Genomic DNA, 72,089 nt, shown 5'->3' on the forward strand with positions numbered 1-72,089 from the left:
AAAGTGCTGTGGCATCTGGGGGTTACGTGCTGGGGCCAAGGGGGATGCGAGGTTGGGCATGGGGTGGCAGCTGAGCAGTTCACTAGTGACAGGTGTATGCCTAGTGGCTCAGTAGGGTGTTATCAAAATTAGCCCCGAGGGGGCACTTGGTGAGCTGTCAGGAGAGCATGCGACTCGGTCTCAGGGTCATGAGTTTGAGCCCCACATTGGGTGTAGAGATTACTGTAAAAAATAAAACCTCTAAAAACAAAATTTGTGCTGAGCCCAGGGAGGAGACTAGCAGGCTTGGGAATTGGCAAGTGCTCTGGAGAAATCGTAGGCATGGTGTTCGGGCAGCATGTTAGGTAGCCAGTGTCGGCGCAGCACCACCTCCCACAGGTGGCTGTGTATGTATGCAGCGGTGGGGGTGGGGGGGTGGGGGGTAGGAAAATGGCACCTGCCGGCTCCCTCATTTCTGCAGTCCCCTAGCATCCTCTGTAATCGGCTCCGTGTAAACTGTTTCTGTGTTGCCTCTCCAAGCAGGCTGGCTGTTTAGGGGCCCGATCGCCCGGGGCGGAGTCAGCCGACCTAAAGCTCCAGGTTCCAAGTCCCACGGGTTTTACAGAGTTCAGCCCCTCTCACTTTTGAAGCCAAGCCTTATGGGGATTACTCTACTCCAGGTGAGCTCCCTGATGCCCGGGCGCTCCCCACATGCACAGCTCCCCTCCCTCCCTCCCTCCCAGGGGCAACCTCCCTCTGCTCTCGCACCTTCCTAACCTTGCAGATGCAGTCCCTTCTCTTTATTTAGTTGCACAGTTTGTTTTGCCAATCTTTGGACTGTGCTCCCTGTTATTGACTTGGTCGTGGAAGATACCTAGTTGTAAACGTGGAATAGGGTGAGCTCAGGAGCCTCCTACTTCACCATTCTGAGCTCCTGATAAGGTGTGTTTTTTGCACGTTTTGTATGAGCTAAAAGGGGGTAAAAGAAAGCAGCATTCCATCTATGCTTTTATTACATTCTCCAATTTGAGGAGAGTCAAGAACCAAAATGCACTGCTCAGGGAGATAACAAACGGGCTACTGAGAATCTAATATCTTCATAATGCTATATATTCATGAAATAAGTAGACTGAACAAATATAAAGACAAAGCTCTGAATACTGCTTCACCAATGCTACACTGACTCTGTTTTTAGAAGGAAAAAAAACCCCAGTATTATTTTTCATAAAGTTTTTAATAAGCTTTCATTTTCTCACATGTACACTAGTAAACTTAAAAAGACAAATATTTACTACCAAATGTTAAATACTGTACAATTTATAAAAAATATAATTTTAAGAATTTGGAGTAATAAAGGGGAGAAACCTACTTCAAATGGATAAAATAAGAAAATTCTACTTTTTAAAGAAATTTAACTAGAAGATAAGACATTTCTCATTTGTCTAAGGGAACACTAAAAACTTTACTAAAGCCAGAGACCATACTAATTTTGTTCAAGGTTTCATCTACATTGCTTTAAGTTAGCCTTAAAAATTATTTGCCAGTACATGTAAGGCTGTTAAACAGTGCAACTGAGGAAACGACTATGCGGGCGTGGGAAGTCATGAAGAGCAGGGATAGGTCTCATTCATCTTCAGATCCTCAGCTCCTAGCCTAATGCCTGGCTCAAAGTAATAATGTTTAAGCAATGCTTGTTGCTTTGAACTGAACTGGGAAAATACGCATTTCTACCTTTGGTCCAATTTTTATTTCATATTAAGCACTGCATTTGAAGTACCTGAGTAGCAGTCCTGGTCTTTGGCCCTTGACCTTAAATTCAGTATGGTAAGCTAACACATGTACGTACACTTTGTCCATCAGCCTTCTGACAGGATCCTCAGAACTGAATCATCATGGGCCTGTGAATCATCTCTTATGTGGTCTAATTCTTATTTCTTGGATAAGTTACTATCAGTGTGCAAAAGTAATGCATTTTCAGTGCAGGATAAGAATGTGCTTTTGAGTAAGAATGGAATAAAGGCCTTGCTTTTCCATGTTGTAAATAACAGATACATAGATTATCTTATGGTAAAACTCAAATCTCATACAACACCTTAATACCATCCCATATTTATTAACAAAATTATCCCCAATAAACCATCCCTCAAACAACGCAACCACCATAAATACCAACACAAACTCAAACCCCTCTTCTAACTAATACACTAAATATACCCCCTCTTACCCCCTCACAAACAAACTAAACATAATAACAAATCTCAAAAAACCAAAAAAAAAACCTATTTTAACAATCTATACCTCTCCTACATAAAAAAAACCCACCAAATTTATCCAAAATACATCCTAATCACAAAAAAACTATAATTTAACCAACAACATCCCCTTCCTATCTAACAAACAAATTCACCCTCCAAAACCACATAAACTTAAATAAACCTAACACCCCAAAAACCCCCCCAAAAAATTAACTAAAAAACCCAAATTCCCCCTTAAAATTTTTTTTTTTTTTTTTTTTTTTTTTTTTTTTTTTCCTTTTTTTTTTTTTTTTTCTTCCCCCTTTTTTTTCCCCCCCCCCCCCCCCCAATTTGTTGGGGGGGTGGTGGTGGTGGGGGGGGGCGGGGCAGGTAAAACCTTCCTGGGAACCTTTGAATTAATAACCTTTTTTTTTTTTTTTTTTTTTAGCGTCTATCACTTAAACCAAAAGCTTACCTAGTCAGGATCGCTGTAGATTAACTGACCAAATAAACATGGGTTTATTTCTGGGTTCTCTACTCTGTTCCATTGATCTATGTGTCTATTTTTGTGCCAATACCATAGTGTTTTGATCACTACAGCTTTGCAGAAGTCTTGAAATCTGGGGTTGTGAGATCTCCAGCTTTGTTCTTTTTCAAGACTACTTTGGCTATTCAGTTCCATACAAATTTTAGTATTATTTGTTTTAGTTCTATATAAAATGCTGTTGGTATTTTGATAGGGGTTGTACTGTCTCTGTAGATTGCTTTGGGTAGTATGGACTTTTTTTTTTAGATCTTATTTATTAATGAGAGACACGGCGGAGGTGGGGAGTAGGGTGGCAAAGACCTAGGCAGAGGGAGAAACAGACTCCCCATAGGAGCCTGATGTGGGACCGGATCCCAGGACCCCAGGATCATGCCCTGAGCTGAAGGCAGACGCTCAACCCGAGCCACCCAGGCATCCCTAGTATGGACATTTTAACAATATTAATTCTCCCAACCCATGAGCATAGAATATCGTTCCATTTGTTTGTGTTGGTTAAGACTTAACACTTAACAAATGCCTATTCAGTTCAATTATCTTAAAAGTACATGGTAACAAACTTGTTTCCCTCTCAGACAATGTAGAACGATCTACAGCAAGAGTACTGCAAGATCTTTTATTCCCATCCTACATATATACATGGATAAAAACACGTTTTAAAAAGTAGGTTTCTAGGCATAGTAATTACTTAAAAATAAAAACCTAAAAAAAATTACCTCTAAACCTAACGTGTGGATTGAACTCACAACCCCGAGATCATGAGTCACATGCTCCACCAACTACAGCAGCCTGGCGTGCCCCTATTTTTTTTTTTTTTAATGTAAATACAGTTTGGGAATTTGCTAGAATTGCAACAAAAACAGAGAATGTAAGCACAAAGATAACATTTCAAACTAGTAATAGGCAGTTGAAACTAAAACAAAACTTCTGCATCATAAAACACTTGAGGAAGAATCTAAGGTCATAATGCAATACACATTTCCTCAAAAATCTGATGAGGGGATGCAGGAAATAGCAATTCTCACTGGAACAGTTCTTAAATCTGATTTCTTTTGAAAACATGTCTTCCAAAACTTTTATTTACTGTATTAAAACTCCTAGTTAAATGCTGTTTTTGTCTTCTTTTCCTACCTTCCTATTTTCTCTGACTGCTTTTCCTAAGAAGGCTAGTAGCCCCTGCAACGGATGGGAGTATTAATTCTTGGCTTTTTATTCTTTTATTATAGGAGAGGAAACTGAGGTTTAAAGAGGTTAAATAACTTGGTCAACCAAACTGTTACATAAGTGGTGGAGCTTGGATTAAAATCCAGGTCTATCTGACCTAAAACTTACATTCTTTCCTGTAGATCACTCTGCTTCCAAGTGAAAGTAAGAAATTTTATTAATCAAGGAGAGAAACATTTGAGGAATTAAGAGCAGTAGGGTTTGGTCACTGGAAAAATGAACTTGTATCCAACAAAAATTGATGTGAGACTTATGTATTTCACTTGAATCTTGGTGCTTTATGCTGATAGCATGATCAAGCTGTAGTATTGCTTCTTAAGTGGGAATATAGGAAAGATAAAATAGAGACGGGTTCCATCTTTGAAATGATGGTTCTAGGAACTTCTAGGTGGAAGTTAACAGAAGTGGCAGTTAAGTAGGATACGACTTATTTATTTAAATATAAATTTATTTTTTATTGGTGTTCAATTTGCCAACATATTTAACAGAAGTTTGTATTTGAAAGAAAAGGCAAGAGCCTGCAAGTAAATATCTTGCAGAGAAATGCCTTTTCAAATAACTTTGGAACAAGTTATAAAAAATAATTACACAAGTACTTTCACAAAACCATAATCATTTCCAAATTCAAAATGTAAGAACTGTAAAGGTTATAATACCTAAACACAATGTAACAAAGGTAGAAAAATTAAAAAAAAAAAAAAAAACCCTCCCCACCCACGTGTAGAATTAAAAATGTGAAAATCAATAAAATGAAACCTCATTCACAATGGAGCCAGGCCAGCAGGGCAAGCTCTCAATATCCTATCACTCCTCAATTCCAGACCCAACAGGAGAGGGACCTTGTACATGGATACTACTTTGCTATCCCAGCAGGACGAAGAAAGGCTTTCCTCCTCCCCCAGGAACAATCCAGCTAATGAGAGACCGTCAGATCTTAGCCAATGAAAAGCCACTGTACTTCCAGTTTCCTCGAATGAACTTTTTTGTTTGTAACAACCTTCCCAACACCCCACTTTCCTCTCTCTATAAAGGGCATTCCTCTTCTTCCTTCTTTAGACTTGCCTATGGCTTCACCCTATCTTGTTTGTCCTGGGCTGCAATTCTCTGCTATTCCTGAAGAAATCTGTTTTTGCAGGTAAAATAAGAAGCAGTTTTATTTTTACGGTTAACACTACTTAGTTATAAGAAATGGGATCCAGTGAAGACCCTCAGCAACTGTGGCTAATAAGCAAAGAGATGATAGTACCTACAGAACCAACTGGTTTTGTGCTTTCTCACCAACCCTGGAATTTGAAGGTGAGTTTTCTCCTGGATTTTGAGCTCCATGCTAATGTGTTCAAGCTCCCCAGGTTTCATTTGGATTCTGTTTTAAGGTCTTCAGTTTTTTTGTTTGGTGTTTTGTTTTGTTTTAATCTCTGAGATTATTTGGCCTTCGTCTGACTCCTTTTAGGACTTGGACTGTTCCTGATAAAACTGTGTGGGTCTTTGGCAAAACTCTAGTCTAGAACCAGATTGTGCCTACTGAAACTATTCTAGCCTTCCATCTGATGCCTTTTTGGAACCAGACTGTTCCTGTTGAAACTGTGCTGTTTGGAAATTTTCTCTGCTCTAGGGAAAAGTCTCTAAGAAATGGGAGCCCTGTCATAAAAATACTTGAAGGTGCCCCCCCATCTCCTCCCACCTATCTGGGACTCTAGCTTGTTTTGTTTAAAATCTATTATCCCTATGCATGCACATTTTATAACTAAGTGGCTCAACTTAACCAAAAGTAATTTTGAACTTCAATGGCATTATGGGGAACTTTGAAATTCCCAAACTTGTTTTACTCAAAATTAAATTAGAAGGCTGTGACTGGTAGAAAAACAAAGCACAAACAATGGATTAGGATGCCTATTTTATTTTTTATTGAAAAGTTTTTAAAAAACTTTACTTCCAATACAGTTAACATATAGTATTCTATTAGTTTCAGGTGTATAACATAGTGATTCAACAGTTCTGTACATTACACAGTGCCCATCATGATACATGTACCCTTAAGCCCCTTTACCTATTTAATACATTTGTCTTCCCTCCTCCCCCCATATCCCTTCTGGTAACTATTAGTTTGCTCTCTATAGTTCAGAGTCTGTTTTTTTTGTTTCTTTTTTCCTCATTCATTTAAATTCCAAATATGAGAGAAATTGTATATGTGTCCTTTCTCTGACTTATTTCACTTAGCATTGTATACTCTGTAGATCCACCCACATTGTTGCAAATGGTAGGATCTCATTTTTTTATGGCTAATATTCCATTGTATGTATATATAACCTTTTCTTTATCCATTCACCTGATGGACACTTGCACTGCTTCCATAGTTTGGCTATTATAAATAATGCTGCAATAAGCATAGGGGTGCATACATCTTTTTAAATTAGTGGTTTTGTATTCTTTGGTGTATATCCAGTAGTGGAATCAGTGGATCATATGGTAGTTCCGTTTTTAATTTTTTAAAGATTTTATTTATTTATTCATGAGACACACACACACACACACACACACAGAGGCAGAGACAAGCAGAGGGAGAAGCAGGCTCCAAGCTAAGCCCGATGTGGGACTCGATCCTGGCACTCCAGGATCACGCCCTGGGTCGAAGGCAGGTGCCAAACCACTTAGCCACCCAGGCGTCCCCCTATTTTTAACTTTTTGAGGAATCTCCACAGTGGCTGCACCAGTTTGCATTCCCACCAACAGCGCAAGGGGGATTCCTTTTTCTCCATATCCACATTAACATTTGCTATATTTGTGTTTTCGTTTTTAGCCATTCTGACAGGTGTGAGATACTGTGGTTTTGATTTGCAATACTCTGATAAGTGATGTTGAGCATCTTTCCATGTGTCTGTTAGTGTTTGTATGTCTTCTTGGGAGAAATGTCTGTTCCTGTCTTAAGCCAATTTTTTAATCAGAATATTTGTTTTGTTGTGTTGAGTTGTATAAGTTCTTTGTATACTTGGACACTAACTTTTTATCAGATGTGTCAATTTGCAAATATCTTCTCCCATTCAGTATGCTGACTTTTCCATTTCTTGGCTGCTTCCTTTGCTGTGCAGAAACGTATTTTTTTAATTTTTAAAAAAATATTTATTCATGAGAGACAGAGAGAGGCAGAGACATAGGCAGAGGGAGAAGCAGCCTTTTTGTGGGGAGCCCAATGTGGGACTCGATCCCAGGAACTCAGGATCCCAGGACCTACCTGAGTCAAGGGTAGACACTCAACTAGTAAGCCACCCAGGTGTCCCTGCAGAAACTTTGTATTTTGGTGCAGTCCCAATAGTTTTTTATTTTGTTTCATTTGTCTTAGAAGACATCCCTAGAAAGATACTGCTATAGCTGATGTTAGGGAAATTACTGCTTGTGCTCTCCTCAAGGATTTTTATAGTTTCAGGTCTCACATTTAGGTCTTTAGTCCTTTGTGAGTTTAATTTTTGTGTATGGTGTAAAAAAGTAGTCCAGTATCATTCTTTTATATGTAGCTGTCCAGTGTTCCCAACACCATTTGTTGAAGAGACTTTTTCCCATTGCACATTCTTGCCTCCTTTCTCAAAGATTAATTAACCACATAATCATGGATTTATTTCTGGGTTCTCTATTCTGTTCTATTGATCCACCTGTTTGTATTTGTGCCATACTGTTTTGATTACTATAGTTTTGCAGTGTAACTTGAAATCTGTGGTTGTGATACTTCTAGTTTTGTTCTTTTTCCAGACTGCTTTGGCTATTTGAGGTCTTTAGCTGATTCCATACATATTGTAGTATTATTTGTTCTAGTTTTTTTGAAAAATGCTGTTGGTATTTTGATAGAGATTGCATTATATCTAGATTTCTTTTGTTGTACGGACATTTTAACAGTATTTTTCAAATCCATGAGAATGGAGTATGTTTCCATTTGTGTTGTCTTGTTTCTTTCATCAGTGTTTCTTAGTTTTCAGAGTTTAGGTCTTTCACCTCCTGCATCCAGTTTGTTAGGTTTTTACTATTTTTGGTGCAACTGTAAAAGGCTTTTCCCCCTTAATTTCTCTTTCTGCTACTTCATTATTAGTGTATAGAAATGCAATGGATGAAGTGCCTGGGTGGCTTAGTCAGTTAAGTGTCTGCCTTTGACTCAGGTCATGATCCTAGGTTCCTGGGATTGAGTCTCGCATTGGGCTCCTTGCTCAGGGGGAGCCTGCCTCTCCCTCTGTCTGCTACTCCCTCTGCCTTCTGTTTCTCCTGCTTGTGCTCTGTCACATAAATAAAATTTGTAAAAAATTAAAAAAAAATACAACAGATTTCTGAAAGAGAAAAAAAATTTTAAAGTAGGCTCCACACCCAATATGGAGCTTGACCTCACAACCCTGAGATCAAGAGTCACATACTCCATTGACTAAGCTAGCAAGGCGCCTTGATTTTCTGTATACTGATTTTGTATTCTACAACCTTACTGAATTCATTTATCAGTTCTAGTACTTTTTTGGCAGAGTCTTTAGGGTTTTCTACATACAGTATCAACTCATCTGTAAATAGTGAATGTTTTACTTCTTTACCAATTTGGATGTTTTTTGTTTTTGTTGTCTCGTTGCTGTGGCTAGGACCAATACTATGTTGACTAAAAGTGGTGAGAGTGGACATCCTTGTCATGTTCCTGATCTTAGGGGAAAAGCTTAGTTTTTCACCATTAAGTACAATGTTTGCTGTGGGTTTTTCATACATGGCCTTTATCATGTTGAAGTATGTCCCTCTAAAACTTATGCTTTGTTGAGGGTTTTTATTGTGAATGAATGATGTACTTTGTCAAATGCTTTTTCTGTATCTATTGAAATGATCATATGCTTTTCATCCTTTCCCTTGTTGATGTGATGTATCATGTTGACTGATTTGGGAATATTGAACCACTCTTGCATCCCTAGAATAAATCCCGTTTGATTGTGAATGCTTTTTAAAATATATTGTTGGATTCAGTTTGCTAATATTTTGTTGAGCATTTCTGAATTTTTGTTTGTCAGAGATCCTGGCCTATAATTATTATTTTTTTTTCCTATAGTGTCTTTATCTGGTTTTGGAGTCCAGGAAATTCTGGCCTCATAGAAAGACTATAGAACCTTTTTCTCCAACTACTAATTTTTTGAATAGTTTGAGAAGACTGATAAGAGTTAATTCTTTAAATGTTTGGTAGAATTCACCTCTGAAGGCATCTGGTTCTGGACTTTTGTTTGTGGGGAGTATTTTGATTATTGGTTTAATGTCATTCCTTGTAATTGGTCTGTTCAAATTTACTATTTCTTCCTGATAGTTTTTGGAAGGTAAATGTTTATAGAAATTTGTGTATTTCTTCTAGGACGTCCAATTTGTTGGCATATAATTTTTCATAATATTCTCTTAAAATCCTGTATATTTCTGTAGTGTTGGTTATTTTTCCTCTTTCCTGATTGAGTCCTCTCTCTTTTTGTCGAATCTGGGTCAATGCTTATTAATTTTGTTGATCTTTTCAAAGAACCAGCTCTAGGTCATTATTCTGTATTTTTAGTTACTATTTCATTTATTTCTGCTCTAATACTTATAGTTTCTTCCTTCTGCTGGTTTGGGTTTTGTTTTTGCTTCTTTTTCTAGTTCCTTTAGGCATAATGTTAAGTTGAGACTTTTCTTGCTTCTTGAGGTAGGCCTGTATTGCAATAAACTTCCCTCTTAGAATAGCTTTTGCTGTATTACAAAGATTTTGGACCATTGTGTTTTCATTTCCTATGTTCCATGTAATTTTAAATGTCCTTTTTGATTTCTTGGTTGATCCACTCATTGTTTCGTAGCATGTTATTTAGCCTCCATGTAAATGTCCTCTTTCTAGACTTTTTTCTTAAGGTTGATTTTTAGTTTTATAGTATTGTGTTCAAAAAAAGATGAATGGTAGGACTTCAATTTTTTTCAATTCACTGAGACTGGTTTTGTGGCCTAATACATGATCTGTTCTGGAGAGCTATGTGCACTTGAAAAGAATGTATATTTTGGTGTTTTAGGATGGAATGTTCTGAATGTATGTTAGATCCTTCTGGTCCAATGTGTCATTCAAAGCCAATGTCCTTGTTGATTTTTTGTTTGTATGATGTGTCCATCACTCTGAGTGGGGTGTTAAAATCCTTTACTATTATTGTATTACTGTTGATCAGTTCCTTTATGTTCGTTATTTAATGTTTTATGTATTTGGGTACTCCTATGTTGGATGCACAAATATTTACAACTGTTATATCTTATTGTGCCCTTTATTATTATATAATGTCCTTTTTTGTATCTTGTTATAGTCTTTGTTGAAAAGGGTATTTCGTCCTAAGTATTTTGCCACTTGGGCTTTCTTTTGATATCCATTTTCATGAGAGATGTTTCTTCATTCCCTTGTGTTCATTTGGAAGGTGTTTTTAGGTCTGAAATGAGTCTCTTGTAGGCAGCATATAGATAAGTCTTGCTTTTTATCCATTCCAATACTTTTGATTGGAGCGTTCAGTCCATTTCCATTCAAAGTTATTATTGATAGGTATTTATTGCCATTTTGTTACTTGTCTTATGGTTGTTTTTGTAGTTCTTTTCTGTTCCTTTCTCTTTTTCCTTCTCTGATTAGTGGCCTAAGTGATATACTTGGGTTCCTTTCTCTTTATTCTTTGTATATCTTTTACTGGTTTTTGAATTGTGGTTACCATTAAATATAACATCTTCTGCATACAGCAATCTATATTTAGTTGATGGTCGTTTAAGTTTGAACCTATTCTTTAACCTTCTCCCCCTTACATTTGAGGTATATGGTTTCATAATTTACATTTTTTTATTTTGTGAATCCCTTGACTGATTTTATAGATATACTGCTTTTGTTTCCTACTTTTCTTACTCCTACTTATGGTCTGTCTTTCCACTAAAAAAAGTCCCCTTTAAAATTTCTTGTAGGGTTAGTTTAGTGGTCATGAATTCCTTTAACTTTGTTGGGCAAATTCTTCATCTCTGGGATGCTTATTTTATTTTAAAAGATTTTATTTATTTATTCATGAGAGATACACAGAGAGAGGCAGAGACCTAGGAAGAGGGAGAAGCAGGTCCTCTGCTGAGCAGGGAGCCTGATGCAGGACTCAATCCCAGGACCTCGGGATCATGACCTGACCTGAAGGTAGAGGCTCAACCACTGAGCCACCCAGGTGCCCCTGGAATGCCTATTTTAAATAGTACCCTGGGGCTTCCAGATGTTTTCAGGATTGAGGCCCCCCCAATGCTATTTCTGAATCAACTGAAAGACATCAAAATGGCTTCTGAGGCTCTTTTCTCCCTCCCTCCATCTGCACCCATCTTGTACTCAGGCCCCACCTCTGATACCATTTTTATCTATTCTCTCTGCTGAACTTACCTTTTCCTACTCATCTCTCTGCTCCTTCCTCTCCTGAACCTATTAAAACCTGCTTCTTTAGTTAAGTTTTCTGAAGACCTAAATAAACCCTACAGTCTGTGGACTAAGGCTCAATTGTAAGCCATGGTTAATGAGTTTCCTAAAGTGACTGAGGGTCCCAATAAGTTTGCTGAAAAATATAGCATAATTATAAAAATATAGCATGAGAATGGTGGTAAGTTGAATATCAATTATCCCATGGGCTTGTTGGTGAGAACCAGGCCAAACACTGGATGAAACTAGCTAGAGAACATCCTGAAAAACAAACCTCTAACCTTTGGTAAGATGATAGAACACTTGTTGGAAATCTCCACCAAGCAATTACAGTAGCATTTCCTAAGCCCACTGTCTGAAATAAAACTCAGGCTTGCACACAAATGCTTGATGAACCCATTCATGACGATTACAATTGACACCAACTGTCTTTAAAGAAAATTCTGATTTTTTTTTTGATCTTTTCTTTAGATGTTGAGTCCACTAAGGTAGCATTTAACTCTATGTTTATTAATGTTCCAATTTGGGAATTTCTCCTTTAGTTAAAAGATCAGGATGAAATGGTAAATTGCCACTCCAGATTTAGTGAATATAGCAAACCAGCTTGCTCACATCCTAGGTGAGTCACCTAAAAGCCTGCTAAAATTATCAATTTTCAACTCCAGCAAATGAAGGCCCTTAAACACAAAACCAAAAAACCTAGTTTCTGCTATTATTGCAAAGAGCCAAGGCAGCTGAAAAGAACAAAAAGGTTATAAATTTAAGCTCTCCAGGCACTTTCAGCCCTCTAGTCAGTCTTTTTAATGACCTCTTAATTTCCCAATGACGGGGCTCTGAGGAACTGCAGGGGCTCTTTCCTCTTAATCAGCTTGGAGAAATCACTCAAGATTGGAACAAATCTCTCTCCAAACTGACATCAGAGCTACACTCTGTCATCCAGCCCACTGCTACCACACTATCCCTGCCTCATAATAGTAGTAAAATGGTTCAAATAGTGGAGATCTCTAATAAGCCGCAACAAGTTCCTGTCTCTGAATCTATTCCCTTTTGTCTAGGCTCTTTTTTCCTTAGTTATTGCACCCTTATTCATTTATTGGGCCTAAATTTCTTAGAAAAGCATCTTACGCCAGAATTTCTTTCTCCCCAAAGAGGGAAATAATTCTAGAATTTGAATAGCCAACAGGGGAATTAGATGACCTTTGGCATGTTTTATTTGTTCCTATTGAATCACCTACCATCCTCTTTAGGGGCAAAATCCCCAAATGATTTTGGCAGAATCCAAGTGCACCTCCCACTAAAATTCAAATAGAGTCCTCAAAACCTTATCTCATAATTAATCAAGAAGTAAAGAAGCCCTTTCAGGTGTCAAATGTGTAACACAAGATTACAAGGCCCAAGGCCTCATGTAATACGTATTTTACTGGGAGGAAACCCAGTGGCTGAGGATGGAGGCTTTTCCAGGATCTCTGAGCAATAAATAACATTGCTATCCCTCTCTTGGCACACCTAGTTGTTCCTAACCCTCATGTGCTACTGACATCCATTACCACTGAAAGAAAATTTTCATTGTAATTGATCTATGCAGTGCATTTTAGTATTCTAGTTGATAGCAAGAGCCAGTATCTTTTTGCTTTACACCTGGACAGAATTCCCCAAAGGTTTCAAATAGTCCTTCCTTTTCACAGACCTGAAAAGCTGATTTGGATATCAGGTTTTCTATAGGTTCTAATTTATAAAATGTAGAAGATATACTTCTCCCCTTTTTAAACCTCTTCACAAGAGGACAGCACTTACTTATTAAAACTTTTGGCCTTAAAGGGACATAAAATTTCCAAAGAAAAACTGCAGTTTTGCTCAAACTCAGGTTAGGGCACCTGATCTCAGAAGGTGGATTACATTTGGATCCAGGAAGACGTCAAGGCATCCTGAATTTCCCCAAACCTAAAAGTAAGCACCAGTGACAAAGCTTTCTTAGACTGGCTGGCTACTGTCAAAATTGAATCCCAAACTTCTTTACTATGGCTCAACCTTAATAGGCCTTATTAAAAAAATGACAAACATAACCCTATTATTTGAAAAGATAAGGATAATACAGCCTTTGAGAACTGAAAGCCTAATAAAAAATAAAGCCCCTTGCTCTCAGACATCCTGATAATCAACTTCCCTTTTTTCCTTTGTATGTAAGAAGGAAGAGACTGCCGTTGGGAGTACTGAATGAAGACTCTCATGAACGCACAGGCTATTAAGAGCCAACAACTAGACCCTGAGCACGGGGATATGCCTTTTTGTCTCAGAGCCATTACTGCCACTGCCTTTTTAGTTAAGGCCATTGAAGAAATAGTGGGTTTCCTTTAAGAATGCTTGTGCCACACACAGCAGAAGCCATCCTGAATTCTCATCACTCTTGCTGACCTCATGAAATCCTCATGCTAACTGCTCCTCATATAACTTTCTCATTGCAATAACCTTAACCCTGCTATTCTCCCCTGCTTCACGGATGAAACCCCCCTCTGGACTACTTAATGTTGACAGCTCACCTTTGACTCCCTGTGACAATTTATAGGAAACTCCTTTAACCAATGCATATTTTTCATGGTTTACTGATAGTTCTTATTTAAAGGATAAAAATGGTAAATACTGTGCTTAGCATGTTATTGGATACTCCTTTTGAAGTCATCGAGATGGCACCTTTAACCTTTGACTACTTCAGCCCAAGAGGCTGAATTACACATCCTTACTAGAGCTTGTACCTTAGTCAAGGGTAAAGGTACAAACATTTATACTGACGTTGGTATACCTTGGGGGAGAGCTTATGACTTTGGAATATTATGAAAACATAAGGTGTCCTTACTTCCAATGAGACTAAAAATGACTTGTGTGTCCAAAATGTATTAGATGTCATAGTTTTGCCAGTGGCTCTAGCTATTATTAAGGTTCCTAGGCATTCCAGACTTAACTCCCTAGAGGCCAAAGGGAACCACCTGATATTTCTGCCATAAATGCTGCACTCAGGAGATCAACAGCCAAACCTCTGTCAAGGTCCAAAAGGATGTTCTCCCAAATAAAATTTGGAAAAACTGACAAGTGATATCTAACAGTTGGTTCCAAGCAGGATTCAGCTCTGGGAAAGTGCAGAGGGTGTTAGGAAGCTCAGTTCATACCCTTACCGAGACAGCACAACAAACAGCACAAGCAGATAGAGCACCGAACCAGCAGTTTGAAAAACACGGAGAGCAGACAGGAGGGAGAGTGATGTGCTCTTTTCAGTGTGGCCTAGAGACACAGGGCTCACAGGGCTCCTCCAGGAATAAAGGAGCTGGCAGGTGCCATTTCCCTTCCCTGCTCTGTCCTCCCCTCCATATAAACAATGGCCACCTATGGGAACCAGTGAAGCCAACACTCATTACCTAACTTGCTTACACCAAGCCCTGCTGCCCACCACCTAACCCCATGCTTCAGGGGATCTCCCTTCCCAGTAACACTTAATTCTGTACAAGAGAAGTAGGTCCCATCCCTGAGAAGTCTGGCGCAAACCCTGCCAACACTACATCTCTCAACACAAGTTTTGTGAAACCTCAGTTCCTTCAGGGGGCAGGTCTCATCTTGCAAGCAGACTATCACACACTTTGTTAAAATGCACCCCACCCCTACTGCAGACCAAACACTGCCCACAATAGCCAAAGAGAACCTCTGCAGTTGGACTGAAGGCAAAAGAGGTCAAGACTCAACAGCAGAGAACACACAGAGACACTTCCCAATGCTCCAGGCCCCGGGGAATAGGAACACTGCATTGCAGAGCACTACAGGACTTTTCTTCATAAGACTATTAGTGTTGAGAGCAAGAAGTAGGGACACCTGGGTGGCTCAGTAGGTAAGCATCTGCCTTTGGTTCAGGGCGTGATCCCAGGATTGAGTCCCACATCAGGCTCCTCCCAGGGAGCCTGCTTTTCCCTCTGCCTATGTCTCTCATGAATAAGTAAATAAAATCTTAAAAAAAAAAAAAAAAGCAGGAAGTAGCTGACCTTCCTAACACACACAGAAATTCAGACAAAATGAGAACAGAAACACTTTGCACATGAAAGAACAGACCCAAACCACCATGAGAGAGCTAAGCAAAATGGACAGAATATGCCTGATAGAGAATTTAATTATCATAAAGATACTCAATGGACTTGAGAAGAGTGGAAAATATCAATGAGACCCTAACACAGAGATTAAAAATAACCAGAGATCAAGGACACAATATATGCAATTAAAAATACACCTGATGAATAAATAGCAGGCTAGATGAAGTAGAGGAAGAAATAACTGACCCAAAAAAAGAGAGTAATGGAAGGTAATCTGAGAAAAGGAGAAGAAAAAAAACTATTCAAATTAAGAACAGTCTTAGGGAACTCAGTGATTCCATCAAGTGTAATAATATTTGCATTATATGTAACTCAGAAGAAAAAGAGAAGAGGGGCAGAAAATTTATTTGAAAAAATAACAGCTGAAAAGTTCCCTAATCTGGGGAAGGAAACTGATATCCAGATCCAGGAAGCACAGAGAGCTCCCCAAAAATTCAACTCAAGGAGGTCCATACACCAAGACTCATAGTAATTAAAATGGCAGAAAGTATCATTAAAGGAAAAACAGCAGCAAGAGAAAAGAAAACAGTTACATACAAGGGAAACCTCATAAGGCTGTCAGTGGATTTTCAACAGAAACTTTCCAGGTGAGAAGGGAGTGATATGATATATTCAAAGTGTTAGAAGGGAAAAATCTGCAGGCAGTCAAAAATATGCTATCCAACAAGGCTACCATTTAGATGAGAAGGAGACAGAATTTTCAGACGAACAAAAACAAAAAAGTTCATGGCCACCAAACCAGCCCTACAAGAAGTAATAAAGGAGCCTCTCTAACTGGAAAGGAAAGACCACAAGTGAGAGTATAAAAGTAAATATTTCTGTAAAAATCAGCCAAAGGATTCACAAAATAAAAAGATGAATATGACACCATATACTTAAATGTGGGGAGAGATGGGTAAGGAATGGGTTCAAATTTAAATGACCATGAACATAATACAGCCTATATGCAGAAGATGTTATATACAAACCTAATGATAAGCGTACATCAAAAACCAGTGATATGCAAAGAATAAAGAGAAAAGAATCTCAGTATATTACTAAAGAAAGCCAATATAAGCCATGACAGAGAGCAAGAAAAGGAACAGACTAAATCTATAAAAAACCCCCAAAGAACAAGTAACAAAATGGCAGTAAATACATACCTATCAATAAATAATTACTTTGAATGTAAATGGACTAAATGCTCCCATCAAAAGACATAGGGTGACAGAGTGAATAAAAAAACAAACCCTATCTATAGGTTGCCTACAGGAGACTCATTTTAAAAGCCCAAGATATCTGCAAAATGAATGTAAGGGAATAGAGAACCATCTTTCATGCAAATGGATGTCAAAAGCGAGTCAGGGTAGCAATACTTGTATAAGACAAAATCGACTTTAATACAAAGAGTGTAACAGCAGACAAAGAAGGATGCTATATAATAAAGGAAATAATCAACAAGATATAACAACTGTAAATATTTATGCACCTAAAACATAAAATAGTTAATAAATAAAGGAAATAACTGAAGGTAATACATTAAGTAGGGCACTTTATTTTAAAGATTTTATTTACTTGAGAGAGAACAAGATTGAGTGAGCACAGAGAGAGAGGGTACAGCTGACCTCCCCATGAGCAGAGAGCCCGACAAGGGCTCAATCCAGGACCCTGAGACTGTGACCTGAAGGCAGACACTTTACCAACTGAGCCACCCAGATGCCCCTTACGTAGGGCACTTGAACACACCACTTGTGTCAATGGATAGATCATCCAAATAGAAAATTAACAAGGAAATAGTGGCTTTATATTTTGTTTTGTTTAGAAGAGATAATATATTAGGCAACAAAACAAGTCTCAACAAATTGAAAAAGACTGAAGTCACACTATGCTTCTTTTCTGAATACAACACTATGAAACCAGAAATCAACCACAAGCAAAAAAATCTGCAAAGAGGACAGATATATGGAGGTTAAATATGCTACTAAACAATGAATGGGTCAACTAAGACATCAAAGACAACATAAAAAATTACAAAGAAACAAATGAGAATGAAAACACAATGGTCCAAAATCTTTGGGATGCAGCAAAAGCTATTCTAAGAGGGAAGTTTATAGCAATACAGGCCTACTTCAAGAAGTCAGAAAAATCTCAAACAACCTAATCATATACCTAAAGGAACTAGAAAAAGAACCAACAAAACCCCAAACTAGCAAATAAAGGAAATAATAAAGAAAACAGAAATAAATTATATATATATATATTAAAAAAAGTCAATGTAATCAGGAACTGGTTCTTAGAAAAAGGTCAAGAAAATTGATAACCTCTAGCCAAACACATCAGGAAAAAAAAAAAAAAGAGCGAGAGACGGGGGGAGAGGACCTAAATAAACAAAATCAATAATTAAACAGGAGAAAAAACCAACACCATTCACCATTGAAATAAAAACAGCTGTAACAGAATATCATGAAAACTTACATGCCAACAAACTGGACAACTTAGAAGAAATGGATAAATTCACAGAAACATATAACCTACCAGGAGGTAGGAAGGAGGAAGAATAGAAAATTTGAAAAGACTGATCACAAACAATAAGATTGAATCATTAATCAAAAAACTCCCAAAAAACCTAAGTCCAGGACCAGAGAGCTTAATAGGCAAATTCTACTAAATACGTAGGTAGTAAAACAGTTACTACCTGTTCTTTTCAAACTATTCCAAAAAATGCAAGAGGAAAGAAAACTTCCAAATTCATTCTATGAGGCCAGTATCACTAGTACCAAAACCCAGATACAGACACCACAAAAAAAGAAAACTACAGACCAGTATCTTTCATGAATATAAATGTAAAAGTTCTCAGCAAAATATTAGAAAACTGATTCCAACAATACATAAAAAAAATATAGCACGATCAAGTGGGATTTATTCTTGGAATGAAAGAGTTGTTCAACATTTGCAAAACAATCAACATGATATATCACATCAATAAGACAAAGGATAAAAAGCATATAATCATTTCAGTAGATGTAGAAAAAGCATTTGACAAAGTTTACAACATTCACTCATGTATAAAAACTCTCCTCAATGTAAGTCTAGAGGGAATATACCTCAAGGTAATAAAGTCTTCCATGAAAAATCCATAGTCAACATCACAATAACAGTGAAAAACTGAGAGCTTTTCCCCAAAGGTCAACAAAGCGACAAGGATGTCCATCTCACCACTTTTATTCAGCATATCCTAGCCACAGCAATTAGACAACATAAAGAAATAAAAGGCATCTAAATTGGGAAGGAAGAAGTAGAACTCTCAGTGTTTGCAGATAATATAACACACACACACACAGACACACGTGCATCCATAAAGATTCCACCAAAAAACTGTTAGAACTGATAAATGAAGTCAGTAAAGTCACAGGATACAAAATTATTGTACAGAAATCTGCTGCATTCCTATACACTAATAATGAAGCAGCAGAAAGTGAAATGAAGAAAAAATTCCAATTACAATTGCACCAAAAACAATAAGATCTAGAAATAAGCTTAAAGAGATGAAAGACCCGTAACTCTGAAAACTATAAAACACTGATGAAAGAAATTCAAGACAACACAAAGAAATGGAAAAACATTCCATGCTCATGGGTTGGAGGAACAAATACTGTTAAAATGTCTGTATCAGGGCAGCCCGGGTGGCTCAGCGGTTTAGCACTGCCTTCAGCCCAGGGAGTGATCCTGGAGACCCGGGGGTCGAGTCCCATGTCAGGCTCCCTCCATGGAGCCTGCTTCTCCCTCTGCCTGTGTCTCTGCCTCTGCCTCTCTCTCTCTCTCTATCATGAGTAAATAAATAAAATTTTAAAAAATGTATCACTCCAAGTAATCTACAGATCAAATACCAATAGCATTTTCTACAGAACTAGAATGAACAATCTTAAAATTGTACGGAACCAAAAAAGACCTCAAATAGTCAAAGCAGTCTTGAAAAAGAAAGAACTGGAGATGTAATTCTAGATTTCAAGTTATATTATAAAGCAGTAGTAATTAAAACAGTATGGTACTGGCAATAAGTACAGAGATCAATAGAATGGGACAGAAAACCCAGAAATGAACCCACAATTATATGGTCAATTAATCTTTGATTAATTAAGAATGAATATACAATGGGAAAAAGATAGTCTTTTCAACAAATGGTATTGGGAAAACTGGACAGCTATGTGCAAAAAAACCTGGATCACTTTCTTACACCATACAGAAAAATAAATTCAAGATGGATTAAATGGGGTGCCTGGATGGCTTGGTTGGTTAAGTGTCTAAGTCTTGATCTCAGCTCAGGTCTTCATCTCAGGGTCATGAATTCAAGCCCCTGCACTGGGGTCCATGCTGGGCATAAAGCCTCCTTATAAAACAAATATAAGCAGCAACAACAACAAAAAAACCCAGAGTGGATTAAAGACCTAAATAGGGTCATGAGTTCAAGCTGTGCACTGGGCTCCACAGTGGGCATAAACACATCAATCAATCAATCAACAAAAAACCCAGCACCACTAAACCCCCAAATGGATTAAAGACCTAAATATGAGGCCTGAGATTATAATCATCCTAGAAGAGAGCACAGACGGTAATTTCTCCAACATCAGCCAAAGCAACTTCTAGATACATCTCCTAAGGCAAGGGAAATAAAAGCAAACGAACTTATAAAACTCAATACCCAAAAAACAAAGAATCCAATTAAAATGAGCAGCAGACATGAATAGATATTTCTCTAAAGAAGATATACACATGACATATGAACAGATGCTCAACATCACATCATCATGGAAATGCAAATCAAAACTAAAGGAGAGTGGAGCACCTAAAAATGGCTCTGGTTAAGCAGCCAGCTCTTGATTTCAACTTAGGTAATAATCTCAGGGTCCTGGGACTAGGGCTCATTGCTCATCAGGGAGTCTGGGATGTTGAGGCATCAGAGGCACTCTCTCTCTAAAATAAATAAATAAATCTATCTTAAGGGGCATCTGGGTGGCTCAGTTGGTTAAGTGTCTGCCTTCAGCTTGGGTGATCCCAGGGGCCTGGGATCGAACCCCACCTAAGCTCCCTGTTCAGCAGACAGTCTGCTTCTCCCTTTCTTTCTCCTTCTGCCTCTCCTCCTGCTTGTGCTCAAATAAATAAAATCTTAGAAGAATAATAAACAAAAAAATTAATTAAATAAATCTAAAAAAAAAAAAGAAGGAAACACCTAAGAGGTATTACCGCATACCTGTCAGAATGGCTAAAATAAAAAAACACAAGAAATAACAGGTATTGGTGAGATGTGGAGAAAAAGGAATCCTTGTACACTGCTGATGGGAATGCAAATTGGTTCAGCCACTGTGGAAACCAGTGCAGAAGTTCCTCACAAAATTAAAAATAGACTTCCCTAGGATGCAGTAATCAATCACACTACTGGGTATTTACCAAAAAAATTCAAAAACATTAACCCAAAGGGATACATGCACTTCTATGTTTATTACAGCATTATTTACAATAGCCAAATTATGGAAGCAGCCCAGTGCTGAGTGATAGATTAATGGATAAAGACAATATGATACACACACATTGGAATATTATTTGACAATAAAGAATGAAATATTGTCACTTGCAACAATATGGATGGAGCAAGACAGTATCATGCTAAGTGAAATAAGTCAGTCAGAGAAAGACAAACCTCATGGTTTCACTCATGTGGAATTTAAGAAACAAAACAAATGAGCAAAAGGAGAAAAGGAGAGATAGAGACAGAAACAAATCAAGAAAAAGAATCTTAACTATAGAAAACAAAGTGATGGTTACCAGAAGGCAGGTGTATGGGGTGATGGGTGAGGTGATGGGTAAAACAGGGTTTGGGGAATAAAGAGCATACCTACAATGATGAAAAAAGAGAAAAGGGGGTGGGGAACAGAAAAGGAAATAAGCACACACACACAAAATAATAAAACCCAAAAAGAGAGCTCAGGCCTCACAGATACGGTCTTCATCCAAGGCTGTGTGGTGAACATTAAGGAAGAAAGGCTTCAGAAGCCTGGCTCATTTACAAATTGGATAACCTACACTGAGTACAACTGCTCCTCTACTTTTAGAAGTGCTTATTAGAATCACTTATTGGAGTACCAATGTTACAAGGAGTCCTGGACCCCTCACTGTCCCCACAACAGAAGCCTCTATAACAACAATTGTCCTTTGCAGGTTCCTTCACTGTCCCTTCGATATTCAGAAGCTCTACTCATCCCTGAACTTTCTAACGAGAGTCAGTTGGTTAGTTATCTTGTGGCAGACTGGTGTTAATCCCTTAAATCCATTCTCCCTTTCTTCCCTAGTATTAGGGCAATGGCTGGACACATGGTTTCTCAAGACTACCTTTTGGAATCTCTCCTGCAGTTAGGTATGGCCAGTCATGTAAACTAAGTTCAAGTTATGGGTCTTCTGAATGTTGGCCCTAAAACACTGGCTATGTCTTCCAGCATTCTTTTTCCTTTCTGAGGGTAGAAACATGGATATGGCAGTGACCCAACTTTGACAATTCAACAGACAACATTTTGGAGAATGGCAGAGCAACAAGATGGAAAGAAACTGCATCACTGAATGACTTTATGGAATACAGATACAGACCTGCTCTGAATCACCTTCTATCTTTGCATATTATATGAGAGAGAAATACATTTCTGTCTTGAGTTGGGGGAAAAAAAAAACCGGGGTGGGGATGTGAAAATTTTCATAAACAGAAACCTCATTTAGAATGGAGTCAGGAGGGCTCCCTGGGTGGCGCAGCGGTTTGGCGCCTGCCTTTGGCCCAGGGCACGATCCTGGAGACCCGGGCTCGAGTCCCATGTTGGGCTCCCGGTGCATGGAGCCTGCTTCTCCCTCTGCCTGTGTCTCTGCCTCTCTCTCTCTCTCTGTGACTATCATAAATAAATAAAAATTAAAAAAAAAAAAATAAATAGAATGGAGTCAGGAGGCCAGCAGGGGGAGCTTTCACACCCTACCATTCCTCAGTTGCAAACCCAACAGGAAGAGACCAAGGACCCACTTTAGTACCCCAGCAGGAAGAAGGCTCTTCTTCACTCCTGTCCCTGCAAACAGTCCAGCCAATAAGAGACCATCACAACGCAAGCCAATTAAAAGCCACCACACTTCATGTTCCCAGTTTATTCCAATGGACCTATTTTGTTTATAATAGCCTTCCCTATATCCCCCTTTCCTCTATAAAAGAGTGTTTCTCTCTTTTGTTCTGTGGATTAGTCTTTTTTTTTAAATTTTATTTAGTCATGAGAGACAGAGAGAGAGAGAGAGAGAGAGAGAGATGCAGTGACACAGGCAGAGGGAGAAGCAGGCTCCCTGTGGGGAGCCCAATGTTGAACTAGATCCTGGGACTCCAGGATCACACCCTGAGCTGAAGGCAGATGCTCAACCCCAAAGCCACCTGGGTGACCCAGATTTGCCTATAGTCTTGCCATAGTTTGCTTGTCCTGGATTGCAGTTCTCTGCTATTCCTGAATAAACCCGTTTTTGCTGGTAAAAGAACTGGCAGACTTCTTGACTGATTGAGAGCGTGCACTTATAGGCAGGAGGGAGCATGGCAGAGGGAGAGAGAGAATCTTAAGTAGGCTTCATTCTTCAGTGCAGAGTCTGATGTGGGGCTCAATCTCACAAGTCTGAGATCATGACCAAAATCAAGAGTCTGTGCTTAACTGATTGAGCCACCCAGGTGCCCCTGGCAGTTTTATTTTTAAGGTTAATAAAAACAAATACTCTTTTGGAAAACTATCAAATGAAAAAGTAAGCGAAAATACAATGCTAAATTGTTCTAAAAACAATGAAATCGGGCAGCCCGGGTGGCTCAGCGGTTTAGCGCCACCTTCGGCCCAGGCCTGATCCTGGAGACCCGGGATCGAGTCACACATCGGGCTCCCTGCGTGGAGCCTGCTTCTCCTTCTGCCTGTGTCTCTGCCTCTCTCTCTCTCTCTCTCTCTGTCTCTATGAATAAATAAATAAAATTTTTAAAAAATAAAAATAAAAAAATAAAAACAATGAAATCAAGGAACTTTCATTCAGAGTTTATGTGATATATAGCCAGAACTATATTCAGAGACCAAACTAATTATGTTTGTTAAGAAACAACATCACTTCCTTGTGTCCTCTCAACAGTCTAAGTGTTCATCTGAAGAAAGAACAAAAATAAAGGAACTTAAGAAAAGTCAGGGTAACAAAATTATGAAAATAAAGAGAAATGGAAAAGCAGAAAGCCCATTAATAAATGGAAGTGTAATAAAACAGACAAAATCAAGCTGATTAAGTAAAAACAAATTTAAAAAAATCCTTTAGTAGAAACCCAAGCCTCCATACCCCACAAAATGATCAACAATTAGAGAGTTATATGTGAAGAAAAACAGTTCTGGGAGAGCTCTGGAAATCCTCTTAAGATATTTTAGCAACATAAAAAACCCTCCCCCAAAAGGCAAAGGGAGTCATTGTAGACGACTGGTCTGAAGGCAAACATTGCTTAGCCACATTGATAGGATGCACACAAAACACATAAGAGACAACCCTGAAATGCCAGGTGAAGAGGTGGACACTGCATAGCAGGGCACTACAGAACTTCTTCTTTATAAGTCCACTAGTTTCAAGAGGAGATGTACCTGACTTTCCTAACACACAGAAACAGACATGGAGGGGGGGAAAAAAAACAAACAGACCAGAGTTAGAGCAAATGAAGAGATGATTATGTCCCAAATGAAAGAATGGGACAAAATCACAGCAAGAGAGCCAAACAAAACGGATAACATACCTGACAGAAAACTTAAAGCCATCATAAAGATATCCACGGAACTTGAGAAAAGAGTGGAGGACCTCAGTGAGACCGTCAACAAAGAGACCGAAAACACAAAAAAGAACCAAACAAAAATGAAGTACTCAATAAATGTAACTAAAAATACACTAATTGGAGTAAATAGTAGACTAGAAGAAGCAGATGAAAGGATCACTGTCCTGAAGAACTGATAATGAAAAGCAATCAAGCTGAACAGGAAGCAGAGAGAGAGAGAGAGAGAGAGAGAGAGAGAGAGAGAAAGAAATGTAAATAGACTTAGGGAACCTGGCGACACCATCAGCATAATAACATTCACATTATAGGGACCTCAGAAGGAGAGGAGAGAGAAAGAGGCAAAAAATTTATTTAAAGAAATAATAGGGGATCCCTGGGTGGCGCAGCGGTTTGGCGCCTGCCTTTGGCCCAGGGCGCGATCCTGGAGACCCGGGATCGAATCCCACGTCGGGCTCCCGGTGCATGGAGCCTGCTTCTCCCTCTGCCTGTGTCTCTGCCTCTCTCTCTTTCTCTCTCTGTGACTATCATAAATAAATAAAAATTAAAAAAAAAAGAAATAATAGCTGATAACTTCCTGAATCTGGGAAAGCAAAGAGAAATCCAGATCCAAGAGATGTAGAGAGCCCCCAACAAAATCAACCCAAGGAGGTCCACACCCAGACACGGTAATTAAAATGGCAAAAAGTAGAATTTTGAAAGTTGCAAGAGAAAAGAACAGCTACATAAAAGGGGAATCCTATAAGGCTATCAGTGGATTTTACCACAGAAACTCTGCAGGCCAGAATGCAGTGGCACCATATATTCAAAGTGCTGAAAGAAAAAACTCTGCAATCAATACTCTCAGAAAGGCTACCTTTTAGAATAAAGAGCTTCCCAGACAAACAAGTTAAAAAGGAATTCATCACCATTGAACTATCCCTACAAGAAAGGTTAAGGGAGGAGGGGCATGTGCCTGGCTGGCTCAGTTGGCAGAGCATGGAATCTTGATTTTGGGATCATGAATTCAAGCCTCACATTAGATGTGGGGACTACTTAAAAAAAAATGTTAAGGGGACTTTTTGAGTGGAAACAAAGACCACAGGGACACCTGGGTGCCTCAGTGGTTGAGTATCTGCCTTTGGCTCAGGTCCTGATCCTGAGATCTGGGATTGAGTCCCATATCGAGCTCCTTGCAGGGAGCCTACATCTCCCTCTGCCTGTTTCTCGCTCATGAATAAATAAAATCTTTAAGATTTTACTTATTCATATGAGACATACACACACACACACACACACAGAGAGAGAGAGAGAGAGAGAGAGAGAGAGGCAGAGACACAGGCAGAGGGAGAGGCAGGCTCCATGCAGGGAGCTCGATGTGGGACTCGATTCTGGGTCTCCAGGATCACACCCCAGGCTGACGGTGGCACTAAACTGGTAAGCCACCAGGGCTGCCCTGAATAAATAAATAAAATCTTAAAAAAAAAAAAAAAAAAAAAAAACAAGAAAAAGGAAAAGAAAGACCATAAGTAGGAGTAAGAAAAGCAGAATGCATAAAAGCAGTAAGATTAAGTATGTCTATATAAAGCAGGCAAGGAATTTACAAAATAAAAGTGTAAAGTGTGACAGCATATATCTTCAATGTGAGGGGGAGAGAAAAATTATGAATTACATCAGTCAGAGAAAGACAAATACCTATGATTTCACTCACAAGTGGATTTTAAGAAACAAAGCAAATGAACAAAAAATAAGAGACCAAGCAAAAAACAGACTCTATAGAGAACAAATTGATGGTTACCAGAGGGAGAATGGGTGAGGGGATGGGTGAAATAGGTGAAGGGGATTAAGTACACACTTACCATGAAGAGCATTGAGTAATGTACAGAATTACTGAATCACCATATTGTAAACCTGAAACTAATGTAACACTTTATGTAACTACACTGGGATTTTTATTTTTTAATTTTTATTATTTATTTTTATTTATTTTTTACACTGGGATTTTTAAAAAGTGAAGGGATATTATTAGTAATAAACATATGCAGAAATTATGGGTGAAAACTTTCCAAATGTAGTAAAAGATCTGTACATCCAAGTTGAAGCTAACAGGTCACCTAAAAATTTCAATCCAAAAAGATCTTCTCCAAGACACATTTTAAGAGAATAGTGTAAACTCAAAAATGAGGAGAGAATTTTAAAAACAGCAAGAGAAAAATAACTTCTCTCATACAAGGGAATTCCATAAGGCTATCAGATCTCAGCAGAAACTTTGTAAGCCAGGAGAGAAAGAAATGATATATTCAAAGTGCTGAAAGAAAGAAATTAGAAAACAAGACTTGCCCAGAATTCCAGGACCAGAAGATTGTACTAGTACTTTCTTTTGAACTTTCTAATCCCTGCCCTCCAAAAAAACTTTTTAATCCCAGAGAAACCATTAAGTGTTCTAGAACATTAAAGAATGGAAAATTCCTGGAAAAAGAAGTTACTGGAAAGCTCCTGTGTGTGTGTGTGTGTGTGGGGGGGGATGCATAAAAAGAAACGGAAAACTACCTAATTCATTTTATTTAGCATAAGTTGGATACCAAAATCTGCTAAAGATATCACACATTAACAAATAAAAACAAAACTATAGACCACCATTTCCTAATCTGTTTTCTACATCAAAGCTATCACTATTGGAATTTACCAAAATTTTTTTGATAATGATCCTTGAAAAGTCTACAGATAAAGCATGCTTCCTCAACCCAAAATCTTTTTGATAATGATCCTTGAAAAGTCTACAGATAAAGCATGCTTCCTCAACATAATAAAGATTATCTATCTCAAGCCAATAGTCAATCTAATCCTTAATATAAATTTTAGAGACATTTGCACTGAAATCAGAAGCAAAACATTAACGTCCACTTTTATCACTATACTACTGGGTATGAAGATCTAACTAGAATAAATAGAACCTGAAATAAACAGGAAGTAAAATCAGAAAAAAAGATCACAAAATATTTGCAGACACATTTCTGCATGAAAAACCCAAGACTCAAAATAAAAAATCTTATAAATACAGTAACTTAGCAATACAACTGGATTCAAACTTTTTCAGACTGTAATTGCTGGTTAAAGAAATAGTAGAAAACACAGACTGAATTCACAATTTAAAAGAAGAAAAATACGTAAAAATTCACATAATTAATTTTTACTAAGCACTTATGTCCCAGGCACGGTTTTTAATTTTGGGGTACAGAAGTGAACCAACTAGACTAAGCTGATTACATTTAAGAAATGCAAGTGTGAGACTGAACGAGAGGAGCTACAAAAGTTGTATAGACAATCATACTTTGAATAAAGAGAGCTATATGACATTTTTTGGATGAAAATAGGAAATACTGAAAACGTCAATTTTTATCAAATTCAACAACTAAAGCAGAATTTCAATCATTTCGACTAAAATTATATTATAGTTGTTGAATACCTGCAAAGTGATTTAATTTATCTAGGAAAAAAATGAAAGGAAAAACAAAACAGGAAGCTTTTTTGTCTTTTTGGAAAAAAAAAATTCTGGAAAAAAATATGATATATCATCAGATGGCAGAACATTATTATATAAAGGTATAGAATTAATTAAATCTTTACCGTACTGTCACAAAAAACTGATAGGCTAATGGAACAGAATAGGTAGCCAGAAACAAACTGGCAAACTCAAGAAGTAAGCACAAAAATTTAAAAACTGTGTTACTTAAAAAAGGGGAAAAGATGGTACATAAAACTGGGGCAGAACAGTACTGGCAAAACTGGTTAAACTAGGTAGCATAAAAAATTAGAATCTCATCTCATATGATGCATTAAAATAATGAGGAATAGATTAAACATTATGTGGAAAAGAGGACAGAGTACACAAACCAGAAGGAAATACAAGTATATATTTGACTTTTGGATGGAAATTATATAAATGAAATAATAGATGACAAAAGACAAAAAAGCTGGACTAGTTAAACCTGACAAAATTGTGTACATCAAAAAACCATTATAAGCATAGTTAAAAATCAAACTACAAATGTGGAAAATCCACTATAACTACAACTAATCAATGATTAGCATCTGTACTACAAAAGGAGCTTATAGAAATAAGGAAAGACTAATAATTCAATGGAAAAATGTGCAAAAACCATTGACAGTTTACAAAAGAGTAAACGCAAAACTGATAAGATATAAGAAAAAAACTCATACCAGTATATCAAAGAAAACAAAAATATCTTTTGCTAAATTAGAACATATTTAATTATATGCAACTAATGAATTACTAAGTTCTACTTCTGAAACTAATAATATGCTATATGCTAATTAAATTGAATTTAAATATTTTATTTAAAAAATATTTAAAAGCTCAGGAATAATTAATGCTGAGAAGGTCCAATGGGACAGAAACTTTTAGAAGCTGCTAACAGAGTATAGATTGGTATGCTCTTTCTGGAACACAATTGGGCACTGTGTATTAAGATTTTTAACATCTTCATAACCATTAAACATGTATTTTGTTTCTAGAAATAGTAAGAAATATGTACAGAGTGATACATCCATATAAATATAGTCAAAATATTATAAAACCAAGAAGTGCAGAAATAACCTAACTACCCAATAGAAAGGGAATGCCTGAGTAAAATCAAAGTACATCTAAGTGATTGAATATTATATAACAATTAAAAATAACATTTATAGAATTTTAACAAAGTACAAAAATATTTGTATAATGCTAAATAGAGAAAAATATAAAAACTGGGGAAAACAGGACGCCTGGGTGGCTCAGCAGTTGAGCGCCTGCCTTTGGCCCAGGGCAGGATTCTGGAGTCCCAGGATCGAGTCTCACATCGGGCTCCCTGCATGGAATCTGCTTCTCTCTCTGCATCTCTTGTGAATAAATAAAATCTTAAAAAACAAACAAACAAAACTGGGGAAAATACTTCAAAATGTTACTATTATCTCTTGGTAACTTTCTCTTTCTTTCTTTCTTTCTTTCTTTCTTTCTTTCTTTCTTTCTTTCTTTCTCTCTCTCTCTCTCTCTCTCTCTTTCTTTCTTTCTTTCTTTCTTTCTTTCTTTCTTTCTTTCTTTCTTTCTTTCTGGATTTTATTTATTCATGAGAGACACAGGCAGAGGCTAAACCACTGAGCCACTCAGGGATCCCCCTCTTGGTAACTTTCTTATGCTTTTCTTCAATTCCAAAAATTTTCTGGAACAAGAATATATTGGTTATTTTTAGGGGGAACCTCTTAAAAATTAGACTTACCTACTTAGGAAGTAAGACATAATCCATCACATGTGAAACTGGCTGACTAGGTAAAAATTTAACAAGAATGGTTTTACAGTGTATCACATGGAAAACAAAATACTTGAATTTTAAGAAATCTTAACTTTAAAGCATAGGAGATGTTGGTATAGTAGGACCATCTTCCTATTGTAAGTTACTTGAAAAAATCACTTAGGGGCTGAAGTAATGCAGCCTATTATTTCTGCATTTTCAGTATACACAGTATGCTTATCATGATGCCTGGCAGTATGCTGCATTAAATGTGTTTTTTCTAATATTACATTAACTATCAAATACAACCTAAAGTATCATTATAATAGTAACATTTTGATGGCAGTTTAAATCTACACTATAGTATGTTATCCTTGGAGAATTCTCAATAGAACATCATATAGATATTCCCTCACTTATGATAGGGTTATAGCCTGGTAAACCCATTGTATATTGAAAGTATCTTAAGTTGAAAATGTATTTAGTACACCTAATCTACTTAACATCATAGCTTAGCCTAGCCTTACCTTAAATAAGCTGAGAACACATACGTTAAGCCTAAGTTGGGCAAAATCATCCAATACAAAGCCAATTTATATAAAATATTGAGTATTTCATGTAATTTATTGAATACCATACTGACAGTGAAAAACAGAATAGTTTTAAGTATACTGGCTGTTTACCCTCATGATTCCTTGGCTGCATGGGCGTATGAGAGAGAGAGAGAGAGAGAGAGAGAGAGAGAGAGAGAGGAGAGGGAGAGAGAGAGAAAGAACTAACTGTATAGGAGTATATCACTAGGCAGGGGGAAAAGATCAAAATGTGAAGTGCAGTTTATACTGAATGCATGTCACTTTTGCATCATCTTAAAGTCAAAAAATCCTGTCAAACCATCACAGGTTGAGGACTGTCAGTATAAAGCTAGCCAAAACTTACATTACTCTATCTTAAAAAAAGTACAGTTTTAACATGAAAAAATATAATCTTTTTTAAAGATTTATTTTTTTCATTTGACAGAGATAGAAAGCACAAATAGGGGGAACTGTAGGCAGAGGGAAAAGAAGAAACAGGCTTCCCAAGGAGCAGGAAGCCTGATGCAGGACTCCACTAGGGGCTCAATCCCAGGAACCCCCCCTCCCCCTGCCCCCAGACCATGACCAGAGCCGAAGGTAGAGGCTCAACCTCTGAGCAAGGAGTCCAAAGTGGGGCTTGATTCCAGTACCCCGGGATCATGATCCTAGCCAAATGCAGATGGTTAGCTGACAGCCATTCAGGTGCCCCCCAAAATATGATTTCATTAAAGTACAGTTTTATTAATAAGTAATTTCACTATAAAAGTATCCATAGAGTAGTTATCTTACATTACCTATTCAAAGCATTAATGTTTTTGGAGAAAAACTGCTAGCTCATGTACCTCCCCCCCCCCCCCACCTGAAGATGTATTTAAGTATTTAAGAAACACTAATTTGTGGACCTGTGACTGACATCTTCCTTTTATTGTATAAATGCTCCCAAGACAATTACCAATTTAAATATGTAAGTTAATAATATAAACCAGGTAACATCTCTTACCATGGTCTTATTTAATTGATAAAATTGTTCTGTTTCTTGAATACAGGCTTTAAAACCTTGGTGAAGTGTCGTAAGCCATTTTTAACACGGTAACAAAATAAAAGCTTTTTTCCCTTGTCTTTAGACATACCCTAAGAGCCTTTATTGAATATGTGGACATTTGTCTAGTAGAACAATGATGGTGAATGTGAGAATGCACATGTGTACATGGTATGAGTTAGTGCGTGAATGTGTGGTCAAAATAAATTGGGTAGGTGGAAAAAAAATAAATAAATAAACTGGGTAGGTGGGTAGGAATTAAAAAAATCATTAGAGGTTGGAGTAATATATATTGTTGAATCACTATATGTTAACTATACCAGAATTTAAATAAATAACTAATAAAATAACGTGAGCATCTCTCCTACAAAGTTAGCTTACTTTTTAAAATAAGCACTAGTTTACACCTCAAAATATTTAAAAATAAACGTAATTAGAAGAGATAAAACCACTCTAGAAATCAATGAGCCACATTTCTGAAATTAGTTGAAATTTATCCTTGGAATTAGTTATTGTAATGTATGGAAGTACTGAGACAGAAAATACAATTTGTATTAACAGTGGGATTAAGTTTCAGGTACTTACTGAGACTCAACTTGTTGTTTAATTTCTTGCCACTCTCCATATGGGTTTGATTTTTTGTGAGCTTTGGATTTTTCTTCATTTGGACCCGATGAATTTTGCTCTTGGATATTTTTTTCTTTCTGTGTTTCTGGTTCAGTTTCTTTATTTTTACTTTTTTCCTGAAATGTCAATGTCAAGAAATAACATACTTTAAGTAAAACTACAGGGACACCATTTCTTTAACATAATCTTATTGATTTATAAATAATAATACATTAAGTCACTTAATATTTTTAATTTGCACAAAACACAAAAAATACACATAAAAGAATTTCAATGCTCTATTAGGTTTTTTCCTCTAAAATGTTAAGATACCATGGTCAAGGCTGGTTTTTAAAATAATTTATATGATTCTATTAATGTTCCACAATTAAAGATATATACACTGGCCTTTTTTATACTCTCTTGCTTTCTCTCCTTACTTACATACCCAATAGTGATCTTCCCTTATGTGGTGCCTTTTCTGAATTTAATGCCATATCCTTAGGTTCTACTACACTCGTTATCTACTTAAAGAACTCCCTCAATTTATCAGTCTTAACTGAAATCTGTCTTCACATTCAGATGACTGCCAAAGTCTTAATGAAATATAACTGCTAAGTATGTGAAATGAGAAAAAGACACATTCTTGATGTAGAAGCAGGTCCCATGGGATCTTGCTGGGCTAGTATTTTTACAGCATCCCTTCATCTGGGAAAACAAAGCTCTATGATCCCGTTTAGCAAATGGATTCTACCCAGAGAATTCAGTCTCTTTCCAAAATGCGTAACTGTGGGTAGCAGTCCGAGGACACTGTTCTGTCTATAATTCTTTGAATGGATAGTAACTCATTCCCCCATGCTGTTCCATCATAGACCTATGAGGCAACATCGACTCTCTTTAGCATTCTTGACTATTTCCAGGCTATGACTTTTTTTTTTTTTTTTTAAGATTTTATTTATTTGTGAAAGACACACAGAGAGAGGCAGAGACACAGGCAGAGGGAGAAGCAGGCTCCGTGCAGGGAGCCTGACATGGGACTCGATCCTGGGACTGGGATCATGCCCTGGGCCGAAGGCTCACGCTCAACCGCTGAGCCACCCAGGTGTCCCTCCAGGCTGTGACTTTTATTGAGATCCTAATTTATGCTTTGATTCTACTGCAATATAATAAATGCCTCCTCCTCTGAGGTTCATACTACCTTCTATACAGTTCTGTTCCATGCTTCCTTACATGATCCAATGACCTTTGGCCACTACTCCATATTCACTGATGACTTTAACCATATTCTTTCTTTTCAAATTAATCATCCTGGACCTTAAAAATTCCCTAGCCTGTTCTGTGAGTTTCACAATCAATGACTTTGGCCTTCAACTATACTCCAGCCACCTAATGTTGTTAAGATTATTTTTCTTTGTATATAACACCTGATACATAGGTAGTATTCAAATATTAAATCCTCGCATCAATGTACCATTTAATCTATGTCATCACTCAAAAATGCCCTACCTGTAAAGTTTTAAACTCCAAAAGCACGCCCCCTTTAACCACAGTGTTTTTCTTCTGGCTTTCTGGCTCCCTTACTTCCCATACACTTTCTGTCCAACCTTGTTAGTATTTCTAATGCTTTAACTTCTCCTTATGCTCTGTGTTTGTTGACCAAGTCTAGATTTTACATCATTACAGAGCTTCACATCCATAGGGAATCATTTAATTTTTTTAAATTTTTGATCCTTTTTTATCAACAAGATCAGTGTACCCACCTTCTGTCCGGTAACTATTGGTTTGTTCTCTATAGTTAAGGGTCTGTTTCTTGGTATATCTCTCCCTCTTTTTCTTTTTTCATTCCTTTGCCTGTTTTGTTTCGTTTCTCAAATTTCACACAAGTGAGATCATATGGTATTTATCTTTCTCTGACTTATTTCACTTAGCACCATACTCTCTAGCTCCATCTCTATCATTCCAAGTGGCAAGATTTCATTCCTTTTTAATGGCTGAATATAATTTCATTATACATACATATATCACATCTCCTTTATTCATCTGTTAGTGAGCATTTGGGCAGCTTCCAGAGTTTCGCTATTGTAAATAATGCTGCAGTAAGGGGTGAGTGTATTCCTCTGAGTTAGTGTTTTTGTATTTCTGGAGTAAACATCCAGTAGTGTTGGATCCTAAAGCAGTTCTATTTTATATTTTGTGAGGAGCCTCCATACTGTATTCAACAGTGGTTGTACCAGTTTGCATTCCCACCAACAGTGCACAAGGGTTCCTTTTTCTCCACATCCTTGCTAACACCTGTTGTTTCTTTTGTTTTTGATTTTGGTCATTTTGACAGGTATGAGATGATTATTTCCTTGTAGTTTTGATTTGCATTTCCCTGATGATCAGCAATGCTGAGTATAGATTTTATATCCTTCATTAAAGAGCTCCCCATCCATAGAGAATCATTTTATAACTTTTTTTTTTTTTTTGCTGGTACCCTTAAATATCTTTGTCCTTATGTTTGTCTATTGCATGGAACCTAAAAACCTCCAACACAGACTTACCCAATCATTGGTCTGTTAAGTGTTACAGGGGGAGGGGGAAAAAAAATCACACAGACTTTAGGTTCTATAATAAAGCTTTAGCAATCAAGACAGTATGGTATTGGCACAAAATAGGCACATAAATCCATGGCACACTAACAGTAATTTAGAAATGAACAATTATATGGTCAATTAATCCTTGACAAAGTAGAAAACAATATACAATAGGAAAAAGACCATCTCCTCAAAACATGGTGCTGGGAAAACTAGTCAGGTATATGCAAAAGAATAATACCAGGCCATTTCTTATACCATACAAACAAATAAATTCAAAATACATTAAAGACCTAAATGTGAGACCTGAAACCATAAATCTTAGAAGACAGCATAGACAGTAAGGTCTCTAACATTGGCCATAGGTAGCAACATTTTTCTAGATGTCTCCTGAGGGAAGAAAATTAAAAGCAAAAATAAACTAATGGGGCTACATCAAAATAAAAAGTTTCTGCAAAGCAAAAGAAACAATCAACAAAAGACAACCTACTGAATAGGGGAAGAAATTTTGCAAATGACATAAACAATAAAAAGTTAGTATCTAAAATATATAAAGAACGTATACAAGCCAACACCCAAAAATAAATAATCAAATTAAAAATGGGCAGAAGAGATGAACAGACATTTCTCTGAAGAAGACATAGAGATGGCCAACACTTGAAAAGATGCTAAGCATCACCACATGCAGAACAAAACTGGGCCATTTCCTTACATCATACACAAAAGTAGACTCAAAATGGATGAATGACCTAAATGTAAGACAGGAATCCATCAAAATCCCAGAGAAGAACACAGGCAGCAATCTCTGTGACCTCAGCCACAGCAACTTCTTGCTAGACACATCTTCAAAGGTAAGGGAAACAAAGGCAAAAATGAACTATTAGGACTTCATCAAGATAAAAAGCTTTTCGCACAGCAAAGGAAAACAGTTGACAAAACCAAAAGACAACCAACAAAATGGGAGAAGATATTTGCAAATGTCTTATCAGATAAAAAGGCTAGTGTCCAAAATCTATAAAGAACTTACAAATTCAACACCCAAAAAACAATCCAGTCATGAAATGGGCAGAAGACACAAACAGACATTTCTCCAAAGCCATACAATGGCCAACAGATACATGAAAAAATGTTCAACATCACCTGCCATCAAGGAAATACAAATCAAAACCACAATGAGACACCACCTCACACCAGTCAGAATGGCTAAAATTAACAAGTCAGGAAATGACAGATGTTGGTGAGGATGCAGAGAAACAGAAACCCTCTACAATGTTGGTGTTGGAGGTTCCTCAAAATGTTGAAAATAGAGCTACCTCACGACCGAGCAATTGCACTACTAGGTATTTACCCCAAAGATAGAAATATAGTGATTCAAAGGGGGCACCAGCACCCCAATGCTTATAGTAGCAATGTCTATAGTAGCCAAACTATGTGAAGAGCCCAGATGTCCATCAAGAGATAAATTAATAAAGATGTGGTATGTAATACACACACACACACACACACACACACACACACTGGAATTATTACTCAGCCATCAAAAAATTGAAATCTTGCCATTTGCAATGACGTGGATGGAACTAGTGTATTATGCTAAGTAAAATAAGTCAATCAGAGAAAGATAATTATCATATGATCTCACTCATGTGAATTTAAGAAACATAACAGAGGATCATAGGGGAAGACAGGATAAAATAAGATGAAATCAAAGAGGGAGATAAACCATGAGAGACTCTTAACCATAGGAAAGAGATTGAGAGTTGCCGGAGGGGAGGAGGTAGTGGGATGGCGTAACTGGGTGATAGACATTAAGGAACGCATGTGATGTAATGAGCATTAGGTATTATATAAGACTGACAGGGATGCCTGGGTGGTTCAGTGGTTGAGCGTCTGCCTTTGGCTCAGGGCGTGATCTTGGGGTTCTGGGATCAAGTCCCACATCGGGCTCCTCACAGGGAGCCTGCTTCTCCGTGTCTCATGAATAAATAAATAAATCCTTAAAAAAAAATAAAACTGACAAATCACTGACTTCTACCTCTGAAATGAACAATATATTATATGGTAATTAACTGAATTTAGATAAAAATAATAAATAAATTTGAACTTAGATAAAAAAAAAAGATGCTCAGCACCACTGATCATCAGGGAAATGCAAATCAAAACTACAAGGATACAATCACCTCACATCTGTCAGAATGGCTAAAATCAAAAACACAAGAAATGACAGGTACTGGCAAAGACATGGAGAAAAAGGTACTTGTGCACTGTTAGTGGGAATGCAAACTGGTATAGTCACTGTGGAAAACAGTATGGAGGTTCCTCACAAAATTAAAAATACAACTGCCCTAGAATCCAATAATTATACTGCTGGATATTTGCCCAAAAAATACAAAAACATCAACTCGGAGGAATACATGTACCCTTATGTTCATTGCAACATTATTTACAAAACCCAAACTATGTAAGTGACCCAAGTGCCTATTGAGAGATGAATAAAGAAATGGTATAGGTATCTACAATGGAATATTACCATAAAAGAGGAATGAAAGCTTGTCATCTGCAACGACATGGATGGAGCTAGAGAATATGTTAAGTGAATTAAGTCAGAGAACGATAAATACCATATGATCTCACCTGTGTGGAATTTAAGAAACAAAACAAACAAGCAAAGGGGAAAAAGAGAGAGGAAGAGATAAACCAAGAAACAGACCCTTAACTACAGAAAACAAACTAATGGTTACCAGAGGGGAGGTAGGTGGGAGAATGGGTGAAATAGGTGATGGGGTTTAAGGAGTGCCTGTGTTGTGATAAGCATTGGGTGATGTACAGAATTGTTGAGTTGCTATACTATACCCCTGAAACTAATACTACACTGCATGTTTACTGGAATTAAAAAAAAAATCACACAAACATACAAACTGTTAAGACTTCAAAATTTATGATATTTAGTGTCAGCAGAGACTTTGATACTTTAGTAGTGTGTCTCCAGGTATTTCTTCCACAAGTCCCCAGTGCTTATTAAAAAGGAATATTCAGCTATATATAGCTGAGTAAATATTTATACCATAGAAACTATCCACCCATTATTTTGGTAGATGAAGATTTATTGGTGTCTTTGTGACAGATTAAACTCCAAAGTAATTAAGACATTACAGTAGGACTCCATATTTTAATTTTTTAAAAAGATTTTATATATTGAGATAGAGAAAAAGAGAGCACCCACATGCACATGAGAGAGCCTGAGAGAACAAGTAGGAGGCTGAGGCAGAGGCAGAGGAAGAAGGAAACTCTCTGATGAGCAGGGAACCTGATGCAGGGCTTGATCCCAGGAGCCTGGGATCATGACTGAGCAGAAGGCAGAGACCCAACTGACTGAGCCACCTAGACACCCCCAGTATGACTCTGTATTTTAAAATATGTATGTAAGTCTGAATTAAAAAAATTATAGACCAAGAAAATACCAAGATCTTACAGTGATTTTTCTGGGAAGTGGCAGGGTTATAGGTAGTTTGTCTTTGTTTACCTGTATTTTGTAATATTTTATTTGGTTGAAATTTAATAATATCTGTCCAGATTGGATGCTGGGTATAAACATTGTGAGATGGGGGTACTTGGCTGGCTCAGTTAGTTGGTAGAGCATGTGACTCTTGAGCTCAGGTTATGAGTACACCCCGTGTTGGGTGTACTTTAAAAAAAAAAAAAGATATTACTTAAAAAAAAAAATAAAAAAAAAAATCCTACAAAAGAAAATAAAAAAAGAACGAAAGAATATAAACATTGTGAGATGGTTACTATAGGCGCTTTGTTGCTGCTCCTCTACAAACCAAGAATTATGGGGTAAGCAGGAAAACTCCCGGCAAGGAAAAGATCCTAGGTGTGGCCTGGAAGTACCCTCTCTCTAGCATCTTTGAATTTCCTTCACTTCTCAGGCCAGTAATGTCACCCAAGATCAATGTGATGTATCTTTTTTGCTTTGCCACCTGGGCTCCTCACTGTTCCTGGAAAGATCACAAAACAGGACTAGCAATAGTATAGAAAGGTCTAATTTTTTCCTACCATGGCTACCAGCAACTCCTGTCAATTCTTTTACTTGGTACATTTCCTCTCCCACCCCAGCTCAGTGACTGTTTCAATCCATTAATGCCTTCAGAGACGCAGGGTCTTGGGTCGTCGGAATGTAGGTGACATATGGATCTTCTTTTTTTTTTGTGACTGTACATGCCTTTCAGCACTGCTTTCTTAGCTTTCAAAGCCTTTGCTTTGGCTTCAGCTTTGGGAGGGGCAGGGGCTTCCTTCTTCGGCTTCGGTGCCATCTTCATGAAAGGGCTACACATTGACTCTTAATCATGAGAGATTTATGGTGGTGATGTTTTCATTAAGAGGGACTCCAAAGGAGGTACAAAGGGAATACCAACAAGGGTGGGTGGATAGGTTGGTCTTGAACAAAGAATAAACTCATTTCCAGTAAGAAGGTAAAGTATGGTTTTTCTTTTCTGTAAGAGGGGAAGACTATGGATGAGTTGGTATCAGGGAGGAAATTAAAAGAGTTTCTCCCTTTTAGTCTCATTTATTAAGAAATCAAGATTGCTTGCTGAAGAGTCAGGAACTTTGAGGAGCTTGACAACATTAATGGACTGAAACAGAAGAGTGCCCCCAGGAGAAACAAGCTTGATCACTCTGCCATCATTAAGTTCCCCCGACTACTGTGTCAGCCATGAAGAAAATAGAAGATAACAACACACTTGTGTTCATTGTGGATGTCAAGGCCAATAAGCACCAGATCAAACAGGCTGTGATGAAGCTCTATGACATTGATGTGGCCAAGGTCAACACCTTGATCAGGCCTGATGGAGAGAAGAAAGCGTATGTTCGACTGGCTTCTGACTATTGCTTTGGATGTTGCCAACAAAATTGGGATCATCTAAACTGAATCCAGCTGGCTATAAATCTAAATATAAATTTTTTTCACCATAAAAAAAAAAAGTCAATGTGCAGCCACCATCCTGCCAAGTAATTTCTAGTTTTCACTTCATATCCAAACCGTATACATACCACGAACCACTTTTCATTCCTATTATAATCGGAGTTCCTTATTTATTTTTTAAAGTTTTTATTCAAATTCCAATTAGATGGGACGCCTGGGTGGCTCAGTGGTTTAGCATCAGCCTTCGGCCCAGGATGTGATCCTGGAGTCCTGGGATGGAGTCCCATATAGGGCTCCCTGCATGGAGCCTGCTTCTCCCTCTGCCTGTGTCTCTGTCTCTCTTTCTCTGTGTCTCTCATGAATAAATAAAATCTTTACAAAAAAAAAAAAAAACACACAAAAATTTCCAATTAGTTAAGATAGAATCTAATGTTAGCTCAGGTGTACAATATAATCTGAGTTCTGCCAAGCCAAACCCCAGTGAAGCTACTAGAAGGGCTTAAAGGACTTCTTAACTGTAAAATTCAACAGACATTTTTCTTGTTCCAGACCTAATAAATCCTTGACACTCTCTATTCCTTTGGCTTCTTGGGTCTTAAATTCTTCTGCCTCTCTGCATAGCTTTCTAGCCACTCTTTTCATTATGGGCTCCTCTTTCCCTGCCTGTCACTTAAATGTTTAATGTTGCCCAAAGTCACTTCCCTAGATTATCTCACCTTTTCTGAGATTTAAATTACTACCAGTATGCTGATGATACTCAAATTAGTAGTTCTAGCCCAGATACTCAGACTTGTATGTTCAGATAACTCTCTAGATGTTATAGAAGTATCTGGGCTTTATTTCTATCTTCCACCAGAAAAGTGAGTAATTCTGTTGAGTTTCCTATAAATTGGTAAAGTTCTGTAAAGAGTAAACCAAGAACTTACCTTAAACTTTATTTTTGGCTTTTGTGTTTCTGTAGAGGCCTCTCCTTTTTCTGCTTCCTCTTCCCCATCAGAATCACTATGAGAACCTGATGATTTAGACTCTTCTAGGGTACCAACTGACTTTTCATTGACCTTACTAGAAAGCAGATCGCCAGAGTGTGGAATGAAATCATCAGGTTTTTCCCATCTGGATTCTATTCAACACATTTTAATAGTCATGTTATTTAGTTACCAATTCTATTTAGAAGTAATTCTCAATAGAACACTCCCTGTCACTTACAAATGTATTATTTTTTTAACTCCCTCCCCCCCAATATATTAAGCAATGATACTATATCTATTTCACACTATCACTTGAACAAGAAGATGATAAATAAGAGTTCCCAAAGCTCTTGCTCTTTTATCTTTTAGAGGTTGATTTCAATCTGGATTCCAGATGATTAAACTACAGCCCAATGGAAAGAGACCTAAGAACTGGGCAGTACCATCAAATGACTCTCACACTTTATCTGACACCAAAATCAGGAAACATGCTAATGAAACAGATCCTGGAATTTACTTATCACAAAGATTTCCTGGGATCCTCAAAGAGTGAGATTATACTGTGAATCACCTGAATGAATAGAGATTGTCATTTTTATGCTAGGAAAAAAATAACCTCCATTGAACTCTACTGCCATCCAGTGGTTTACTGGGCTTTTAGTGAAATGATAGCATTTCTAATTCTCTTGCAGTTATTCTCTATTTTTAGTGTAATAAAAGGGAGAGGGATTCTAAGCTTTACTGTCCAACTCAGAGAGTCTTAAGAGTGAAATTAATTATTAAATTAATTAATAATTACACTTGTCTACTGATGAACTGAAACTGTTTGAGAGCAAATTAATTCGTATGGTTTCTTATTAAAAGAGGATGCTTTCCAGGGCAACTGGCTGGCTCAATCAGTGGAACATGCGACTCTTGGTCCCAGTATTTTAAGTTTGAGCCCCATACTGGTGTAGAGATTACTTAAAAAATAAAATCTTAAAAAAAAGGTAAGAAGGTGCTTTCCAACATTATTTCACATAAGCAACAAAAACCTTCAGGAAAAAATTTATTAAGCACCCACTACATATCTAGTACTGTTCTGGAGCTTTAGAGACACCTGACCTTCATGACCCAACTGGATCATCTCAATCGCCTAAGAGCAACTATAAGTTCAGTGACTTGCCCACCTTCATAGAGCTAGTAAGGGAAGATGCTATGCATTGAGCTCAGATCCCACTCTCCACCTAATATTATATCACTGTATTATTTTATCTTTAAAAAGATTCAGGACCTCAATTTTACTTAGCTAGAACCATTACTATCGTTGGGCAGGCTAGGTATCTATTTGGATACCTAGTAGAGGTCTAGGTAAGAGGACCTTTTCCTCCTAAAAGATTTAATGCTGTGGGTTTAGATAGTAGAAATTTAATAAATAAATAAAGCTTCCCAAAGTTATATTGATACAATATGTATTTTGGTAAATTTAATTGTAGTAGAAACTAATACAATTACTTGCTAACCCATTTTATAAAACTAAATTTGAAAAACTTTGATAATAAAGTAACAATAGTTAGGCATGTTTTACATTGACATATAATTAAAACATTATTAGATTAATAAATGTGAAAATTTGACAATCTTAGCCACTGCTAAAATAACTTCAGTTTTGTTTTAGTGGCTAAAATAACTTGTTTTATTTTAGAAAATGAAAAGGCAAGTTGAGTTAGGTGATTTCTAAGACATCTTTCAAGGTAGTGATTATATTTCTACAATAATCATGATAAAAGTAATAATGGTAGAAAAAGTAAAAATGATTTTTAATATTTGTGAGGTATCAATTGAGAATGAGCAGCACATTAACTCTATGAAAATCTTACCTTTTCATTGTATTGTTTTTAAATGACAAATTAATACACACATGCTATAGATATTATATTGATCACTATGATAAAAATTCCTAAGTCCCCTTCATCAGTAGGTTAATTAGCAGTTCCAGGTACAATTTTATATAGTTAGGATACTCAAAGATAATACTTACCTCCTGTTTCTGTATTATAATAGTAGGTATAACCATCTTCGCTTACACCTTCTACCCAAACAGTCTTTGCTGCTGTCTAATGGAAGGAAAAAACCAGCATAAACTGAAGATAATGATGTAGTTACTCTATATTAAGTAACTAAGGCGGAGAGTCAGCTACCTTTCCTTTCCTCTTTACACCTGGGAGTTAGGGGTGGCAGTACTGATTATGGCCAGGAAGCCTGGTTTGGGTTAATCATGAAACAACCAACTTTCAGAGAGGAAATGTCTCATCTCGGAAAGACAGGAACAATGCTTTGCAGATGGACAGGGACATCTGAATGGCAACTGACTATAAATCAACTGATAGTATTTGTCCTGCATGGAGTTTTTAGGTAGACATCACTTTTACACCTCCACATAGCCTTCTCACAAAAGGATTCTAGGAAGAAAGGAATAAAGTGCCTGCAGGGAGGCTTATTTGGAAATAAATCTGCTTAACAAAACTCTTTTATAAAAATCCCAGAAACCAATCAACTTAAACCAAAGACACTATCAATGTGCCTCAGTTACCTTTTTTAAGTTTCCTTGAAATCCTTCAGGTCTCTCCCACTGGGATGCTTAAAACAAAGTTGATTGCATTAATACAAATTTTTCACTTAAAAAGAAAAACTTCTCATAAACTTTAACTTGGCAAAAATTTACAAGACATTCAATGTGTACAAAACACTACAGGCCTGTAAGTTAAACATGTAATTGGAAAAAAGGGCACCTCACTGGCTCAGTAGTTGAGCATCTGTCTTTGGATCAGGTTGCACCCTCAAGGTCCTAGGACTGAGTCCTGCATTGGGCCCCTGCAGAGAGCCTGCTTCTCCCTCTGCCTGTGTCTCTGCCTCTCTCTCTCTTTCATGAATAAAAAAGAAAAAATAAAAATAAAAAAGAAACAACATATATCCCAGGGTCAGGGCATAGGGAGAGAACCCTAAGCAGACATACCAGGGAGAGTGTAGCCCGGCATGGGGCTTGATCTTGATCCCATGACTCATGGGATGATGACCTTTGCCAAAACCAAGAATCCAATACTCAACTGACTGAGCCATCCATGTGCTCCCCAGGCTTGAAAAGTCTTTAAAAGTTATTTACTTATTTATTTTTTGGTAATCTCTACACTCAACATGGGGTTCAAACTCATGACGCCAAGACTAAGAGGCATGTGCTTTTCCGACTGAGCTAGCCTGGTACCTCAGGCTTGATAAGTTTTGAAGGAACGAAATGACTACTTGACATCTTGGGGAGGGGAGAGTGAGAAATAGAACGAATGACTCAAGAGAAGCAAGATAAAAGATCCAAGAATTAAAAACAAAGACAGCTGATCCTTGAACAACATGGGTTTGGACTGTGTAAGTCCACCTATAAGCAGATTTTTTTCAATAGATCTATTGGAAATTTTTTTTAGAGATTTGTGAGTTTGAAAAAAAAACACAGATGAACCATGTCGTCTAGAAATACCCAAGAAATTAAGAAAAAGGTATTACTATGAAAATATAGCAATATAATACATATAACACACAAAATATGTGTCAAACAACTGTTTATGTTATCTGTAAGACTTCCAATCAACAGTAGGCTATTAGTTAAGTTTTTAGGGAGTCAAGATATAAAGTACCATATGATCCCATAATTTTGCTATGGGCATATACTCAAAGAAAATGAAAACAGTAACTTGAAAAAGATAAATGCACCCCTGTTTATTGTAGTATAATTTATAATATATAATACAGAAGCAACCCAAGTGCTCATTGATAGATGGATAAAAATGTGATACATATATTTCTCTCTCTCTCTCCCTCTCTCTCCCTCTCTCACACACACACACACACATTACTCAGCCATGAAAAAGAAAATCTTGCCATTTCTGACAGCATGAATGAACCCAGAGATTCAATGCTAAGTGATAAGATCAAACAGAGAAAGACAAATGCCAAATGATTTCACTTACATGTATAGTCTAAAAAACAAAACAAAAAAAACAGACTCTTAAATATTAAGAGGTGGTAGTTGCCAGAAGGGAGGTGGATAGGGGGACAGGTGAAATAGGTGAAGGGGATAAGCAGTTTCAAACTTCTAGTTATAAAATAAATAAGCCATGGAGATGAAGAAAAGGACAGTAGAGTCAATACAACTGCAATAACACTGTATGGTGATTACATCTGTGAGCAGGGATTAATGTACAGAATTGTCACAACACTGTATTGTACACCTGAAACTACTATAACACTGTATGTCAACTATATTTTTTTAAAAAGTTATAAGCAGATTTTTGACTGCATGGGGTAGGGAAGGGTCAGTGCCTCTAACATCTGTGCTGTCCAAGGGTTTTGCTGAGAGCAAGGGTATATGCAGTAGGATAGTGAACAAAGGAAGCAAGTAATAGGAATTAGAGGGGAGAAATACATATTAAGAGCTTTTAAAAATCTTTTTTGAGAAATATTTTTTTATTTTAGAAAGAGGGAAGAAGAGAGAGTTGCCTGGGAGAGGGTGGGAGAGGGGACAGAGGGAATGGGAAAAAGAGAATCTCAAGCGGACTCCACGCTGAGCCAGGAGCCCAACGTGGGGCTCCATCCTATTACCCCGAGATCATGACCTGAGCCGAAATCAAGAATTGGATGCTTAACTGACTGAGTCTTCCAGGTGCCCCATTAATAAATAGTTTCTATGTAAATTTGAGAAAGAGACTTATGATCCTTAGCATATAATCATTTGTGGTTCACTGCTAAACTAACATGCACTTCCCTTAAGGCTCAGTGCAAACTGAGTGATTACTATTTCTCTGTAGTCCAAAACTGACTGTGATTCTAAAAATCCTCAGTTATAGTAATATTTATAGCCCATGGTTTTCTTCATGATTAACTTTGATCTCATTTCCTATCATTCTGATCATTCTTAACTTTTTTTCTGGCTTTTCTTCTATTTGTTCAATATATGTACTACCTACCCCTTATATTTGTCTTCTTTCTCCTTGTGTTCTCAAATACTCCTAAAAGTTAAGATATTATTTACATTTCTAGACTCAACTTATCTCCCTAATTCCAGGCTCTAATCAGCTACTGAAAACTTCCACATGAATGTTCTAGAAGTACCTCAACCTCAACATACCAAAACCTGAATTCATTATTGTCCCACTTTAATTTACTCTATCTCTGTATTCCATACCTCAGTAAATGGCACTATCGTCCTCCTAACCCTCTTTGACAAAACCCCATCTATTTTTCCAGCCTCTTTCTTCTGCTATGACATCTTCAAAGAACTATATATTTTACCTCCATCAGATGACTATTTTCTAAACTTTCAAACTTTTTAAGGCTTCATATTGTTCCACCTGTTTGGAATGCTTGCTTTACCCTCATAACAACCTGCTATAATTTTTTTCAATTAAGTATCTATGAAATGTCCAGGCACTGTGTTTGGTGCTAGGGATACAAATGGTGAATAAGATGGCATCATTCTTTATGCTCTCCTCTTAATGTATTGATTAGTTCAAAAGTAATTACTGTGATAATCTCTCAGATCCACATATTTACAATTAATAACTGACCATTCTAAGTTCCTAAACAATCTTACTTACATCTCTGTTATAGCACTTTAAAGTTCCTCTTTGTATCATGCTTACTTCTGACCTTAAATTTTCTATTTCTGGAAAGCAAGATGCTACATAAATGAATAATGTATTTACTAATCTCAGAATTTATATGAAAAAATCCCTAATACATTTAGTTTTAAAGGAAAACAAAAAGATGCTTTTGATATTCCTACTGGAAAACACCATTGTGTATTTTATTAGAAAGTGATATCCAAAACATAAATAGGAGTCAGGGGGTTCTTTACTATAAGATAGCTACACAAAAAAGAAAATGGTTCTGGTTCCCAATCTGCTTTTGGATAGAAAATCTCTCCAACATAATATTTTCTTTTAGTAACCCCCTGCAATTTGTAAAATAGATCTGAAATGCCTTATTTTTCTGTAAAATTCTTCATTTCCATAGCTCATACTTTTAGAAGATTTTATTGAGAAAATATAAAGCTTTAACTTATTTGTAAGGAACCTATTTTTTTTTTTTTTAAGAATTTTTTATTTGTGAGAGAGACAGAGAGCAAGCAAGAGCATGAGCAGGGTGGGTGGAGGCAGAGCAAGAAGGAGAAGCAGACTCCCCATTAAGCAAGGAGCCTGATGCGGACCTGTGGGGCTCAATCCCAGGACCCTGAGATCATGACCCAAGCCGAAGGCTTAACCAACTGAGCCATCCAGGCACCCCATAAGGAACCCATTCTTAATGCTTTAACTAAGTATGACACTGAGTCATTTTAAGAAGGGACCTTTTATTTATTTTTATTTTTTAAATTTATTTATGATAGAGAGACAGACAGACACAGGCAGAGGGATAAGCAGGCTCCATGCTGGGAGCCTGATGTGGGACTCGATCCCGGGACTCCAGGATCGTGCCCTGGGCCAAAGGCAGGCGCTAAACCGTTGAGCCACCTGCGGATCCCCAAGATCTTTTAAAGGGCACCTAACTTTTTTACAATTGTGTCAAAGATATACAGTCAGTTTTTCATTGCTTAAATGTCCTGATATTAACTAAAACAAAAAAATAAAGTTATCACTTTTACTAGTTCTACGCCTAAATGACCTACCTCCTGTGATAAGATCATAATAGTAGTGGTAACCCTCGGAGGTTATGCCTTCTACCCATCTGCCCTTTGAAGGGTCTTTTTTCTTTTTCTTCTTTTCCTTCGGCTGATTTGATGCAGAGGTGGGTGGGACAGTGCTTGTTACTGGTGATATGCTTGGTTCTGAAATTTCTAGAGAAGAAGTTATAAGAAAGGTAAAGTACCAATAACTTTTTTTCCCCTGGTATAAAGCATTAATATGTTATTCCAATCAAAAGCTTGACAAGATTATTCTTTTGGGAATTTGACAGACTATAATAAAGCTCATCTAGAAAACCAAATATGCAAATATCCAGAATTATAAAACAGAAGTGATAAAGGGAACCTAGTTCTATCAGATGTTAACTTATTCTGCAACAACTAGTACCAAAAAAAAAAACAAAACAAAATAAAAAAAACTAAAACTGATCCAAGCATAGGCAAACATATGACTGAAACAGAACAAAGAGTAGAGAAAATAAATCCAAATGCAGATTCCTGGTGTTTCTCATTAGAAAGAAGATCATTTAACAAATGATGTTGGATAAACTGGTTAATTATTTGGAAAAAAGTAAGGCTATTCCCCACTCCATGGCCCCTCCCATATTCAGACATCAACATAAACTCAGATCAAAAATATATATGAAAAAAAATTACACAGGAAAATAACATTAAACTACATACAAATCCAAAAAAAAGAAAAAACTACATACAAATCCAAACATTTTGTATAGCAAAAATAAAAACAAAACAATATAACACTATGTTAATTGAAATGGAATCAAAACAACAACAACAAAAAAGACAATGAATATTTACAACAAATATGGCTCATGGCTAATGCTCGTAATAAAGATTCTTTACAAAGAAATCCAACATTCTATTATTCTATTGGAAGATGGACAAAAAGTACAAAGACAGGACAGCTTGGTATTAGCTATCAATATAAAAAATATACTCATAGTTTGATTCTGCAATCTGATGTCTACAGATTAAATTTACAGAGAAAAATGTGAAAACATGCCTGCATAAGGGTGCTTGCTGAAACATTCTTTCTAATAGTGAATATTCTAAAGCAATCTAAATGTTAGTCTGGAAGAGATTAGTTAATTAAGTTATAGCACTTTTATGGCATTTTGTTATGGTATTTTATACCCTTTATTAAACTTTATTAAATACTTATTACTAGTGGTCACTATAATAAACAGTTTATACCATTGCATTACTCAGTACTTGTGAAAATTGTAGCTAGCATGTGGCAATTCTGGTGGATTCCAAAGTATGTGCTCCTAGCCACTAAACATGATATACATTCTTAATTATTAAAGAAAGTATTTGACATGTTATTGAGGGAAAAAATAAAACCACCTCCAAATAGACTATAACGTGGAATAATATAACTTAAAAAGAAAATTCTAAAGATGTCTGGGATAATCTTAAAAGCAGTTAGTTTCTAAAAGTCTTTTCTTTATACTGCATTATTACACTTCTTAGAGGAATGTATATCCTATTTAAGAAAACAAGGCAAAAAAAAAAAGGCTATGAAAAAAAATAAAAGTCCTATTTAAATACAAAATGCTAAGATCTATTTGCTCAAAAGGCAACATAAGGAAACCTCCCAATCCATAAAATTGATGAGATGAATTTTCACCTACTCCTCTTTAATTCTGCAGGAACACCTGTATCATTTTTCTCCTTTAAACATATAGCTTTATCCTCATGGAAATACAGCACCCACTGCTTCCTTTTAACTAACAATGTCCAGAATAATATTTTTAAAGTCTGGTTACAACTGTTCTTATTTGATGAGGCCAATGCCAATTAGCTTGTTATTCTGCTTAAAACTTGGAAGAAATTTTTAGAGAGTAAAGGATGTCATTCTGTGTTACTATCTCAACTATTATGCAAGGTCAACTGGGACTGCTATATGCTTGGTTTAAGGACAATGGATTTGTCATGGAAGAAATGCTGACAGAAAAGTTCCGAGTTAAAGCCTAAATTCATCAAAGATATAGATACAGTCTACTTAAATAAGTACCTTTTATCTGGAACTGAGTTACCTTCAAACCCTCAAATTATTTACCTTCTTGCTGGTGATCAAGTGGTAAAAAGGGAATCCCTTTATACTGTTAGTGTATGGAAACTGGCCCAACCACTATGGAGCACATATGAAGATTCCTCAAAAAATTAAAAATAGATCCACCATACGACCCAACAATTTCACTTCTGGGTATATACTCATAGGCTATATAAGCAGGATTTCAAAGAGATATTTGCACTCCCATACTTACTACAGCATTACTCATAACAGCCAAGAAATGGAAATAACCTTAATTCCTATCAACCAGATGAATGGATAAAAAAGATGTAGTACGTATACATAATGGGATACTATTCAGACATGAGAAAGGAGGATATCTTGCCATTTGCAACAATGTGGATGGAACCTGAACATTATTACAAATGAGATAAGTCAGACCAAGAGAAGACAAGCATAGTGTGTCACTTGTATGTGGAATCTAAAAAAGTCAAACTCATAAAACCAGAAAGTAAAACTTTTTCCAGGGGACAGGGGGTTTAGGAGTTAAGGCTGATACTGTTTAAGGGTATAAACTTCCAATTAGTACATAAACCATAGAGATTTAATGCACAGTATAAGGAATACAGACAGTAATATGGTAATTAGGTAAAGTGGTAAATATTGTTACAGTAGCATTCATATTACAATACATAAATGTATCAAAGTAACACCTGTATATCCTAAACTCATAGTGTTCTATGAATTTATCCAATTATAAAAGTTATCTACCTTCCAGCGGTGAAATCAGTAAATTTGTCCACAAAAGGCTAATTCACTATAACTCAATCATACAAACAAACGTAATTCATAGTTTTAACCATATGGATAAAGCAAACCATGGTTATAATGCAAGGCCTATTTTTTAATGAATAGCTCCTTTTAGCCAAATACCTAAAAAACTCAACTGTGTCTGAAATGAACACTGACCTAAGACAGAATCAGGACTAGCTAACCACCAAGGTAGGATGGTTGTGAATGGAGGTGTAAAAAGATGAAGTTTAAAAGTAAAACAAAAGTGCATGACCCAAGTCCCACAGTCTAAATACAGCTATGATGCATAGGAAAAGGACTAAGAGTTTACCCTGAGTGTATAACCTCTTTATGGAAACAATAAAAGCTCACTGAGCATGACCTCTGATGTTAGTTTTAAAACATGCTGGCTGCTTTTTTACCTGACTCCAAGCCAAGCCTTTTCAAATCCTCTTGGTATGCTTTCAGGGCAGCTGCCTCCATTGCGGCAAACTCCTTTGATGCCTTTTCTTCTTCCTTTGCCTTATCCAGACTTTTCTGTTTAATCTATGGAAGACACATATAAAAGTGAAAGTCAGATAAAGGACTGATATTTACATAGAAAAACTGGCAAAGAAAGAAATAAAATTACCTCACTAATCCTCTTTGCCACATTTTCCTTATGATTTTTTCCTCTTTCGTGAAATTCAACGCTCTTGAATAAAAGAGAAAATGCAAGGAAAGCATCATAAACATCATAATGTTCACAGTAAATATGGGGATAGAACATACCAAAACTGAAATTAAAACGACTGACAAATATAATTTTAATGCAAATTGGTTCTTTTTATTAAATGATGCCAGGGAACTGAACCAAGTTATTTATTATTATACCCTCAGGTGCTTAAAATAAACTATGATGACCATATAAATGGAGAAAAACCCAAGGTACCCTTGATGACTTATCTAGTGAATATGATTGTAAGCAGGACTCAAACAAGACATGAAGCCAAATGAGGAGTGGAAAAAAATAACCACCTCAAGAAATACTTCTCAACAAAAAATGTCAAAACCAGTAAGCCCCTAGAATTTGCAATGCTCTAGAGACATAGAGAATAAACAATAATGCTTAGAACTTTACTCCTCCAAATTGGGAGAAAAGACAGTAAGGAATTCCTTCTAAATTGTAAACAAATATTTTTTATACAATGTAGTAATGGTACAAAATGTATAACTCCTATGGAGGAAAATCTGGCACTATCTACCAAAATTTGGCTGCTGGAATAGAGAACAAAGCTCCCTATATACTCATGTGGAAAGCGCTCCAAGATTTACTGTTCAATTAGAAAAACAAACACACACCAAACTATGGTAAAGGGTGGTGTGTATGATATCCTACCATTTTATGTATGTTGGAATAATAACTGTATATGCATCAAAAACAATGAAGAATGCACAACAAAATGAAAAAAGCAATAACCTACAAAGAATGATGGTGACTGGATGGGACAAAGGAGTGAGTAAATGTTATTACTTATTTAAAACAGCAAAGAATGCTCCCTAAATTACAAATGTCTGGTTGTATGCAATAAGAAATTTCTGGTAAACTTTGGAATATAAATTCTGTCAATCAAATCTTAGCTAAGCTATCCTAAGGTACTACCATGAACTCCTCTTTAAAGTGAGACATTGTAAAACAAAGGATCATCTATTTCTCATGTATCAGGTTTCTTAAAGTTAATTACACCACACAAAGGATATTAAGGGCACATTTGAAAACAAACTTTGTTTCTTTTTTTTTTTTTTTTAATTTTTTTTTTTATTATTTATTTATGATAGTCATACAGAGAGAGAGAGAGAGAGAGGCAGAGACACAGGCAGAGAGAGAAGCAGGCTCCATGCACCGGGAGCCCGACGTGGGATTCGATCCTGGGTCTCCAGGATCGCGCCCTGGGCCAAAGGCAGGCGCCAAACCACTGCGCCACCCAGGGATCCCACAAACTTTGTTTCTAATTAAAGGTTAAATTGATGTATATTAGCAATCCAAGGAGAAGAAAGATTATCCTAAAAGGGATTATTTATTCTTCATGATTCCTAATATTCATTGAGCTGCTAGGGTACCTCAAAGAAAGAGAAACTATCGGCGATTTGTATGGATTTCAAGATTTGTGGCATTTATGTGTAAGGATGGCCTAAGTTAAACAAGACGGCTGAGAACTTTAGCAACTATTTAAAAGATCCAACACCATAATAAAACCTGGAAAAAAAAAAATAAAACCTGGAAAAAATATCCCCAAACTTCTTGTAGGCAGTAGTAAATAAATGTCTACTCTACCAAAGAAACATGACATTGTTAAAAACACAGCTACTGTTCTGTTCTGCATGCATCTCTATCAAGTAAAAAAGATGTGAATATACCTTTAAAAAATACCCTAGCATTTATGTACTATGTATACATTATAACGACAGGCACCTAAAGGGGGGAAAAAAAAAATCAGTGGTGCTTTTTAAGTCTTAAAAGCTTAATCAAGATTAAGAGATACAGTAATAAGGTGTGTTAATAGAGCTGCTATTTTCATATTCTAGGAAAATAGATGTTCTTTAAAATTTAACCATTTATAGCTATAAAGCTCTGCAAATATATTTAATTATCTCTGAGGTAGAAAAGATACAAAATAAACTACACTAATGTTTCCTTTTACATATTAAGGGCTTTGCCCTTTTGTTTCTCTGTATATGGCCCTATTACAAACAACACATCATCATTATGGATAAATATGGATGAGATTATCCACTCAATGTCCATTTTCTTTATCTTTTATTTTATTTTTTAAAGATTTTATTTTATTTTTATTTTTATTTATTTATTTATTTTTTATTTATTTATGATAGGCAGAGACACAGGCAGAGGGAGAAGCAGGCTACATGCAGGGAGCCTGAGCGGGACTATCCCTGGACCCCGGGGTCACACCCCGGGGGGCTGAAGGTGGTGCTAAACTGCTGCGCCACCCAGGCTGCCCCAATGTCCATTTTCTGAATGTGACTAATGGACCACAGAGAAATAATTTGTCTTAATATCATAATCTAGTTTAAGGATGAAAAGGAAGAAGGCCCACAGCTTTCCTACAAGAAATGAAAAGAGACATCTTTCAATGTTTTGAAAAATCAGGAGCAAGGTCTATGAAGGTGCTTCGTAAATACTGAGTTTAGATACAAAAAAACAAAAACCAACAACAACAAAACAAAACACAGGAAAACGCTATTTTTAACAGCGGAATTATCATACAGGCCTATTGTCCGCTATCCAACACTTGCAGTAATCACAGAACTTCTTTGGCTGCGACTTCCAGTAGTCTGCCCTGAAAAAGGGAAAAACAGGTCTTAAATTCACAATTTAAGAAGGTGAAACTGGGCGTGTTTTTTACCTCCTCTTCGAGTCTAGAACATAAGCCTCTGCTACTGGTTCTCCTCTCATCACACACATTACCCTGTTGTATTTATCTCACTGCAGCAGTTAAGCTGAAACTGTTGCCACTATAAAAGAAAAAAAAAACTGCACGGGATTTAAAACTCCCTTAAAAAAATAAAACAAAAATAAATCTCCCTTAAATAAAATTGCTTAAAAAAAAGTGTTTTTTGTTTTTGTTTTTTTCTCAGTGGCCACTGTCATCAGTGTGAAGAAACAAGAAAACATCTTGCAAAAGACTCCTCTATGCCTTTCTGGCATTTTTTTTTTGGGGGGGGGGAGGTTTGCCTTACTGGGAGGCCCGAAGAAAAACGCAAAAAGTTTGCTTTCAGCCGAGTTATTTCCACCCAAAGAACAAAGAACAAGACTCCTCTAGGGGCCGACCGGTTCCTCCCAGACCATCAGTTAATGCAATTTGTTCTTGAGCCTCAGGGCAGGGCAGGAGAGCTGGAAGAGCCTAGGGACCTCTCGGCCTGCAGGAACCCGGGGGGGGGGGGGGGGGGCGGGGGCCACTATGCTAAGTACCCGAGACCGCCCGTTTCCACCCGGCGGGGAAGGCGGCGTTCCGACCCTAAAGTTTCGCAATTCCCCAGGGTTCCAGCGCTACGGCAAGGAACAGGGTGCTTGCGACCCCCGCCTGTGCAAGCGGGGGAGCACCGGGCTGGGGGGGGGTCCGGCCCCTCCGCCCGCACCGCCCGCCTCCCCCTGCAAGCCCGCGCGCGCTCCAGGCCCCCGGGGCGCTCCGCGGGGCAGCACGTCTACCCGCCCAGAGAACCGGCCCTGCCGGTCTGCGGCCGGTCCCGAGCGAGTTAAGAGCACCTCCGTCACGCCTCCAGCCCGGGGGAGGAGGAGGAAGAGGAGGAGGAGGCGGCGGCGGGGGGGGGGGATGGATGGGGCGAGACCCGGCGGAGAAAGGGCCGCCCAGGGCAACAACGCCTCGTTGTTCAGAGCCCGACACCCGACTCACATGACCGTGGCTCAGTCGCTCCGCGCGTCGCCGCCCCTTCCCCGGGGGGACGGCGGGGCGGGTCCGGCTCCAGCTCGTGTCCCCCACGCGGGGCCGCTCCGAGCCCCGCGCGCCGCGAGGCCCACCCGCGCCTCCCAAGCCGGGACGCCTCCCTCCGCGGCCCGGGACCAGGTTCCCCGGTTCCCAACTACGGGTGCCCCGGAGACTCAATCCGCGTTCGGAGTCTCCTCCCTTCCCCTGCCCCTCCCCCTACGGGGCGGGGCTGCGGGCGCCCGGGAGGTGGGGGCGGTATAAAGGGGTTGAGGTCACCGGCCAGGGGCGAACGCGCGACGGGACCTGAGCCGGAGGACGGGGGGCGTCCCGCCGCGAGTCCCCGCATCTTCCCCCCCCGCCCCGTCTCTCTCTCTCTCTCTCTCCCCCTCTCCGGGATCCAGAACCTACACGTTCTTCTAGGCTCGCTGGCTCGCGGCCAGGGAGCTCGCGCGCCGCCTCCGCCCCGAACGCGAACAGCTGTTCCCCGAGACGTCGCCGCCCTCAACTTTTGCCAACTAGTCCGCACGCACTTTGGCCGGCGAAGCGGCCCGGACCTGTAGGCGGGGCGCGGCGGGGCGCGGCGGGGCGCCCCGGGGCGGGGGCGGGGGCGGGGGCGGGGGGGCCGTCGGCGGAGCTGGGAACCGAGAGGTGAAGCAGCTGCTTTCGGGGCCGCGAGTGGCCGGGCTTCGCCTCAGAACTTTCCGGAGGCGGTGGAGCGGCCCCGCCCCCCCCCCCCCGCGACGCCCGCGCGCACGGGCCGGGCTGGTTCCTTCGCTGGCGGAGCGCGTGGGCGGCGGCGGCGGCGGCGGCGGCGGCTGCTGAGGGGCGCAGCGGCGGCGGCGGCGGCGGCGCGCGGGGCGGCGGAGCCGAGGCTGCGGGGGCGCGTGCGCTTGTCAGGTGAGTCGCGGCCGCGTCCCTACCAGCACTTCCCATATGGTCTAGCGGTTAGGATTCCTGGTTTTCACCCAGGCGGCCCGGGTTCGACTCCCGGTATGGGAACGTTGTAACTTTTTTTTTATTTTTAAACGGAATGGGAAGATTCACTAATTTTATTTCCAATAGTTTGGGCTCTTGCGAGGAGTGGGTGAAAAAACAAAAACAAAACAAAAAAAAAAAGAAAGGAAAAAACCTTCGTGTGGTAGTGAGGGACTCGACGACCCGTGCCGGCCGGGCGGGCGGTGCTGAGCCTCCGGGAAGGAGTTTCACTTTCCAGGGGCTGCCGCTCCTCCGCCCGGAGTCGCCCTTTTCCAGACGCTCGCGAGGTGATGATTAACTCCGGCCGCGCCTTATCTCCTCCCAGCGCCCCCCTCCCGGGGCCCACACCCTCCGCGGCTTCCAGACCCGCCCCAGGGGCGCGGTGGGGGGTGTTCGCCCCCCGCCCCGCGCCCCGCTCGGAGTGCTGCTTCTCTTTCAGCGGCTGTTTACGGAGGAGGACCCCCCCCCCGCGGTGGCACAAAGCCGCCTGTGGCGGGGCGCGCGGCGGCGGGGCGGCTGGAGAGTCCCGGTGCCCCCGGGTCACCGCCCGAGCGGCCGCGTGTGCGCCCCGCTGTCCCGCGGCGGCCGAGCCCGACCTGAGGGGCGCTGGCGGCACCAAGGGAAGAAAAAAAAAAAAAAGTGTCGCAGACTCGAGTGCGGCCGCCTGGGGAGGCCTCTGGGGAAGGGAATCCCCCCCCCCCCGCCCTTCCAGATTTTTTTTTAAATTTTTATTTTTAAATTTTTTTGAATTAGATTTTTTTAAATTTATTTATTTATTCATGAGAGACAGAGAGAGAGAGGCAGAGACACAGGCCGAGGGAGAGGCAGGCTCCACGCAGGGAGCCCGTCGCGGGACTCGATCCCGGGTCCCCAGGGTCCCGCCCCAGGCTGAAGGCGGCGCCAAACCGCTGAGCCACCCGCCCCGCTTTAAAGCGCGCACCCAGACGCACGCACACAGGCTGCGGAGGAGGGAAAAAACAAAAGCAAAACAAAACCAAAAAAACCCCAAAAAAACAAAAACCCCCACCACTATGATGAGATGTCTTTAAAGAAGAAATTTGACTTTCCAAAGTGGGCGGGGGTGGGAGTGGGGTGTCGTGTAAGGTTTTGAGCTCCGCCGACAGAGAAAATCTTGGGGTGGAGGCGGGGCTTGGAAGAGAGAAAATTGGCTGGAGACTGGGGAGGGGATGTCACAACAAAGTTTCACTGTATTTTTAAATATAGAAGCCCTGTGTTTATTACAAAGAAGGGGCAGCTGTGTCAGCAGCATGTGAGCTGTAAATGAAACAAAAGCGTTATCTTAAATGCAAGCTGAAATTAGAAGATGGGGCGAGCTCTATAGTGTTTTTAGTCCGTTGGGCCTCTGGGAACAAACCGGAGGGGGGGGGTCTGGTGGGTTGAGTTTGTGGAGAGCCACTAAGGAGAGCGGAAGATTGGGGGGCCGGTGTGCGCATTCCCAGACTTTTATATTTTAACTGCACAGTGAGCTTTGAAATAATCTGTTAATGTGATTCACACGATGAAGGATTAATCGCTTTTACGTTGTAGGTAAACTTCCCGTAGCCAAAAATGTTTTATGTTTTCATGAACTCAAATATTTGAGTCCTTAACAACAAGCAACCATGACACACGCTTTTGAAAGTCCCTGATGTTCGGGTTGGTGATAGTTGGTTGTAAATACAGTACTAAATGGAATCTTCTTTTCCTTCACTCCTGTGATTAGCGATTGACCTTGTGTAAATCTTCCATCTTCTCTGTACTCTGGATTTACAGCCATAAATTCTTGATAATACATATCATTCAGAAACGTCAGAGTTGCATGAACTGTTGGGCAATTCCTGAAGAAGTAAGGCAAGTGGAAAAGTTTTATTTACATAGAAGTTTCATTTAAATGAAGAATGGGATTGCGTCGCTACCAAGGAACCATTTACTAAAGAATTAAGTCGGAATTTGGAAGGGAAGGAAAGACCCTCTGCTGGTCTCCGGAGAGGGCTTGACTCTTGACCTTGCATTTTGTGATGACTTGGTATCATATATGTACCAAACAGTGCTAAAATGGTTGTGATTTTCAACTGAGCACCCCAGGAATTGCAAATAGCTTTACTCTCTATATTTGAGGGTGTGCTGAGGGGACTTGTTTGGTGACAGTATTTCTCAGACTCCTCTATGATTCTGTACCAGGTCAGAGTAGGGCAGTATTTGAGTTACAAAAGTCAGTGCTACAGGAACGCAGAGGTGCGACATCAGTTCTACTTCAGGAAAGAGGACTGGCAAAGAGAGGTAGAGGGAGAGGGTGTGCCCTGGACCTGGAAGAACTGGTTGGATTTCTCCTGGTGGGGAATGTCTGTCTATCTTGAAGCTGAGGGGAGTGGAGGATGCATGGATAGGTGGAGGGGCTGGGTTGGAGAGGTGGGATCAGCAAGTATGAAGCTGGCAAATCGTCTGAACACAGTGCCCAGAGGGAGAGGCCTGGGAGATCAAGCTAGGATGGTAGAAGAGAATTTCACCTTAATAAATTTTGACTAGGTAAACAGGCTCTTTGGTCAGAGGAATGGCATTTATGTTACTAGAGTTGCGGTGACTTACTATTTTAAAAAAATTTAAGCAATATAGAGACTTGTGCCCATGGTTTATGTTTACCAGTTGAATATTAATTTTTAATTGATAGAATGAGAAAAGCGATCAGTTAGCGAGAATTCAGTTCAAAAGAATGAAATGTAGGTCTAAATCTTGAGAATTACCTGCAACTGTGTTCTTACTAGTTTGCTTTATTGAAAATGACCTTAATATTCTAAGACTGAACTGCTAGTTACTGTCAGTAAGGCATACACCTTAAATTGGTAAAGGCTAGGGGATAAGTTTGTTAGGCTTCATTCGTATGCTTGTGCCTGGTTACCAAAAAGGCCATTGGTAGTCAGGTTTTAGGCGTCCTCTCTTGGGCCACAGAATAAAGTAATACTTCGTGGTACATAACTTACCCAAGTAGTCTCTTTAATATTTGTTATTGTTAGGTGCAATAGTGTTAATATTTGTTTAATATTTGTTACTGTTAGGTGCAATATTGACCTTTAAATAAATATTTTCACAGATGAACACCTATATTTAAAGAAATATAAGAGTTTAAAAAACGATGGCTTTTAAAATCCAGTGACTTTACCATGGTGGAATATTATCTGGCCTCTGCTTATCTCTCCCAATTCACCTCCTACCTGCCTCTTCATTATATATTAGCCACACTGGCTTCCTTTTTGTTCCTTGAATATGCCAAACTTGTTCTTTTCTCCGTTTTATTTTTTGGTGTTCCCAGTGCCTCGAATATTCCTCCTCCAGCTCTTCATATTTCAGGTCAATATTACCTCCTCAGTGAGGTCTTTCTTGATCACCTTTTTCTTTTAGTTACTTTACTCTTTTGTTTTCTCTTTTTTATTAGTATCTGAAATTAACACATTTGTTTCTGTTCATTTCTTATCCTTTTCCATTAGAGTATAAGCTCCATGAGGGTATGGATACTATATAGTGAGATCATTTTTGCTCTTTAAGATTCAAATAGTGAAGAAGTTGGAACCTTCATGCAGTGTTGGTAGTCCTATAGAATGATGTGCAGTCTCTTTAGAAAACAGGCTGGCACTTCCCTCAAAATAGTTAAATATAGAGTTACCATATGACCCGGCCTTTCCATTCATAGATACATACCGAGAGAAATTAAAACCTGTCTGCACAAAAGCTTGTACACGTTTATAGCCTTTTCACTTTCATGAGCAGAAGGTGAGAATACAAATGTCTATCAGCTGAATGGATGGATGAGTGAGATGTATTTATACAATCAAATATTTATACAATCAAATATATCAGGAATGAATTACTGATACATATCACAGTATAGATCAGTCTCAAGACTGCTGTGTTAAATGGAAGAAGCCAGCTCAAAAGACCACATTTTATACAATTCCATTTATATGAACTGTCCGTAATAGGAAAATCTATAAAAGAAAGAGGATAGATTTTGGTTGCCTAGGATTGGGAGCTAAGGGGGCAGTGGTTGGTTACAGGGGCATGGCTCAGAGTGACTGCTAATGGAGCTGTAAGGTTTCTTTTTAAAGTGATTGAAATGTCCTAAAATAATCTAATAATTATAATGGTTGCATAACTCAGTAACCTGGCTGTTGAATTCTACTTTTTGAATGGGTGAACTATGGGATAACATATAAATTATATCAAGAAAACTTTTAAAAATGTTGAAGTAATAAAAAGCGTATATAATATTTGTCTTTACATTTTTTTTGAAAGATTTTGAGAGAGAAAGCAAGAGATAGAGCATGAGCAGAGGGGAAGGGGCAGAGGGAGAAAGGGAGAGAGAGAAGCAGACTCCTCGATGAGCAGGGAGCCTCATGCGGGGCATGATGCCAGGACCCTAGGATTCTGACCTGAGCTGAAGGCAGGTGCTTAACCAACTGACCCACCCAGGTGCCCCTTTTCTTTACCTTTTATATTTATCATTTGGACAGTAAGTGTTTAAAAATATTGGTGGGATAATTTAACACTGCAATTCTATCTCCTAGATGGTCCAGGAATGTAGCATGTGTTCAGTAAATAGTTGATGGAGGAGGTTAACCTATACAGATAATTATGATACAATGTATAGTGAGATAAATGCTCAGAGAGGACTAAGCCAAGATTATATGGCTTTGAAGGTCTCCAAAATACCACATCTGGATTCCTGTGAAGTGAATGGGGAAAGGCGTCCTGTAGGAGGCAACATTTGAGATGGGATTTAAAGTCTGGTTAGGCTTTTGCTGGTGGAGATGATGTGGTGGAAAGTGAGGCCTTAGGAAGGAAGCAGACAGGAGCAGAGGCACATTATTAACAGTTGCTAGCACGTTTTGGCTGAACTGAGGGTACAAGTAGGATAGGAATTGGAAATAGGCTGCAAAAATAGATTAGGGCCTGCAGCAGACAATGTCAGTGCTGGCAGATCTCTCATGTCTTTATCATCCCCCCTCCAACCACTAGTATGCTTCCAGTGATGCTTCTCTACTTGAAGAGAGCTGGAAGTGCTTGGGGGGTTTGTCCCCTTACTCCTGACAACTAACTCTCAACTTTAGGACTGTCCAGTCAAGAGAATAACTTTGAAGCAGGGACTTTGACTTGTTCCCTTCTGTATCATCAGTACCTGGAGCAGCGCTTGGCATTCAGCATTCAAAACCTATTTGAATGAATGGATGAAAACCAGGAAGTTCGAGGTTTATTCAAAGTGAAATTTATTTTTACAGATCTCCTTAACTCTTCCAGAGCATTGAGATAGGACATTTTGGAAGGTTCTGAATATGAAGGTCTTTGAATTTTGAGATAAGGAATTTACTTAGTGGGAGAAGGGATTTTTGGTAAAGTGTTTTTTTTTTTTCTTTAAGATTTTATTTATTTATTCATGAGAGACATACAGAGAGAGGCAGAGACATAAGAAGAGGGAAAAGCAGACTCCTTGCAGGGAGCCCAATGTGGGACTGGAATCCCAGGACCCCGGGATCACGACCTGAGCTGAAGGCAGACGCCCAACCACTGAACCACCCAGATGCCCCAAGATAAATGTTTTGATGAAATTAATTTGGTGGTAGTGTGCAGGATGAACTGAAGGATGGAAGGATTGTGCCTATAGTGTCCACTCTCATCTTCCCATTTCTATTCCTGTTCCCACTCTCCCATTGGGTTCAGCCTTAAGCAAGGTGGGGTTTCTCCCAAAGTACAGAAGTAATCCAATAGCTCTCCTTGTCCCTATTCTCTCCTTAAATAGGGTGGTTGCAGCAGAATACAAAGGGTCAGTTAAAAAAGGAAGAAATTGAAGATGTCAGGAAGTAAATACTCCTAAAAAGAAAGCATAATTTTTTTTTGCTTTTCTTTTTGGAGAGGACAGGCAGCTTTTGATCCTAGGGTTGGTCAGACAGTAAACTGCTATTGCTCACCTGTATGTGTATGTGTGTGTGGCTTCTTGAATACTAAAATTGTACATTAAATCCAGAGACAAATTTAAGGCTGTGAGACTGCCACCCTGTGGACAGTATAACTCAGACTTGATATCATCAAGAATTCTAATAAAAGTTCATTCATTTGAAATTCACTATTTTAGAACTGATTATGATTCTATATCGGTATATGTGGGTTATGTTAATTAAATGGAAAGTTGAAATTAGTTTGTTTTCTGAACTTTTTCTGTGGCTTTTAAATAAAGGGAATTTAGAGTACAATCACTTTAAAGAATTGTAAAGAAACTTCATTCTTTTTAGATACTTCTTTGCTCCAGAAATTTCCTGTCAAAGAGTGTGTTTTTTAAAACATTGTGGCATGGTGTAAAAGTCTTTTTTTCCTTTTATTGTACTAATTTTTTCATTCTATGTTATAATACGTAATGGTACTGTTTTCGGAAGTTGTAGTTCTTGAGAAATATGTGAAAACTTCCCACCCTTCCCCTTTGCTTTGACTAAGCGAAAGTGACCTTCCCTTCGCATTTTTTGTAGCGTTGGATTTTTATTGTTAGACCTTCTCCAGGCTTTGATAAATTAATTGTATTTATGTAAACAATTTGGAGTTTATTCTATGTTACTTATTTAGAAGGGTAGTCTGCTCACAAATTAAACTGGTAAACTTGCTTGAATCATAATGAAATTGTGATTGTGAAAGACTTATTTGCTCCCTGCAACTCAGGAAATGGTTCCATCTAGAACTGGACAAAATAAAACTTTCCCAGCAGAAGAGCTGTTTACAGCCTAATGTTGTAAATAGCTTGTATTCCCTGAGGTGTCAGGAGGGGTGGAGTAGCCAGCCATTTAGCACTTGAAATTTGTGTTAACAGTAAAGCAGAAGTGGGCTGAAGCAGCATTCTGAGGTCAGCAATTGTGCATTCTTTCTGAATGTGATATCCAGGCTGAGGAAGAGAATGGATGAAGTATCAGCTGGGCCCCTCATCCCTTACGTTATCTGATACTTCACCTTGGGGACCTTACATTTTGGTAATGAAATGATTTTCAAATAGAATGTTAATATTTTTATATAATTAGATACTTCTCTGAGTTTTTGTCAGTGTAGCATGACACATATGATGATACACTTTAAATGGTTTCATTTTATTTAACCTTTTGGAAGTGAATAAATGGGACTGGCTGTGACTTTCATAAATTTATTTTGCAACATTTTATCTTAGTTTCTACAATTGATGTATACTCTAATTTACATGAAGTAGACTATGAATCATGAAAATGCAAATGTTTATCTAGGTTTATGAGGTATGTTGCTGTATAAAAGAACAGTATTATTTAGATGTTGTTCAAGGTAAGGAAAGTAACTGTCAAAATACTTCATGATTCATTTGTTTCTTTCCTTAGTATTGGGAGAGAGCCAGTTAAGTTAAAGATGCGTTTATGTTTTTTTATCATTAGTAGTAATTTCATTATCCTATCATTTTTAAAACTATAAATGACATTGAACTTACATAAAGATTTTTAGTTTGATATTTAGCCTACACCTTGTTATTGCATAGTATGTGCCTTTTCATGCTGGAATGTTGACTATTTTAGGATTAATAGTGGTTAGCATTTCCTTTTATTTTTCATACCTGGGTTCATTTTCACTAATGTAAATATAAAACATTTTGTTCTCTGAAAAGTAATTCCAGTATAGATGACTTGAATTTTGGTAAAAGAATAACAGCTGTTTCATAATTTTCGTGCATGGGCCTATGTGTGCAAATTTAAAATTTTATTTTATTTTTATTTTTAAAAAATATTTATTTATTCATGAGAAACACAGTGAGAGAGAGAGAGAGGCAGAGACACAGGCAGAGGGAGAAGCAGGCTTCATGCAGGGAGCCTGACGTGGGACTTGATCCCGGGACCCCAGGATCACACCTTGGGCTGAAGGCAGGCGCTAAACCACTGAGCCACCCAGGCATCCCTAAAATTTTATTTTTGAATGCAGACTACTTGGTATTAAATAACTTTGATTTAAAAGTGTTTTGTTTTGTTTTTGTTTTTGCTTTATTTTAGATCTCTGGGAGGTACTTAGCTAGTGACTTCTGCGTCCGGACAGTCCTTCTAGACAGTCTTAAATCTTCATTTGTAGTTTATTCTTTTAATTTAGGCTTTCTTTTGGATTTAAAATCTCAAGACCAGGATACATTTCTGGTTGAGGATGTGTTGATATATTGGTTTGTGTGTAGCTTTTTATGTGTTTCCAGACTTAATTAAACATTTTATTCAAACTTTCAAGGTTGTAATGGGATTTGTTTTACCCTAGCTTTCCTGACATCTGTAGTTATCACTGATACTCCCTTATGCCAAGGGACACAAATGACCCTATTAACTGGAAAGGTTAGAGCCGTCACTCAATCACCCACTGAGTAGGGCCAGGCACTGACCCAACTGAGAGCTGAAGTAGAAAGGAAGCCTATGAGAAGAGATTGATTGCAGACAGAGCAGAGTTCTAATACTCTGGGAAGGTACACAGGTAGGGGTAAGAGTGAGGGGAAGTATTGTGATGGAAGGCAAAACATAGGCTTAAGGAATTCCAAGCAGGCAGTTGGCATCAGGGAATTTAGATGTGAGTAGGAATGCTATTTATTTGTTTTCCCTTGTCTTTTTTTTTTTTTTTTTTGCCACTGCACATGAACCACAATTTTATTATTCCTTAAAATCCTGCTTTCAAAGACCGTCTCTTTTCCATTTTTAATACCTTCTAGAATGTTCTTGGGTTAGTTTATGGTATATGTTTTAAAGGAGCTTTTTTTAATCACAGCTTTGTAGGAGAAAGAAAGCACATAAAGTTTATATAAAAGCAGAACCTCACACTCATTAGAATGGCTGCTATAAAACAAGACAGGAAATAACAAGTGTTGGAGAGAATGTGGAGAAATTGGAACCCTTGTGTACTATTCATGGGAATGTAAAAACGTCGCAGCCACTATGGAAGGCATTAGGGTGGTTCCTCAAAAAATTTGAAATAGAATTACTATATGATCTTGCAATTCCATTTCTGGCTATATACCCCAAAGAAATAAGAGTCTCAGAGACTCTGTATATCCATGTTCACAGCAAAATTATTCACAATAGCCAAGAGGTGGAAATAACCCAAGTGTTCTGGAGTGGATTAATGGATAAACAATGTGTATACATGTAGTGGAATACTTTTCAGTCTTAAAAGGGAAGGATATTTTGCAATTTGCTACAATATGGATAAACTTGGAGGACATCATGCTGAGTGAAATAAACTAATCACAATCACAAAAAGACAAATACTGCATGATTCCACTTACTTGTGGTACCAAGTGTAGACAAAAATCATAGACAGAAATCAGTGATGACTGCTGGGGGTTGGGGGGAGGGGGAAATGGGATTTGTTTAATGGGTATTGAGTTTCAGTTTTGCAAGATGAAAAGAGTTCTGGAGATTGCATAAGAGTATGAATATACTTATTGCCACTAAACCATACACTTAAAAATGGTGAAGATGGTAAACTTTATATTTTACTGTAGTTTTTTTAAAGCAAATTTGAATTTATATTTGGAAATGCAAATGGTAAGATTATAAGAACTTCTATTGCTAATTGAAGATTGAAGTTACTAATTTGGTGGATACTCAGGTGTTAGGTGGTAGGGATAGAACTATGAGAAATCAGACAAGATCTTCATGAAGCTTACAGTTTAGGAAATGGATATTGATCGAACAAGTTAAAAAGTGTGCTTGCATGTTACACGCCTACTAGGGAGATCCCTAGCAGAGTAGTAGGTGAAAAGGCTACACTGAAAAGATTTCTCCAAGAAGATGACATTTAAGTAGAGACCTGAAGGATGAGTAAGCAGTGGCTGGGAGGAAGAGGGGAGCTGAAAAGGAGGGAAGGCTTCAGGGAGTAACATTTTGCAAAAGCCTCAAAGCAGATAAAGAAAGTATATATCCATTGGGAGATGAAAGAAGGCCCTGAGGGCTGTGGTGTGTGGAAAGTGCAGGGGGATGACCAGGGCATGTATCAGATCTTATAAGGCAATGTAGGCCTCCCTAAGTATTTGAATATTATCTTAAGCAGAGATGGTAGACTGATGGTTTTTTTTTTTTTAAAGACCATTTATTTACTTATTCATGAGAGACACACAGCGCAGAGACAAAGGTAGAGGGAGACGCAGACTCCCCGAGGGAGAGGACCCTGGAATCACAGCCTGAGCCAAAGGCAGACCACTGAGCCACCCAAGTGCCCCAACATTGATGGGTTTTATTTTATTTTATTTTTTTTTCCAACATTGATGGTTTTTTTATTTTATTTTATTTTTTTACATTGATGGGTTTTAAAGGAGGGAGTAGGGAGATGGAGTACAGAAGAGAAAAATCCTGTATCTTTTCATACAATGTGGCTTTTAAATATGAATTACCTACTTAATCTGGTGCTTGAATGCCAGAGGGAAAAATGGTTCACTTACATATTTATTCAGGTGGTATATTGGTTGCTAGTGTGACTTGAAGTAAAGTGTACTTCAACAGTGAATTTAGAGGGATTGTCAAGGGCAATTGAGCAGAGGTGATTTTCACCTTTACTCTCTGACTTGGCAATTGAAGCCCTAAAAATGAATGGATTTGCCCAGGAAGAGTCTGGAGAGAGACGAGGCCTTTCAGTAGAATCTTTAGAACCTCTTGTGTTCTGTGGTGAGGTAGTGGAGGTGGGGCAGAGAAGATTAAGGAAAGAGTAGCCTAGAATTGTGGGAAAACCTGGAGAGAGCATTTATTAGGTCTAACAAAACAAGTTCCAAAGCATTAATTGGGTTTAGCCCTGTGCGGTCATTGGCTTAACAGATTTAGTGGTTTAATAGAGGTAGGATTAGATTAGATTAGAATGAGTCAAAGGATGAGTGGGAAATGAAGAAATGGAATATAGAAAAATCTTTCAGGAAGTTTGACTGTGAAGAGAGTAAGAAAGAATGGTAGATGGATTTAGGGTTGTCAAATGGTTGAAGTTTTTGTTGTTGCTTTTTAAAGATTTTATTTATTCATGAGAGACAGAGAGAGGCAGAGACATAGTCAGAGGGAGAAGCAGGCTCCTTTCGGGGACCCTGGGGTCATGACCTGAGCCGAAGGCAGATGCTCAACCACTGAACCACCCAGGTGCCCCAAATGATTGGAGTTTTTTTTTTTTTAAATGTTTATTTATTTATGATAGTCACAGAGAGAGAGAGAGGCAGAGACACAGGCAGAGGGAGAAGCAGGCTCCATGCACCGGGAGCCCGATGCGGGATTCGATCCCGGGTCTCCAGGATCACGCCCTGGGCCAAAGGCAGGCGCCAAACCGCTGCGCCACCCAGGGATCCCATGATTGGAGTTTTTAAGGAAAAGTTTGAATTTAAAGAATATCTTTTTTGGGGTTTATAAAATGTTGAAAAACATACTATGTGCCTTGCTTATTTCCTAAATAGAGTCTACTGAATGCAAATATGACCTTTCCATGGACTTAGATATGGTATTCTGGGACTGCATATACACAGGTATATACATATACACAGGCATATACTGGGACTGCATATACACAGGTATATGCATATACACAGGTATATACACTGCATATACAACAGGTCAGGCCTGTTGAGGTATGGAGGTCTCTTTGTCACTGCACTAACTTCTGGAGAATCCTGAGTCCCACTTAATAAATTTGAACTTTGGGAGTAGGACTTGAATATACGTTTGCACTGTGCACATGTTTTCAGAAGATTCTCATGCATCTGTTCTGTGGACTGGCCTTGGAGAACTCTTGCCCCAAGAATGCTCTACTTTAAAATTTTTTGAATGCTTTTTAATCACTCTAGCCTGACTTCAAGGATAGCAAGCACTTAGGAATGAATGAAAATTTTGTCTTCTAGTATGATTTGGGTAATGCTAAAAGTTTTTAGTTTTTTTTTTAGGATGAAACTAACTTGATCCTTCTTCCTTACTGTAAACGTGATACATGTTCAGTATAAGCACTTCTGTTTCTTCCCTCCTTGCACTCTAAGAAGTGTCGTGCTTACTCCTACTGGATTGCCTTTGTTTGCTCCTATAACTTCCTTTACTATTAGTATTCCTCCCCAGCCTCTGCTGCACATGACTGGCTCCTTGTCATTTCAAGTCTTAAAGCAGCTGTCACATTTTCAGGGAGGCTGTCTCTATTTCAAGTAGGTTTTCTTGGTCACTCTTTATGTCACTTTGTTGATTTCTTCATATGTCGGCAGGGACTGTGCCTGAGTTTGTTCACATGAATCTATTAGTAAACTGTATCCTGAGTCTACAAAACAGTGCCAGGCACATAGAACCTACTTAAATACCAACCAAATAACAAACAATAAAGATCATAAAAATCTTTTTTTTAAAGATTTTATTTATTTATTAGAGCATGAGCAGGAGGGAGGGGCAGAGGGTGAGGGAGAAGCAAGCTCCCCGCTGAGCAGAGAGCCCAACCCTGGTCTTAGTCCCAGAACCCTGGGATCATGACCTGAGCCAAAGGCAGCTGCTTAACTAACTGAGCCACCCAGGTGCCCCAAGATCAAAAAAATCCTAACAGTACAAATACTGTTAACTCTTAGTTGACTATTTCAGATATTGAAATGTGAACCATGCATACATAAATATTGATTGTATGGTGACATGTACTGTTTGTAACTTGCATATTTCACTCACATGTATTCTGGGGACTTTTTCATATCTGCATCATTTTATACAGATAATCCTCTTTTAACAGCTGAATAATATGGTATGTTCAGTATGATGATATAATCTCTCTAACATCTGACTTACATGACAGTTTGCTCCTAGTTTTTTATAATTTTGAACAATAGTGCTTTATCTCTATCTACATCTTTGTGTATTTTTAAATTTTGTTTGAATGGTTAGGAATGAAACTGCTGGGTGAGAGGATCTATACATTAAAGCTTTTTGATTGTGAAATTGCCTGCTGGAATGATATACTTTTACTCTCATGGAAAGTGCATGAGACCATTTATATCCTCTGCACCCTTTTTACTCAATTTATTCTTTGCTATTTTAATAGGTGAAAACGGTATTGTTTTCCTGCTCTAAGGTTCAAGGAGTATTTTTGAACATTTTCTATTGTGTTTGGCCACATTTCTTTTGTGAAGTGCATGCTCATGCCCAGTGGCCAATTTTTCTGTTAGATTCAATAATAGTAGTTTTTTTTCTCTCTCTCACATTTTACTACATGTTTTTAAACATAAAACAAAGTTGAAATTTTGCTCATGTATCTATCTGCCACCTAGATTTTACCATTAACATTTTATGATATTTGCTTTATCACACATCCTTTTATCTAAAATAAACTGTACGCATTAGTACATTTCCATCTAAATACTTGGATTGTGGCAGCTCCACATCACAGAGTCTTTCTTACGCACAGGCAAAATGTTACCTAACAGTTTTAGTTGTGATTTTGTAAGTGGAGCGTGAACTTTATTTTTTGTAAAGTACTTACTGAGTTTCAATGTATGTATTTGCTGTTGAAGCCAAACCCAATACTAACTTTGGTTTTGTTTTGTTTTTATAGAACTTTTAGTCACATTTTCCTCATGTTTTTCCTTTTCCTTGGCGTTGGTTATAGTGGTTTTAAATTTTTGTGTAGTCAGATGTCATTCTTTCCTTATCTTTTTACTGCTATTTGTGTCAGACATAGGAAGACATTTCTTACCAAATAGTATACAGATGTTTATATTTTCTTGTGCTTTTCTTTTTCTTTTTGTTTTTGAATATTTAATTGTAATAATCTGATACAGGGATTTTTTTTTTTTCAAGATTAGGGGTAGTTTGAGATCATTAGCAAATACATTCTAATGAACAGTCTTCCCTTCAGTATGTCTTTTTCTGCAACAAAATAGAGTTTAATGTTTTTGTTGATGCCATTTTTTAATAAAGATTTTATTTTTAAATAATCTCTATACCCAACGTGGGGCTCAAAATCACAGCCCCAAGATCAAGAGTCATATGCTCCACTGACTAAACCATCAAGGTGTCCTTGATGCCATTTTTAATAATCTGTGTTTGTATACAGTATCTGATGTTTTTAAGAGTATCAGATGTCTTTTTTTTTTTTTTCTTTTAATTGGGCTCCATGCAGGACTTAGAACTCATGACCCTGAGATCAAGACCTGGGCTGAGATCAAGAGTCAAATGTCAAACTGACTGAGCCCCCAGGGGCCCCCAGAGTATCAGATGTCTTTTTTTAAAATATCCTATTCCATTTAATCTGTCTGTTCCTACATTTAGATACTTGAGATAATTAATTGCTCTGTAAGACATCCTTTTTCACTTTTTTTTTTTTAAGGTTTTGTATATATATTGTTTCTTTCAGCTGAACTTTAGCAGAGTCTTGAAGAATGAGGAGAAAGGGTAGTGGGGAAAGAGTAGCAAGAGTCAAGGCAGAGAGAGGTTGGTAAGTTTTGGGGACTTAATTCGCTAACTTGTAATCAGCTGAATTCTTAATCTATAAAGCAGATGATAACATGTTTATTTTAGTATCCTTAAATTTGGGAAATGTCTATTAAGGTGGTTCAAACTAAATTCTAAAGTTCAAAATATTTGAGGTTTTTAAAAGTTTGGGATGTTACCAAAAATGGCATAGGATTCTATAGTGAGAATGGTTTTTAATCCTGGCTTTAAATGAGCAAGTCATGATTTTTGAGCAACTATATATCCCTTATATTATTATTTTATATGATTGAGTGATTGTTCAGATCAGAGGTGACTCAGCTGGAGCAAGATGCATAATCTAGGGTGGATTCATTCGCATGGCTGGGGGCCTCTCTATGTGGCTCTCATGTTATTGGTGTCAGAAGGCATTCCCAGCAGCATGAGAGGGTAAGCCCCTGTGTCTTTATACTTTTTAGGACTGTGCTTGTGTTTTGTTGTTATTCCATTGGCTAAAGCAGGTCACTTGGCCAATCCCATATTTAAGGGATGGAGAAGTAGACTCTGCCTCTTGATGGGAGGAGAGGCAGAGTCATATTTCAAACCGAGAAGTCTGGACAACTTAGTAGCTAGCTATTACTACAGTGGTTTACCACAGGAAGTAAAGGAGCTAGCTACCTGGATATCTTAACAAAAAAGCCTCCCTGGTAGTGAGAACAGGCTGTGCACAGACCTAGAGGGGAAGAATGCTTGGTATATTCCTAGGATAGCAAGGAGAGGTCAGTGGGACTAGAAAAGAGGGAGCAAGCAGGAAGTAGTAAGAAATAAAATCATAGAGGTTGGGGGCCAGGGTAGGATCTTGTCCTTGTAAGCTATTATGAAGACTTATTTTTTGTGTGGAAAGAAGAGCTACAGGAAGATTTTAAAACAGGAGAGTGATATAATCTGACTTGTGTTTTTAAGTAAGAGTATTTCTGGCTGCTGTTTTGAGACTAGATTTTAGAGAAAGAAGAACACAAGTAGGAAGGCTCCTTGGACAACTTCAGTGATGCAGATAAGACCTGACAGAGGCTTGCAGCATGATAGTAACAATGAAGTAGAGTGATTCTAGAGTTAGTTCTATGTGTGTTTTGAAGATTGAGCCAACAGGATTTTTTGACAGATTGGATATGACTGTAGGACACAAAGAATAGGCAATAGCCAAGGTTTTGGTGTGTGCAGCTAGAAGTATTCACTGTCCACCAAGATAACTGGAGAAAACTGGGTAGAGTAGGTTTTGGAGAGAAGATCAGGAATTCAGGTTTGGATATATTAAGTTTGAGAAGACTATTAGACGTTTGAATGGAGGTGTCAAGTTGGATAGAAGAGTCTGAAGTTCAGGAGCAACATCTGGAGATAGGAATTCGGGAACATTGGGGTACTGAGGTGAGACACTTGAGTGATTAAGTGTCTGACTCTTGGTCTCGGCTCAGTTCTTGTTCTCAGGGTTGTGAGTTCAGGCTTCGTATTGTCCAAGCTTGGTGTGAAACATACCTAAAAAAAAAAAAAAAAGAAAAAATCTGGAGAACATTAAAATATTAGGAGCATTTGTCTAAGAAGTGTTTCCTTAAATGACTGTAAATTTAAAATACTTTCAAGTTTTAAAGTTTCATTTGTACCCTTGATAAGGTTTTAAGTAGGGCAGAAGAGCAGAAGAGTATTAGCTATAGCTAAAATGTATCCTTTGTGATGATTGTAAAGTATGAGTTTAAAGAAGCCGTTAATTGTTCCATCTGTACCTTATTATGAAACATGAAAGCCTGTAGGTTAAATACCTTATTTGAATATTCCTTTTTACTGAAACACTTACCAGTTTGTTTCTAATTAGGGCAGTTTATTGACAGAAGGCTATATAAGTAAAAGCCCAAAAGGGGCAGAAGACCAAAAGTGGAGGGAAGGGGCCACATTCGGATAATCAGTCCTACTCTTTTGAGAGTTTTTCTTTTTTGTTCACTCCTTTTGTCTCCAAGTCTGTCTCTTTCCCTTTAATCTTGGTCATTGTCTATTAACATAATGAGATGTTCAGGTGTAAGCTGGAAGACTAACCCAGAAACTGTTCTCTCTTAAATGTAAAGCTTCCTGCTCCGGCCTTAATCCCTAGACAGGGCTGCCAGACTGAGCCTTAACCAACCGACCTGATAGGTACTGGACTATTCAGGAAAGTGAAGAAGGGACCGTGCTTTTTGTGTAATTTAGACATATACAGAAATGCCCTGAGAATGGTTTGGCTTGTGTGGAAGAGAAAAAAACAGATTTATCATTGAGCCAATATTTAGTTGAACTTCCAAATGTTTTCTTTCAGCAAATATTTATTACAGAACTATTATGGGTCAGGAATGCTATCAGGCTAAGATAAATGACCAGTGAGACATGTAA

General features: G+C 38.2%; 1 protein-coding gene and 1 non-coding gene across 3 annotated transcripts; one reads left to right on the forward strand and one right to left on the reverse strand.

The window, feature by feature from the left end:
• Positions 1-24,656: 24,656 nt before the first annotated feature.
• On the reverse strand, positions 24,657-54,882 carry WBP4 (WW domain binding protein 4). 2 transcript variants are annotated; one of them, XM_055335716.1, is made up of 10 exons: positions 54,697-54,882; positions 53,109-53,181; positions 50,475-50,537; positions 50,266-50,389; positions 46,999-47,166; positions 42,880-42,926; positions 42,328-42,403; positions 40,266-40,459; positions 31,819-31,976; positions 24,657-24,879 (listed from the first exon to the last, which is right to left on the reverse strand). In XM_055335716.1, exons 4-10 carry the CDS (start codon positions 50,324-50,326, stop codon positions 24,672-24,674), a joined length of 912 nt encoding a protein of 303 aa, XP_055191691.1. In that variant the 5' UTR covers positions 50,327-50,389; positions 50,475-50,537; positions 53,109-53,181; positions 54,697-54,882; the 3' UTR covers positions 24,657-24,671. The 2 variants fall into 2 exon arrangements, with proteins under 2 accessions (XP_055191691.1, XP_055191690.1); XM_055335715.1 differs by lacking the exon at positions 54,697-54,882 and adding an exon at positions 54,256-54,450.
• Positions 54,883-55,215: 333 nt separating this feature from the next.
• Positions 55,216-55,287, forward strand: TRNAE-UUC (transfer RNA glutamic acid (anticodon UUC)). Its single transcript has one exon. It is a non-coding gene; the product is annotated as a tRNA-Glu (tRNA).
• The last annotated feature ends 16,802 nt before the right edge of the window (positions 55,288-72,089 follow it).

Source organism: Nyctereutes procyonoides, unplaced genomic scaffold (assembly GCF_905146905.1).
Source record: "Nyctereutes procyonoides isolate TBG_1078 unplaced genomic scaffold, NYPRO_anot_genome, whole genome shotgun sequence".
Lineage (NCBI taxonomy): Eukaryota > Metazoa > Chordata > Mammalia > Carnivora > Canidae > Nyctereutes > Nyctereutes procyonoides.

Bases quoted from the DNA above. Each gene is read 5' to 3' on its own strand.
- WBP4 (XM_055335715.1), bottom strand. The intron at 40,460-42,327 runs GTAAGTATTATC...TGTGTTGAATAG, and splicing joins TTATAATACAGAAACAGGAG to AATCCAGATGGGAAAAACCT. The intron at 31,977-40,265 runs GTAAGTTCTTGG...TTGACATTTCAG, and splicing joins AGCCAAAAATAAAGTTTAAG to GAAAAAAGTAAAAATAAAGA.